The following is a 72,089-nucleotide window of genomic DNA, read 5'->3' as shown; positions in this document are numbered from 1 at the left end:
TGTTAGATAAAAGAAAATTTATGAATATTAAAAAAAATTAGGTTTATGCTTATTGCACTATATGGAAATAATATGTCACAAAAACTTATCAGCATAGTTCCATAGTTGTACGCTATTTTTCATCCAAACATTATAAATGGTGCCTTCTGAACCTTTTGAACCTGCCAAATACAAAGCTATCTATGATCTCTGAATGTAACTAATTTCAGAGGTTGTTTCGAGAGATTTGTTTTTGTCCTATAGATATTACCCTCCTCTATATGAGACTTAGATCATTTGGTGACTTGAAATATCTAACACCACTCGAGAAATTGTTAGAGCATTGCATAATAACTCACAATTTTGCTCTCCCTAGTTAGTCATACTAGACTCATCAACTGCAATAGAATGTCCAGATATTAGAACACCATAAGCGGAACCAGAATAAAAAAAGTCAAGTTTGAAAAACAACAGTTGCATCTGATCTCAATTCCCAAATAATACGAGTAACAAAACTTCTAGCATTCACCTGATTACCAAGTTTGAGTGGAATGACGTCACCAATAATACTTTCAAATATAGTTATCTCTACTCTCTAATTATCTATTGGTGGAAACTAGTCTACAACAAAGGTGGATCAAAAAAATACAGTTCACAAGTAGGTACCAAATTACAACCTTAGGAAAGATTAAAATCAAATCATTTACCCAAAAATTATCTACATCAGACTCAATCTTAAACAAACATCATAGGAAATTACTCACAAGTCAAATAAAAAGCTCATACCGCAAATATGTGGTCGACTAACAAGCTAAACCCTGCAACTATGTGGTCGATTAACAAGCGAAACCCCACAAATAAGCTCTAATTCAAAACTTAAAGCACCTACAAATTTTAAAAAATAAATTAATTCAAAGATAAATTAATTAAAAACTTATGGTTCATAGAATTAGAAACCCCAGATTAATTAATTAGTGGAAACTCTTTTGGAAATAATTTCAATCACTAATAATCCCAAATCTAACCGGAAAGGATAGCACTATACAGAACCACACCTTTCAACCACACCTTTCAACCTTCGTAGTCGAGCTTCCATAAAAATATATCTTCGTGGTGGACTCCATATTGAGTATCAAGGCACTCATACAATGTATTTACATGTTAATGAGATAAAATATGTATATATGTTTTAATCAGAAAAAATATGTACATGTTTACCGAGTAATCAGATAAAAAGAACTAAAGCCCCAATTTAAAACCCTAAACACCCTGCAAAATCATATAAACTGAAAAGTTAGTAACAACCTTTGAATTAGAGGCATATAATTGTGTAATTAAATATCAAATCTTTAATGTGTTCTTCGATTCATCCTTAAGAGTAGAGAAAGTGTTTTCAGGAAGAGCTGAGAGAGAGAGAGAGAGATTGTGAGAGAGTATGTTTTTTTAAACGTGAGAGAGTATGTTTGACGGAGCGTGTTTTGTAAGTGACCAAGTCCGAGTCTTTTTCATTTGGTGGGAAAAGTATCGGCCATTTTTTCACCTAGAGACTGTATTGTAATTTTTAATTTTTTCTATGTTTTTTAATTTTATTATCACGATATTATTTATTAAATAAAAGATAAAAAAAACTAACTTCTATATTTATGTAAAATTTATTTTTATAAATTTTATTATATTATATATTACATTTTTTATTCACTAATAAACCGGAATATAATTTTAAAACAAATTTAGATAAAAAATTTACTTTAATATCTTTTAGAAATAAAAAAGTAACTAATGTAACACCAAGTACTGGTGTTACATATCGTGCTACACTGGCAATTCTCTGCAACAGTAATGTTATAGCTATTTTAACACTAATTGAGAGGTGTTACAATAGGACAAAAATTTCTTAGCTAATGTAAGGCTGCTTGTAACACTTGCATTACAATAGCCCACTTATAGTGCTTAAATAATATGGCTAAGTGTAAATATTCAGTGTCATGTAATTCAGATTAAGTGAAGGGAGACATTAACTACTAGTGAAGACAAAGCATCAACAACTATCTACATCAGTTCATCAACTATTAAGGAAGCAACTATCAGTGGCTAAGGAAGGCTGTAGCAAAAGTCCTTCAATGGCTATGAAGTTCTTGGTCGTATGGCTATCAACAACTATGAAGATCTATAGCTATTGATAGTGACTTGATAGAGGTCAAAACCTAGGACCGTCACAGCACATAGGCTTATGGGAATCTCTATAAAAAAGATGAGTAGCCAAGACAAACTTGCATGTGATCTTGGATTCTAAAGAAGAATAGACATTTCATTTCCATGCATGGCAAATTGGAGAGATATTCAAGGCTATATATCAAGATAAAATATATCCTCATTTGTCAAGCATCATGGGAACGAGAATGAAAAAGTAACTTTACTGTACCTCGAAGATCGCAATATATTTTTTCTAGCAAGCTTTGTAACTTAGCGATATATAAACCAAGTAGTAGCAGTATTTCACTCAAGAAATAGGTTTTTCATTTACACAGAGCTTTAGAAAGATATCCCCATCTGAGTTAAACACTGAAAATCGCAGCTGTGAGATTACACTTATATTTGAAACAGATTATTTCTTCAAAAATAAACTTCAGGTGGCAAATTGAAAAAAAACCCACCTGAAATTATAAACATATGTGTTTATATTTACTTTCACATGCACAAATTAACATGAAATTTTTAATTTGTATTCAACCCCCTGCAAATTAACCTAACTTGATTGTTAGTGAATAACATGGGCTTTTGGCTTAAAGACTTTTTCACTAGACACATTAGAGTGGGGTTTTGCAGGCATTTCATGGGATGATGATGACTCATTATATTCATTTTGAGAACTCTTAAAATTTGAAGATTGTTGAAGACTGTGATTCAAGAGTAGAGGATTTAGTTCAGATGTTAGCTTATCTTCCTCATTAGTATCAACACCAGCATGATTGTTGAATTGATTATCCGACCTTAGAGAGATGATGGAGTTCACATTTTCACGAGACTTTTAGTTTGAAGGAAATTTAGGATTAATCTCGGGTTGACTAGGAAAACAGTTTTTCTCTCTCTGATTTATTGTGTTTTCCAGTTGACTAACTTGAACCTCTAACTTAGATATGGCTTATGTGTTTAAATCTAGTGATTGTTTATCCTGGGTCATAGCTTGTATAAAATATCATAGAGATTTAAGTAAAGCGTTCATACTATTTGCAATGGAATTCAATTTCTTCTCAAATTCACTAAAACCACGAGGATTCAAGGGGACTAAGTTTGGATAATGACCAAGATTTACAAATATGTATTGATATACATAAATCTATGCATTGTCTTTATATATAATTTATATGTGTTCTTAGGGAGATTTTATATGTTTTTCTAAACAATCATATTTGTTTATAGTTTCTTATGTACTTTGTTGTTATTTACAGTTTTTTGTAATTTCATTTAAGGTGAAGATAATGTTTTTCAAGAATTATATGCATCTCATATTTACAAAAGAATATTAAAATCGACCCTAAAAAATATATGCTATATATTTTATTTAAATTAGCCCATGGTCTTGATTTGAATGAACCTCCACCTTCAGAGCCTCTCTGCATCCTTATCTCGCTCACACGAGATGCAAATTAACAACTTAAGTATTTAATTATTTATAAATTTAATTTTTTAATATTTTTCTAAAAAATCAGTTAATTTTTTTCTAAATAAATCTGTTAATCTTTTTTTCGAATTAAACCAGTTTGTTTGCTATATAGATCTGTTAGTTTTTTTAAAATAAACGTGTCGTGTTTTTTATGCGAAATTAATTCAGTGGTTTTTGCAGAATAATTCACATTTACATACTTTTTACATGTTTATTTTTAAAAAAAAACTTATAAATTTTATGAAATTATGGGCTTTATGAGATCGTAGATTTTATAAAGTATATAAATATAGACTTCGAGCCAATTGGAAAAATTTTTGTGTTCAGATATTGGTGCTCAATTCAATTATGTTTTTTCCTATCAAGCCTATTTTTGTACATTCTGTTAGTGCATGTTAACGGCATGTTAAGGGTAGTCACCTAAATGCAAATTTTTATCAGTTTAGTGAGTTAACTGTAACCTTTTTGAGTTCAATAACACAACTATAAGTTAGGGGCAGTTCAATTATGTTTTAGCCTATAACCAAATTTATTCTAGATAGAGGTGTACACGAGTAGGAGTATACACGATTTAAGTTGGACACGTTACAACATTTTAACAATCCAAATAATTAAATGGGGTTTGTAAATTTTCAACTCCACTTATACAGTGTCTGCCCCAAAACTAAAACTTTGACACGATAAGCTCTAACATGAGAAGTTGTTCGATTCTTCTTCAACTCATCAATTGGTAAGTCTTATTTAATTGTTTTCCATTTACGTAGCATAATAGTACATATATGTTCGATTAGCTTCTCTTTGATTTTTTGTTTTATTTGAAAGGATTTGATAATTTCATTTTAGGGTTTAATATTTTAAATTTGAATATTCAGATTTGGTTTAAGCTTTTGATTTGTAACCCTTTTGGATTTGTCAGGATGCTTCGACCATGACCTCGTACCTTCCTATTCTGTTTATTGAATTTAAATGCTCTTAGTCACCAACCCACTGTATAGGTGTGGTTTAAGACTGAGATAATCAGACGTACAGATCTCAAATTGAAGTAATTTATGCGGCAAAATATAATTTTTGATTACTTAATTAACTTTGATTAATCTAAACACTTTGAATAAACTAACTAATTACTGTAACACACCTCATTTCCTGGTTGCTTCCGAGGTGCTCAGTAGCCAATTACTCAAATTATACTTTTTGCTATTGAATTTAATTTTTGTTTAAACTTTAAATTATTCTTATTTCTTATATTTGTCGTAGCAACTGTTAATTGATTAAATATGTTAAAAATTTCAGAGTTGAAATGAAATCAAGAAAATCAAAAGAGGCGCATATCGAAGTTATCTCGGTGGATGATGTATTTGAAAAAAATATTAAAAATTTTGGAAATTAAACTCCATCAGACGACATAGGTGAACAAGAAAAGATTAGTGTTAGAAAATGAAATAAAGTCGTACAGGTTCTACTTCATCTTCCAAAGAAAAAAAAAGTGAAGTAACAAATAAACAAGGGGATAAGCAAACTGAAAAAGTTTCAATTTCTTACACAAAAAGGGCCTAGGAAGAAAACCTCTGCTGCTTGGAAGTTCTTGGAAATTTGAGCGAGATGGTGAAAAGTGCGGAATATGTAAACTTTGTCTCCAAGAGTTAAAACGCGTTCCGACTTCTTCAACATCATCTCTAAACAGGCATGTCGACAAATGCAAGATTGCACATAGACTTTGGGATCCAAAAGAAGACACAACTTCAATTCAAAGTTGGAGATAGTTCATCGGAGGTATTAGTTGCTAATTTTAAGTATGATCATGACGATATGAGAAAAAAATATCTCCCACTATATAATCATAAATGAGTTGCCTTTTATTCATGTTGACAGTTTTATGTTTAACAAGCTTATGAGGCAAGCTACTCCCTTTTGATAGAAATTTAGCAGGGCAACTGTAAAATCCGATTGGGAGACCGATTGGGAGATTGTAGATAAAATTGGAACAGTAAGTGTTGATAATGCAGGGACAAATAATGTTGCTTTACCAACATTAAAGGACATGTATGATATTAGGGAAATATCATTACCTATTGAGGCAAAACTTTTTCAGGTTCGTCATGTGCACACATTATAAATTTACGTGTGAAAGATGGTTTGGAACCAATAGATGGGATTATTGAAAAGATAAGAGATGGTGTCAAATATGTGGCTGCTTCAGAAGGCTATAGAATTAAATTTACAAATATTACAAAACATCTACATTTAAAGACTAAAAAGTTAATTTTAGACATCCCTACTTGTGGGAATTCTACTTTTAAGATGTTGATTTGTGCTAACGAGTTTAAACACGTTTTCCAGCGATATCCCTCATTTGATAAAGGCTTTCTATATTATGTTCCTAGCTAATGCAATGGATTGGGAAAAGATTTAAGGTAGTTCAGTTTTAGAAGTATTTAATGTTGTCACCGATATTGTTTCTGGTACTCATTATCCTACATCAAACTTGTTCCTGGAAGAAATTAGAAAGGTTAAACAAATACTTGACCGAAAGTCTTTTGATCAGAATTTACATATTAGAGACATGGTAGGTGAGATGAAAATTAAATTTAAAAAATATTAGGGCGAGAGCAATTTGGCAATGTTCATTGGCGCTGTTATGGATCCGCGTTTTAAAATGAAGCATCATGTGTTTTGTTTTCCTACTCTTTATCTACTTGAAGGTGAGGCAAGATCTTAACCAATGTCCTGAATAAACGCTATCAAGAATATTATATTGAATATCGAGCAAAATCTACTATTTTTATTTATTCAAGTCAAGTCTCATTAGATGGCGGCTACATTAATATGGATGAAGTAGAGACATCGCAAGGAATTAATGAATATGAAAATTATGTTCGTGAGAGTGGTGCAATTCTGGAACCCATCAAATCCAAATCAGATGACTATTTGGCTGAAAAAATTGTCATTACTGCTCCTAATTGTTCAAAATCTTTTGACGTATTAACTTGGTGGAAACAAAATAGTGCTAAGTATCGAGTCCTGTCAAATATGGCTCGCGATATCTTGGCTATTCTGATGAGCACGGTTGCTTCAGAATCGACTCCCAGCGCTGGTAGAAGAAACATTAAGCCACACCTCACTTGTTTTATACTGATACAGTGGAGATGTTATTGTGCGGTTCTGATTGGGTACGTGAATTATACGAGCTTAAATGCATTCTTGTACTTAATGCATCCATGGCAATTAAATTCAAATTTAACAATTCAATTTTTCTGTTATAACTTATATCTATTTTTTGCAAGATGTTCCCATGTTAAAGGAAGTTGAGATTGATTTGGATTTTGACAAAAGGACTATTTAACTCTATCAAGGGGAAGGCACATTAACGAGGTTTGTCTACTTTGTGGTAACTGCGTATGTCCATGTACACTACTATTGGACTGGATTGAATTCTTTTAGTGCTACCTTGCTGTATACACTATAATTTATAGTAGATCACAAAAATGTCCATGTACATTCCAATGGAAATCCTTTAACTGTTGTCATCTTAATAGGTTTTGGTAAAAGTTTTCTAAAACACAATATTTAAAGAATAAGAAAAAGTATTTTACTTGATAAAATGCTGAGATAAAGTAGTAAAGAAAATTATAGCTTTGCTGATGCTTTCTCTTTTTTTTACTAAAGCTGATGCTTCATTTTCATAATTTGCTTTCTGAATATTTAATAATAGATCATTCTAAAAAATATTGAGAATTATGATGAAAAAAAAATGCATGGGCTTGGTGATGGTCCATATTGGATGATTACTTATGCTTTTTTTGTCGTACCTTGTAGGTGCCTGTATACACTACAATTTATAGTAGAAAATACAAAATGAGGACTTGACCATTACAACTAAATGTTTTAAAGTGATTATATTCCAAATAAGAAATAATTAGGAATAGTAGGATAAATGCATATATAGTGTAACAAGGTAAATTAAAGTGTTTCTTAATTTAAATTATTTACTGTATTGTATTCTTGATTTCTTAGACTTGTGTTAAATTATTTTACTTTTTTGTATATTAAAAATTAGGTTTGACTTACCAATATTTATTATATTATTAACTAATATTTTGGTTAAAATTGATTTTTTGCAGTGTGCTGTGCTTGAATTGTAAAGCATCACCTAAAAATTTGGATGATAAATGATTAGTTTTTGCTTGGCCTGCTGCACTGGCCAAACCATTTTATTTTGCTTATGAGAATTTTTACATGTGCTAGTGCATAGTATCTTTACTAGACAGTGGACTAAACACTGGTGTTTTTGTCTAGTTTTAACTTTTAAGTTTTAACTAGTTTAAATTCTCAACTTAGCACAAATAGTAATTTTTGTAAAATGTGTAATTTACTTATTATCAGTATAATGTGAAGTGTGAACTACTGAACTGTGATTATTTTCTAGTAATGTAGAGCATGCTTATGTATATATTTTTAAAAAAATTGTATATTGATTATTGAGTTCGAGTTTAATAAGTCGAGTTCAAGTCGACCACTTGGAAAACTCGGATCGACTTGATTAGCTTAATGAGCATATTTTCTTGTTCGAGTTCGATTACTTAACGAGTCTAGTTGAGTTAAACGAGTTATTTTTACATCCCACAGCTTCGGCAGATCGCTTAAGTGGAGTTAAATGAGTCGAGTCGAGCCTAACAATTAGCTTGGTTCGTTTACAACCTTAGTCAAAGATTTTGGGTCAGACACTCTAATTGTGCTAGAAAAGAAAATATGCTAAAAATAAAGACATGGGCTAGAACACTAATTATAACAACATTAAAGGATCTAGGGCCAGGAAATGTTTTGAAATAAAATGGGCCAACAAATAAAAAATGAACAAGTTAAATAAATCTATACTACATTTGCGTAACAAGCACAAGTACTACTAAATATTTTAATTAACATTTACTAGCATTGCTAAGTATCAATGTTACTATTAATGACAAGTTTAATTGGTATTAACTAATTACTACAGTATAAGTTGACATACACGAGTTTGTAAAAGTCTGGGCCAGAGAGTTGGGCCTCCAATAACTTGAATCATGACAATAAAGAAAGTTGGTCTTAGGGCCTGTTTGGCAATTCCGATAAGCCAACTTATTGGCTTATAAACCCGTAACAGCTTATTGACGAGTGTTTGTCGATCCAACTTATAAGTTGAATTTATAACTTATAAGCTGATAAGTTGAATGTTAGTAACGACGTACTTTTTCTCAACTTATTTTTTATTTTTCATTTTTTTATCAATTTTAGTTTAAAAATATATTTTTAAAATGTTAATCAAACTTAAATTATATAAATTAAGATAATTATATTTAAAAATTATTTATTTTAATTCATTTAAATAAAAAAAATTCTTACTTATAAGTAAAATTATCCAAACACTTATATAACTTATAAGTAATTATTAACTTATCACTTATCAGTCACTTATTCGATTTAAGTAATAAGTTACTTATTTTAAGATTTCCCAAACGGACACTTAATTAAATAACTAGAATTTGGGAAAAAGGAATGTAATGAGCATAAAGGGTCTGTTTGGCTGCCGGGAATAAGTTACTTATTCGCTTATAAGCCCGTAAGTACTTATTGACGAGTGTTTGTCGACTCAGCTTATAAGTCGAATTTACAACTTATTATAAGCTGATAAGTTGAATGTTAGTAACGACGTACTTTTTCTCAACTTATTTTGATTTTTCTCTTTTTTATTATTTTTTGTTTTAAAATTTATGATTTTATATGTCTTTCTAATTTAAAATTTACAAATTAAGATAATTATATTTAAAAATTTATTTATTTTAGCTCAGTTAAGTAAAAAAAATTTTAATAAAATAATAGAAGTAATAGTGAACATGGTGAGTATGAAGCACGAAAATATTACAATTAAGTTCTAATAAAATAATTAATAGAGCAGCAGGATCTAAGATATTAATAATCTAAGCACTAACACAAAAAATAGCCTACACAGAAACTAAAGTTATAAGTGTTATTGAACTAATATATGCAAGTAATAAGACTCGATAAAAGTTTATGGACTTGAAATTCAGATTAAACTAATAAGTTGCTGCCAGGATGCTGTTGCTGTAAATGAAGCAGACCCGAACACAAATTGAGCTTCTGCCGAGTAAAGCTTCCTGTCGGGGAAAGTATATGGTGCCGGAGAAATAAAAGACACAATTAAAAGCTAAAAGTACATCTAAAAACTAGGAATTACAAGGAGCTCCTTTCATTTCCCCAAGTATACAACTTGGGGGATTTTGAAAGATTTCATAGTTCAAGCTAAGATATAAAAATAATAAAAATTAAGAACATAAAAGTAAAGATAGATATGCAATAAAAGAAAGACTTGAATAACATTAAATTGAAAGAGTGTTTACAAGAACTTAACAGTTACTACAATAAAAACTAGATCTACAATATGAAAATGGAGGCTGCTACTGACTAAGGTAACGATTAAGATAAAACTAGATGGTGGCTAAGTAGTAAAAGGATGAGGTGTTTATATAGGCTAGAAATAGGGTTTTGGGTGGTGTTGGTTCAATCTTGGCCTTCTATGTATGTTAGTCCCAAACAATGCAACAAGAATTATAGAAGGGGGGGTTGAATGTAATTCTGACTATTTTTTAGATTTTAAGACTGTTCTTACTTAATATATAACAGTGTTTGATTTTGCAAGAAGTGCGGAATAAAACTTGAATTGAAATCAAAACACAGAGTAATAAAACACAAAGTTTTAAAATTTTCTGGTGGATTTGAACTTATCCACTAGAGATATATATTAGTATGAGAACTCTGTGATGCTTGAATAGCACACAACTGCTTACAAGACAACTTACAAACTTATAGGGAAATTCTTAACAGATATAACTTTATCTATCTCTCTGAAAATTATACTTAGTTATTTTTTTCTACTTGTTACTCTTGGTTTATATATCACCAAGTTACATGATAGTAAGATAAGATAATAAAACAAAATTATATCTAATCAAACTTCATGCTGCTACATTACTCTATTCAGCATCTTTGAATATCTTCATATTTGCATGGAAATGGTAATGCTTCTTTGTTCTCTAAATCCTGCAATCAGGCTGCCACATTCCATTTGCAAACATCCGACACATGTGACTGTATTGTCACTGTCAACTGCTAGTTTGAATATTATCATCCGTCGGAATTATGTTGATCATCCGTCGGGAGCCTAGTTGATTATCCGTTGATAGTCTTTGTAGATCATCTGTTGGTAGCATTTCTGTCATTTGACTCCATTTCACTTATACAGAATTACAAGACATCTTATATTTACAATTAGCCAACCTATTCTGTATATCAATCTAGTAGTCGACATGACTTAAAGAATCCTACAGCATCTACTCAACTAAAATATTGTTGTTTGCAGAAATGTGCTACAAAACTTATTGTTACATATATAAGCTACACTCTCGATGGATGTTCAGTTGTCATCCCTCGGGAATATAAAGTTCATCCGTCGGGACTATATTAGAACATCCATCGAGAGCTACAAAAACACTAAGTTAAATCTGCATAGGTGTTTTGTTCAACTTATCATCAAGTCCATAACATATTCCTAACAATATCCCCCAATTTATGTCTACTGGAATTGTAGCCATAAATTAAGAGAAACTTGATGATAACAAAACATCCTAAATGTACAGATTAAATTATGGTAAATAAAACTAGTAAGTGCTACAAATTTATTGAAAATTGAACAAAGTAAAGTGTACAAAGATTTCTCACAATCATTTTCAAGGTGCTCCACTAGTCTGAGCAGATGTTTTCTATTTCCTTGATGGTCTTGATTTCTTCCCAAGCTTCCAGTTGTTTTCTTCTATTTGATTTTGGAGTTGTCTGTGAAATTCAAATTCTTCAGCATTTGATAGATCCAACTTTTCTTGCATTTCCAAAAGAGTTTCATTGCTTGAGATACTCAATTGGTCATCCAATCTGAAGAATCTTCTAACACCTTTGTGAAAGGCATATGTCCTAGCCTATTTGTTTATTCAAGGATTTAACTCAACTCAAATAAGGATGTAACAAGTAAATAGTGGTTCTATCATCAGAAAGATCTCTCAAAGTAACATATGTCAAAGGATTAAGTAACATTATTCATCTACAGTCTTGAGGACTTAATTCACTGGAAGAAGCTCAAGAAATTGATCAAGCCTCAGTGATATAAATCAAGATTGTGGATTTAATCAAGTGACAGAGATCTCGTCAGGGTATCAATTAATTACAGGGATTTAATCTGAAGAAAATCAAGAGATGAAGAAACATCACAGATGCTAGTCATTCATGAACCAGACAGTACATCGAGTGTCAACATTGAAGTGGTGAAATGGATTCATAAGTTTTAGTGATTTTCAGAAGATTGTCAGAAGAGTGGTTGTTGTTCAAGATTAGTATTAATTCTCTATTAATTAATTAAGTCATATAATTTAATTAAGAAAATAAATTATATCTGCAAAGATTAATTTATTGATTAATTGAATTAATTGGTTAATTAATTCTGAATTAATATTATGCATTTTTCAGAAATGATTTTGGATTAATATTCAAAATTAAATCAGCAAGACAAATATTTGAACTGGTATGACAATTGGATTGTCATACCGAAAGTCTTTCCAAGCCTTGTTAGATTGTCTTGCCGAAAGTTCTACCAGTTCAATCAATAGTCCTACCGAAAGTTCTACCAGTTAAAAGGATTGTCTTGCTGAGCTAACAGGATTGTCTTGCCAATTAAAATCAAAGGTTGATTGAATATAAAAGAGCAGCAGCTGATGTTCAACAGACAGCATTGAATATCACAACAAACACTAAAGAACACAGAACAAAGAAAAAGCAGAGAACTTATTGCAATTTCTTAGGACATTAATTTCTAGTATTTATTGTTAATCTAAACCACTAGAAATCCTTCTCTTGTTCTTGTGTAACTATCTAGCAGATCAAAATCCCTAGAACTTAATCTCAAATTGCATTTAGCATTTGATCCTTTTTATTTCAAAAATAGAAAAAGTTCATATCGAATTTATTCTAGATTTGGAATAATTTATTTGAGATTAATCCCTTGTAAACGATACTGTTGTTGTAACACCTTTCAAGTTTAATAATAATTTTATTTAACTTGAATTTTGTTTCACTTTTTTATTCCGCATTTTATTCGATTAAACGGTATAGTTTATTCTAGGACGACGGTTTTTTTTAACCGTTGTCGGTCAACCGTTGTCTGAATGCAAATTTCTTGTAGTGGGTGACTGAAAAATAAAATCTATATGTACAAGAGATGTAAGATGTGCACATAAAAATGCTCAATAATAACGAAACATGAAGCTTAAACCTGCACCAAAAAGTAATATGCTTCTATCATAAGAATGGGGACTAAAGATTGTTGTTTAAGCACATAAAAAGGGCAGCAACTTCATCAGCAATATGAAAACCAGATGCAGTGGCCAAGAAATCACCTTGAAGACAGCAGGGCGGCTATACCTAATTTTTTTCTAGCCAAATAAGAAAGGCCACGACATGGATAGATTCATCAACATTTCGGCCTAGATTATAGATTATCATGTAACAAACTTGATATAGTTGTGTAAAGAGGGGTTTATATAACAATCTTGGAGTCTTCCAAGGTTTTATTTTAAAGGAATGTTGCATATTTTACATAAATTAAATATTATTTTTGGATTACACATATTATCTTTTCTACTATATAATGATGCTTATTCTCTCGTATAGACATCATTAAAAAAATATAAATATAATGTAACGTATATTGTTTTCCATGTATGAGAATGGTTGTAATGGTTACATTTTGAGATTATGTATAACTACATTATAGCACAACTAATTTGTAAATTTATCTACTCTTTTTTATGAGTTATTTTACATTATCCATAAAATAAATGTTTTCAAATGATGTATACATAGAAGATAATTATTGTAAGGACGTCATTATATTTATGTACTTTTGAATTATTATAATTTTATATAATTTATACTATATATTTGTAACGAGAAATCATCTTCATATATTATTTTTTCTGATTTTCTGTGCTGTGTGATGGGCAAGTTATGTGTCAAATTTTGATCGGTCTTTCAATCATTAATGTTGATGGATCCCCCTACATTTACATCAATTTCACCAATGGAAACACTCCAAATTCATAAAAGGTATGAAAGTTAGTATTTAATGTGCAAGAAAAACCTTTCTTTCTTTAATGCTTTTGTTTTTTCAAATATAATTAGTACATATATGGATTTGGTCCTTATTTTCTTGTTACTATTACTAAAACATATTTTCAATCACACAACGGTTGACAGAAATGGTTAAAAAACTACTTGTTGTCCTAAAAACAACGGTGAATTGGTTTTGCAAGAAAAACTGTTCTGTGAGCTTCAGAACAAACAATAGTTACCTAACAGTTTAAAAAATTGTTGTCTTCATTTTGTCCTCCGGCGGAATCAGACAACAGTTTATAAACTACACTATTGACTTGCTAAGACAACACCCTAAAATCATTGTTAAATAACAACATTTTATCAGCTTAAGACAATGGTTTTGGTGCTTATGTTGTGTAATTTAGACAAGTGTTTATGGTTACCCTTGTCTGATTTAACAACAAACAACTATGTATATATACCATTGTTAAAAGGGAAGGCCACAGACAATGCTCTTTCAGAGCATTATTTATAAGATTCACACAACGGATTTGTAACGCTTTGTCTAAACACCACAGTTAAAAAGATACTTTTAGAGGTTGTGATTTGAAATGATTTTTTTTCATTTTCCCTCCTATTTTAATTTTATCTTCCCCAAAATGTTAACAACTCATAAGTTTAGTTTTTTCATCTCTCAAATAATAGACAACGTTTTCAGATGAAAAAAACTTGTTGGAAACTCAAATACAAAATGGTTTGGTTCTCCTGGCCTGTTGTCTAAACTCAAGGTAGAAGACAATTTTATAGATTATGATAGTAATTGTTGTCTTTGAGTAATTTTAAAAAGAAAAATTCACTTGTATATGTCAAATCCCCGAAAAATTAATCCAAAAGAATCAAACCAATGACTAGCTAACAAAAAATCATCCAACCAATATAGAACAGCAAAATAACCTCAATTATGTTGGCAAATTAGAATATTTCCTCAAGTCAACAACTAATTACAATTGGATAATTCACAAACCAAATTTTATTATAATTTGACAAGATAATTAATCGAAAAACATAAAATTTGATTGAGCTTTCATGATACCATATAAAGCTTCCATAACTAAGTGACCAAATGTAACGATCTGTTGGCAGAGAAGAAGTAGTGTATCATATATTGAACACCTTATCCCATCCAGAATTCCCTCCAAATCCTTGACAAGCTACCAACTGTTGTAATTAAGCATGTACATACAATTAACAATGCAATCAAATAGGCTTTTCCACGAAGATGGGCAAAAATGAGCAACAATGCAATCCGGCGAAATAATCACATTGGTCACTGAAAGAAAAATAAAAAAAAACTAAACATGGATACCAATATTTAAGATTAATAGGGTTTATGGCCCATAAATACTACTATCCTATAATTACATGACACTGAATCCAACATATGAATGCCAAACAGTCCAAACAATCAAGAAAATGTTAAGTGATAAATTAGAAAATGACATATTCCGGTGTGATAAATCATTTATAAAAATTATAAAAAACTGCTAAATTCATATATATTAAAACAGAAATCGTAACTGACACGAATTAATTAAAATGTCAAATTTTGACAAACAAAATAATTCGAGAAATAAAAAAATATTACGAATAAATAACTGATAAAAGGCAGAGAGGTGCACTCATGTTGGGGAAATTTTCTAAATAATTTAACTTAAAAGAAGGTAATTATTACCATCATGGGAGTTGAATCCATTCATCTTCGTCCCGCATATAACTAGCTTTTTCCTGATCAAGTTCGTCAACAATGGGAAACGTTGGCATGTGCAGCTCATTCTCAATTTCTATTTCTACTGATCCATCATTTTCATCATCACATTGTTCATAATAGTTCTCTTCTGGTAATTTCAACATGACATACCAATATTTTTCAAGAGGATCATCAATGTAAAAAAACTTGCTTAACATGTTTCCCTGGCACGAAAGGATCATTTACGAAACCTAATAGTTCAAATTAACAATTGTATATCCCAAATCATCTACCTTAACCTGGCTCATATCTACCCAATTACAACAAAATATTGGGAGTTTAAATTTGTAATAGTCTAACTTCCATATACTTTTTATAACTCCATAGTAGGTATGTAAAGTATGCTCAATATTCTTCTCCTTCCCTGCACAAGCATAGTATCTGCAACGAGACAGACGCCACTACACTGAACTTGTCGAGTGTCATCACGCTCCTTGGTGCTATACGTAACACCATTGATTCTATATATGCTAAATGCAGGGACATTCTTGTTGGGCCCTTTCGCAATCCACCTTATCTCCTCAGGTACGTTATTATGGTCATCCAACAATTCTGATTCAATCTATTTAAAACAAATTGATTAAAATAATTATATTTTCATATTAAAATTAATTTTGAGACTAAATGTATTCCCATATATTTTCAAGTTCCTCTGTTTCATTTTTTAACCATCATAATCAAATTTAAAAAAAATGTCATTTTCTATATAAAACACTTTGTTTTCTTGAATAAACAAATAACAAATACATATACCGTGAAATATAAACTAGGCCTATTTATAACATTTTTAATCAGATAACAATCATACATTTTTCCAGAACCATTTATGAAATTCTGCATTTTGCTTGTTTTTAAGCTAGACTTCGTCATTTTCATGTTGTTGGTATCTTGTCATCAAAGATGCCATATGCACACTGCGAGAAAAATCAATTTCTTTAGTATATTAATCAAAGTGCAGAAAATAATGAAATAACACACATTTAAATGTCAGTAACTTACTCAAAATATGGCCTAATGACATTTGTATTTTGGAGAAAATACAAATGTTCTAGATGAAAGTCCTCGCCGCTCGACTTTATCAATGTCGTACCAGATAGAAGTCTTGCATTCTGTACATGCTTTGCATTTTAGACACTCCTACGATAGCTTTTTCAAAATTTACCAAACACTCAACCGCCTCTTCGGCGACGTATGCCTCAGCAATACAACATTCGGGATGAGCCGGGTTTTGTACATATCCTTTAAACGCCTTCATATATCTCTCGAAGGGTTACATCCAGCGAAGGAATATTGGCCCACAAAGTTTAACCTCTCTCATGAGATGAACTGAGAGATGGATCATCACATCAAAGAACGAAAGGGGAAAGTGCTTTTCAAGCTGGAACAATGTTTCCACTAACTCACTCTGCATTTTCCAACTTGTCTACATCGATCACTTTACTACAAACTGCTTTGAAGAAAAGGCAAAACCTAATAATTGTGCATATGACTCGTTTTTGTACTACTGGCCTAATGGAGATTTGAAGCAAATAATGCAATATCATGTGACAATCATGAGATTTCATTCCAACAAGGTGAAGATTTCCCATGTTTACCAGATTCTTGATATTTGAACAAAATGCATCTACAACTTCATTTTATGAAATCATGAGCAAACTATTTATTTTCTCCATGCATTAAGTTCCATGCCGCCAAATGGCACCTTTTCTTTCTTTCCGGGAGTCTTTGGTCTCAGCTCCGTTCATATTCCCATTTCAGCCATATCAAGACGGACAGACTCTATCTTTTATCTTCCCCGAAATATTTAGTAAAGTTCCAAGCAGAGCTTCACATATATTTCTACCTTCTATAAGGATGATGACGAGGCAACCATCTTCGATGCCTCATAATCACCGTTTGACGGTAATTAACCAGCCTAGTAGCTTTTATTTCATCAATACAAATAGTACAAGCATTATACCATTTAATTACATTTCTTGACAAGTTCCTTAAGGCAGGATAATCACTTATTATCCATAATAAAATGCCCGTAAGCATGAAAGAATCTTTCTTATAAGCATCATACATTTGTTTCCAACGCCACAACTCTTACAGATCTTCTATTAGTGGTAGAAAGAACACGTCGATATCATTTCCAGGCTCTGTCGGTCCTGATATTAACAAGCAGAGGATAATATAATTTCTCTTCATACAAAGCCATGGAGGAAGGTTGTAAATTGATAGCAAAACTGGCCAACTTGAGTAATCAGTATGGTTTCCATGAAAATGATTGAAACCGTCGGATGATAAAGCTAATCGAAGGTTCCTAGTCTCTGATATAAAATTAGGCCATTTTTGGTCGACATTCTTCCATGTTTTTTAATCAACCAGATGCCTCATTTTACCATTCTTTTGTCGCTCGGTGTCATGCCATATCATATCCTTTGCAATGTAAGGTGTATTGAACAAATTTTGTAATCTTGGTATCAGCGTGAAATACCATAGAACCTTAGTAGGGACCCCTTCAAGTTCATCTCCTTTGTTATTCAATTTCCATCTAGAGGTCTTACATACACCTTAAGTAGTCTCATCTTCATCTAAATCACCATGGTATAAGAGATAATTATTCAAATACGTGTGTATCTTTTCATACCCCATTCCTAATGCACATAAGGTTTTCTTTGCTTCATTGAAGGAAGAAGGGCTGTTGTTCCCTTCCGGAAGTAAAGACCCAAGTAATTATAGAATAACACTGATGCATGAATCAGATGTAGCATGCTTCACTTTCAAGTTATATAACTGAACCAAAGCTTTCATCTTAGTGTACCTCTCACATCTAGGATAAAGAGGTTGATGTTCACCTTTAACATGGTTGATGAAATCAGAAGAATGCGAAGACATATCATCATTATCGTCATCATCACGTTCACCCATTCTTGAGGCGACTTAATTGATAGATTCCGAAGTGTCGATTTCATCAGAACTTTCTACGGAATTATTCTCCCCTTTCCATATCAAATATGTATAAGTTTAATCAATACCATTTTGAAAAAAATGGTTTTTAACTATATGCGCTCTCTATGATTTACTATGTGCGCAGTTTACACATGGACAACTGATTTTTTCTGCATTAAACCCTTTCTCAAATTCAAACATTAACAAATCTTCCACTCCATGTTTGAACTCTTTTGTTCTTCTATTCGCTTTTAACCATGATATATCCATCTTTTAAAAGTCAGAATAAAACCTCAAATTCCACTATTTATAGCTAAATTATGAAATATTTATATTTCCCTCAAATCTTTATAAATGAACCCTAATTGAAGTTAAAAATCATAAAATCGTCAAAATGAATTCAAAACATAGGACATATATAACCCGAATTCTTAAAAGACTGTACTTACCTGTCCAAGTATAATATTCAATTTCACTCCTTATAGCTTCTTAAAAATGAATTGTGAAGTCTTTATATTTCCCCCAAATCAATATGAACCCTAACTGAAGTTCGGAATCATAAAAAAATGAATTCATCAAAATGAATTCAAAAGAGAGTACAAATATAACCCTAATTCTTAAAAGACTGTAATAACATGTTCAAGTATGAAAAGAAATTTAAAACCTGAGTTTTTTCAATTCTTGATGTCTTGAATTCTATATGTGACTGAGATTTGAGGACTTGAGAGTATGAGCATTGATTTGAGGGTATTAGCACGAATTAGAGCATAGATTTGAGTTAACGGATTTGAGAGCATGTACGAGAGACATGGATGAACGTCCTAACTAACAAGTCAATAAATATGTTCTTATTTAGACAGAATTGTCATTACAACGTACGATTTGTCTAAAATAACATAATTAATAATATTTGTAAGTTTTAGTTAAATTGTTATATAAGAATTATGTGGCTGATAAATTGAAATATTTTGAATAATATTATTTCATTCATTTTATAGGACCACAATAATTTAGATTTTATGTATTTGACTAAATCGTTACAGACGAATAAATTACATAATTTATTAAAATATAAATAATCAAAAATTATTTTAACGAAATGGTATATCGATAATAAGAATATCAAAGTTATATTACACGAAAAATTCAACTTTCATAGAGAATATTGAAGTTTCATAGCATGCGATTAGTGTTTCTGAACACTGGGCTAAAAATAGTTTTTATGAAATTTGGTCAATTGTAATGTTGTTGTTTCAGAGATATTTGTGTAGTTTGAATCGCATAGAATGTCTTTAATATCATTTTTAACTTCAATATTTTTTAAATTATGTGTGTTAAATGATCAGTAAACAAATCATCTATTTATTTTTAGTATGTTATTTGTTTTACAACCTGATCGTATCGGCAGTTGGGAGTTCCAAAAATATATTGTTTTGCATAATGGTGTTTTTGAAAAACTATAACTGACTGGTCATAGGTTCGACTTTTTCGAGTTGATATCTAGTTTATCAATATTTTCAAAATTTGTAAACATTTTCGACGATCCAATTGTACGGATGTTTAAATCAACCTTTCAATGATCAAAACATACGGATGTGCTTTGAATATGAATATGATTACCATTTACAATATTCAAGTTAATTTACAATATCGATACCCTTTCTAGAAAAAGATGTACCGATATGCTTTTATATTAATCAAAACTTTCTTACTAAGCATTATCAGTTACCCTAAAAACTAAACTTTAAACCCTAACCTAAACGTGAATAATTTTGTAACGCCTAAACCCTATAACTACTTTAATATTTCGTAAACCTAAGTATCATTTGTATATGTCAGTGTACGTCTTGATATTCTTTATTGGACATATACTTGTAAAATATATCGAATTGTTGCATATGAATGATAGAATTTAAATTTTTCATAATTAAGGCTTGTTTATTTCCGACTTATAAGTCGCCTTATTACTTATAATTACGTAATAACTTACAAACGAATGTTTGTCGACCCAACTTATAAGTTGAATTTATGACTTATAAGTTGATAAGTTGAGTGTTAGTAACGACGTACTTTTTCTGAACTTATTTTGATTTTTCTTTTTTTTATTAACTTTATTATTTAAAAATATATTTTTAAATGTTAATCTAATCTAAAATTAAGGAATTAAGATAATTTTTAAGTCATAGGTTAATATTTTATGATTTTCCGAACAGACACTTAATGTCCTTAATTATTATGTTTTCAATAAATGTTGGGCCACAAACGTCTCTGTTAGCGTAATGTATATAGTTATTTATTGATTATAGTGATATGATCAACGTGTTCGAATCAGATTATCAAACTTTTAAGGTACCAAAAATTTAATTTTTATGGATAACATCGAATATTATTTCAACATATGTACTCACGAACATCGAACTTTTTCAAATTAAAAGTTTAAGTATAGAGTATTGCTTATTTTTGTTTTGGATTCTAGACAACGGTTTAGGATAAAAACCGTTGTTGGGAAACTTATTACACAATGGTTTCACTAAGAAACTGTTACCCAAATAATAATAAATAACATTACCTACAATAACTGTTTCATGTAGGAACCATTGTGTGCGAGTATATCTTACAATGGTTGGTAAATTAAATAGTTGTCAGTCTGTTTAGTACAAATATCTACAAATATATGGATAATTAGATGTTTTTTAACTTTTAATTTTTAGTTTTTAAAAAAAATAAATAATGACTAATATTATTGATCTTTAGATTAAAGAAGATCTGTGTCTAGGCAGTTGATTTGAACTGAAATTTTTTCAATTGCCCTATCTTTTGAATTTCATCTCCCCCTTTATTTTTTTAGTATCCCCCCAAAATATCCCCCAAAATTTTATATCCCAAAATTTCAACTCCCTAGACATCAGTTACTCCCCAACATAAGTTATTAAACTCCCCAACACACGATCTCTTCTTCCATTCACACGATTTTCTTCTCCATTCACTACAATTTTCTTCACACGATCTCTACTTCCATTCGATTCTACTAGTATGTTCCTAATTCGAGCCACTAAAGCCTAATACATGCCTAATACATGTTAGAAACCATAAATCCCTCATCTATATTTGGGGGGTTTTGATTTTTACATGTTTTTAATAAGTTTCAAAAACCCTCTTCAATTTATTTGGGGGTTTTGATTTTTTATTATTAATTTTAATTTAAGCTCTGTGATGATGATTGTGGAGTGTAGATCTGATGATATGTTTGGGGTTTTTGATTTTTAACTTAATTTTTTATGGGATTTAAAACCACCTTAAATTTTGCATGCAATTTCAATTGTATTGTGGAGTGTTGTTATTGAGTTTTACTTGATGTCTTCGCTTTTTGGAGTGTTGTTAGTGAGTTTTACTTGATGTATTGTGTCTTTGCGTTGTTTACATTTTACATGCAATTGTATTTAGTTTTACTGAGTTTGTTGTTTCGATGACACTTTACATACAATTGTGGAGTGTTGAGTGTTATGTCAAAAATTTGTGTTTCTTGTAAGTGATTAACAAAACCATGTTTCTCTGTTGTCCAATTTTTATTTCTTCAATTAGATTATCATGTTAATGTTATTGTTAATCATGTAATTTTACTGAGTTTTACTGAGTTTACTGTCATGTTAATGTTGTACTTATTCTTTGTTTGTGTGCTTTATAGATTATGGAAACTCCTAAGAAGAAGACCAATGCAGAAAAGAGAAATTCGAAAAAGGAAGCGTCTCATAGGAATGGGTTCAAAAAGACGTGATCTTCACCCCCATCCAACCATAATGAGTGTGCTAAGGGCTTTAAAAAAGACAAAGTCCTCAAACACTGAGACCTCCACTCCATTGATTTCTCCCCCAAAAACTGTGAAGAAGGCCATTTTTGAAAACTTACAAAAGAAAATTTCAAAGAATAGAAAACAAGAAAAGGCTGTTACAACTATGGACAATACTCAAGGACTAAAACTATTGAAGCGAGCACTACGCCATAAACGGCCTTCTACCACATAATTACGTGATGTTGCCGTAGATAATGTTGCAGTAGCTACATGATAATGCACCATACTGCAACATATTTTAATTATGTTAGCATAGGTCTCGTAAAGTGTTGCCAATACATATTTTTAATAAAAATATTCAATTTTTTATTAAAAATTAAATAAATAAATGCTGATGTGGCAGAGCTGGGTCCCCACACAGCTGATGTGGCAGGTGAGTCACCCCATATGGGTCCCACCTTGCTGACGTGGAAGGGGGTCCCTATTGACGTGGCAGGGGCGAGGTGGCAGTGGTGAAGTAATAAATCAAAAAATTTCAGAAATTTTGCACTATCCAGGATTTGAACCCAAGACCTCCTACAAAACAAAATTGAGTGCAAACCACTACACCAAGGAAGACAATGTGTTGTATTCCACATTATTTAAATAAAATTAAGCAATCAAAGCAGACTGACCCGTGTTTGGGCTAGTTTCCCGAGTGAAGTATCGATTGTTTAAAATAAATTTTCGATGATTATATATTAGATTTTTTAGAGATATTGAAAAAATGGGGAAAATAATTAAAATATGATTTTTTATTTTTGTAATTATATAGACAATTGTTTGAGTGTATAGTATTTTTTGTGCATTTTTTAAAATTTTCTAGTTATTTTCTGTTGATTTTTAATTAGTCTATAATTTAATAAATAGAAATAGAAATCAACTACTGGATCACTACGTGGCAGAAAAGTATTGGCTGATGAATGCATCACGCGGATCACCAGCTTCAGTTTTAATCTGGACCATCAGATCAGTTTAAAGAAAACCAATTTGGGTAAATCCTGAGTGTTGGTTCATAATAAACTGAAACAGATGACGAGAAAGAGAAGCCGGCGATTAGTAGGGTTAAGGAGAGGGAGAAAAGCGGCAGAGGAAGATGGGAAGAGATGAAGGTTTGAGGGAAGGAAGAGGCGGCAGACGATTTGGGGAGGTTTACAGAAGCCAATTGATGAGGCGGCGGACAATCAGTCATCTTTTCTTTCTTTTTAAAACTTTGGTGCCTGTTTATTTGGGGAAGAGATGAATGATTATGAACCAGTGCCTATTTACTAGCACTAGTTGTTTGAAAGTGTGCGGTTCATATGCTTGTCAGAGTTGTAGCAGGACTAATTGAGGTTGCAACGGACAATAGGACTCGTAGAAAGGTATTAAAATTCTACTTAGTACTGCTTACTTGAATTCGATGTTTTAGATGTTTATTTAATCTGCAAGAAAGTCTCGTACATATAAGTATTTGTCTAAATTCCTATTATTTGTAGTGAAATTTCTAATAAGCTTTGTTATATTTAGAGTGTAAAACTTGATTTATATATATTTTATTGATAATGATTTATGCAATGATAATGAAAGGTGGGATGCAGAGAGTGACATGGATGTCGATGAGCAGCGGTACATGTCTACTCCTATTTAAAATTTGTTTTCTTCCCTTTCTTTGGGAGACTTGAAACTAAGGCACTATATATTTTTGTATGGAAGAGTCAAAAGGGAACTCCTTGAACCTGAGCATAAAGATGTGGTACGTAATTTTATGGGAACACCCACATATTAATTATTCTGAATTTGTTAGCCTTAGAAGGTTAAATTTTTAATTATGAACTCAGAGTGGATCTAGGAATAAAGAGAATGAAAAGATGTCTTTGGGTAGTAACTCATCCCTCATCATTTTAAACACAAAAAGGCATAGTAATTTGTATATGGATTACAAATTTTCTTGAAAGTATTTCCTTCAGAATTGAAAAGGATTAGAGTGCATGTCCACATAGCAAATTTTATGGAATTCTAAGTTGCTTCCCCTGCCATAGCAAATATTACACTTGGTCTTAATCTTTCATTGTGAGGAAGGAGGTTAATTGTACAAGCTAGGTGGGGATTACATTTTTACAAAATTCGAGCTGGGGAGGGGGACTTGTGGAGTTCAGATATGTAGAGTTTAAGTCCTGGGTAACATTAGGGTACGCTATATGTTTTCCTGAAATCCTTGTGGACTGTTCAGATAGTGGATTTTATGCAATGATTTATGTATATTTTATTGTAACTTGGGTTGAAAGTTGACTTCAGATTCATGTTAAAGCAAAATTATTTTGTCCATGTGATTTTATCTGTACCAGGCACCCGTTAATGCCAAAAAACAGAGCTCTCCTTGGGAACATGTATTCATTTTGATTAATGTGACTAACAATTCTTTACTAGGAACCAACAAGTGCCTGGTAGTGTGTATGTGAACAACCAATGGCCTTTCCATTAATCTTTTTAGACGCCACCAACGCGTGCTAAATTTCTAAAGCATGGAAGGAACAAGAGTGTCACTGGTGGACTAGTTAACTCCTTAGAAGTAAGTGGTTCAAGTCCTAGCCACCAAGAACAGGACATGTCTCCCAAGCTTAGTCAGGCAAATAATTGTAAGGATGTTTCCGTATCAAAGAAGTTTCTTAGGAAATCCTTTTCTAGGAGATGATGTCGCATGCTGAATTAACAGTTGGTGTTAAGAAATATGCTTTCGATAATTTAAAAGTTGTACGTTGTAGGTGTTTCGAATTTCAAGCTCGGGTTCTTTGTGCATAATTTTGTTCATATAACTGTTTTGAAAGCTATGTAATCATATCTGCACAGTTCTTGTGAAAAATGGTGCACATTTTATGTACTACATATTTCTTGTAATTGTGTGAATGAATATATTATTTGGTAAAGCAAAGTTCTATCATGTACTGAAGAATCCATCTGTGAAATGTTGTTACTGATTTTTAGCACTGATTGAGATATCTATATCTAATTATATCTTTTGCCATTTGTAACACCCATGCTCATATGATGATGTGGCTATGTGGGTCCCACATCTTGACATGGTAGTCCACGTTGTCATGCGGTCCCCAGTCAGCAGGACCCACCTACCCACGTGTCAAGCCACGTGTCCAGCTACGTGGCCGTCCATGTGACAATCCACATGTTATGTGGGCCCATTTTTTTACAAAATCACAGTTTTTAGCAACATAATTTTTGGTGTTGCCCTAAATGAGAAAATGTTGCCTTTGAACCCTAAGGCAACATCGTAAATACTAACATCAGAAAAGTATTGCCGTTAATTTTTTTAATCTTTTGCAACATTTGTTGGGCCCCTGGTAACTTATTTGGAATGTTGCAGAAAGCCATTATTGGCGTAGTGGAGGGTGTGTAACGATGCACCGAATTATGAAACGCAAGATCCGAGGAATCAAACTTACCATGTCTTTTAATGCGAAAGGAGAGCCATATGGTGATGAAGGTAAAGAGATGCAATAATATATTAGAGTTTTGGCAAGAATCAAAACCCTGATCCGGCATGATTCTTGGAAATGTGTTCCTAAAGACACAAAGACAAAAATTTGGGACTGTGTGCAGGTAAAACGAATATAAATAACTTGCATCTTATTAACTTTTTTTATTATTATTTGTTCTTCATTAACTAGCATCTTTTAACTTTAATTTTATTGGTATATGTATGTAGATGGCTTATGTTGTACCTGAGTCTGCAAGAAAGATGGTATTCAGATCGGCCAGCAAAAAATAGAGAGAATTTAAATGTCAGCTGACCAAGTACTACATTCTTCCTTATGTGGATCAACCTCAAATTTTGGCACATCCTCTTACAGATTTTACTTTTATAGAAAAATAACACTGGGACATATTTGTTGTTTATCGCACGTCGCCTGAGTTTCTTGTATATTTCTACTTAGCTTTGTTCATTTTAATATTTACTTACTTATAATCTTCTAACCTTATTGTTAATTTTTATGAAGAAAATTCATAAAGAACAACAAGAAAGAAGGTAACTGAGTAAATATCTACATTGAATGTCTCAAAAAGGTTATGTTAATCTCGAGAATGAATGAGTTAGTGATAATGAAACAACATGCACGTTTTTGGCTTCATACTAATTTTCAAGCTTGTTTATATTATTACTAAGGTGATCCTCTACATGTAAAAGCAGTCTGAATCTCATCCAGATGCAGAGGAAGTAGATCGATCGGACACCAGGATCCTAGAAAGGATGGATGAAGATGGTAATTTTTTAAATGATGAAGTTGCAGAAAAATCTAAGGAAATTGTATGTTATTTATTGATATTTGTATTCAACATAATCAATTTCTCATGCTTTAAATATTTTTTCCAAACTACTAGCAAACTTTTAATTTTTTTTTTATAATTAAAACTATAGAAGTATGTTATGTACATTAAAATGGACTTTTATCTAAGAACATCTAAGATTCAAACATATCGTAAAAAAATGTTACTCCTAATTTTGTAGAAAAAGTTGAAGGAGAAGGTTAAGGAGGGAAAACTCAAAGTTCAAGGTACTAATGATGGTTAGCAATGGCGCTCGGTAAGCCTGAGCACGGAGGAAGCGTACGTGGTTAGGGCACTCATGTGAAACAGTAAGTTTACTTTGATATTCCGAGGGAAAAGAAAGTGAGGACACTGGAAGAAAGGGTACGTGAGGAAATTCAAACGTACATGAAAGAGGAGACACTAAAGATTATTAAAGAGAGAAATTCATTTTGGGCTGCTGAATTTGAAAAATAAAATGCACATTCATCAAAAAATGGTATACAACATGATGGTAGTCCGAAACCAAATTCCTAGCAAGCAAGCTGTCAGTCTAAGGGTTAGGCTGATGTGGATGTGGATGTAGGTGTTCATAAAAATGTGAAATTGATAGATAATTTGTTTGTTGATTTAGCAGTGGAGCTTGAGGATAATAAAAAGGTGGCGGGTGAGGATGATAATGGAAGGAATGTTTTTGAAAAGAATACATGTGAGGAAATAAACGTGGATTGTTCATAAATTGTTTGTGCAACAATTGATGAAGTACGCGTTCCCAAAGGACATGAGCAGACTATCCATGGAGTAAGTCTTGGAGAAAGAATGCAAGAGTGTCTATCACTAAAGTCATTCAAGGAGATGCTAAGATTCCCTTTCCTATCGGGGATGAAATTTTGAATGTTCAAGAAGCCATGGAAACTTTTATTGCATGGCCGAGGAACATGATAGCTGTAGGAAAGAATAGAAATACTTCTCATATTTTGATCGCGAAGGTCAGAATACTTTTTTAGTATGGTTATTATATCTAGTATGTTTTCTTTTAATCTGTTCTTTTTACTATTTTGATTTGCGATTTTTTCAGAAAACCAAAAAAGGCCCTACTAAGAAAATAAAGAAGACGTAAAGTAACTAAAGATGTTGAACCAGAGCTTTTTGTTGAAATTGATCCGAATTATCCTTCTGCAATGAAACATTTGTGGACATGGGCAAAGAAAGCCTTGAGTGGTGGCCGAGCAATTTCTTTGAGCAAAGCAAAGAAACATTTGTTTTTACAAAGAAGCAAATCATGTTCTTATCAGAAATACATGCAATGTGCTCTGGAGGTGAAATGACAAGCTGTGTCATTTGCTTTTTTATTCAGTTATAAGCCTTTTCATTCAAATATTTTTTTTATTTTTTCGGAGTATACAACCTAGGAATAAATATGAGAATCTTTATTGAGGACTGCTTAATTTTATTTGTATCTTCTTGAATGAATATGTGAAGAAACATAAGATGGTCAACATGAATAGTTTTGTAGATCCTGGCACAATGGGTGTCATTAGATGTGGCAGTGCAGTGCATAGGTCTCGTGGATTATCTACATGATTTAAAGATTCTAGAAAAGGGCAACATTTACTCATGCCATACAATGATGTGTGAGTATTTATACTATCCCAAGCTATCAAGCTATTAAGCCTTTCCAGTTTTTCATTACCTGTCCAAGCGTAATATTCAATTTCACTAGTTATAGCTTCTTAAAAATGAATTATGAAGTCTTTATATTCCCCCCAAATCAATATGAACCCTAATTGAAGTTCAGAATTATAAAAAAACGAATTCATCGAAATGAATTCAAAACATAGTACATATATAACCCGAATTCTTAAAAAGATTGTACTTACCTGTTCAATTATGAAAAGAAATTTAAAACTCGAGTTCTTCAATTCTTGATGTCTTGAATTCTTGATGTGACTGAGATTTGAGGACTTGAGAGTATGACCACGTATTTGAGAGTAATAGCACAAATTTGAGCATAGATTTGAGTTAATGGATTTGAGATCACGTACCAGAGACATGGATGAACGGCCTAACTAAAAAGTCAATAAATGTGTTCTAATTCAGACAGAATTGTATTAACAACGATATGTCTAAAATAAAAAAATTAATAATATTCGTAAGTTTCAGTTAAATTGTTATATAAGAATTATGTGGCTGATAAATTAAAATATTTCGAATAATATTATTTCATTTATTTTCTAAGACCACAATAATTTAGATTTTATGTATTTGACTAAATCGTTACAGACGAATAAATTACATAATTTATTAAAATATAAATAATCAAAAATTATTTTAACGAAATAATATATTGATAATAAGAATATCAAAGTTATATTACACGAAAAATTTAACTTTCATAGAGAATATTGATGTTTCATAGCATGCGATTAGTGTTTCTGAACACTGGGCTAAAAATAGTTTTTATGATATTTGGTCAATTGTGATGTTGTTGTTTCAGAGATAACTGTGTAGTTTGGATTGCTTAGAATGTCTTTATTATCATTTTTAACTTCAATATTTTTTAAATTCTGTGTGTTAAACGATCAGTAAACAAATCATCTATTTATTTTTAGTATGTTATTTATTTTAAAACCTGATCGTATCGGCAGTTGGGAGTTCCCAAATATATTATTTTACAAAATGGTGTTTTTGAAAAACTATAACTGACTGGTGATAAGTTCAACTTTTTCGAGTTGATATCCAGTTTATCGATATTTTCAAAATTTGTAAACATTTTCGACGATCCAATTGTACGGATGTTTAAATCAACCTTTCAACGATCAAAACGTACGGATGTGCTTCGAATATGAATATGATTACCATTTACAATATTCAAATTAATTTACAATATCGATACCCTTTCTAGAAAATGATGTATCGATGTGATTTTATATTAATCAAAACTTTCTTACTATGCATTATCAATTACCCCTAAACCCTAAACTTTAAACCCTAACCTAAATGCGAATAATTTAAAAAAAAATAACTCTTTTAACGATCCAACCGTACGGATGTTAAAATCTAACCATTTTAGGGATGTAATTTTTTTTATTATTTTTGTGTGATTTTATATTAGTCCAAATTATCATCATTACTGTTAAACTACTTTGATAGTTAACCCTTAATCATTAAATCCTAATTGTAACGCCTAAACCCTATAACTACTATGATATTTCGTAAACCTAAGTATCATGTGTATATGTCAGTGTACGTCTTGATATTCTTTATTGTACATATACTTGTAAAATATATCAAATTATTGCATATGAATGATAGAATTTAAAATTTTCATAATTAGGGCTTGTTTTTTTTTGACTTATAAGTCGCCTTAATACTTATAAATCCGTAATAACTTACAGACAAATATTTGTCGACCCAACTTATAAGTTGAATAAGTTGAGTGTTAGTAACGACGTACTTTTTCTGAACTTATTTTGATTTTTTTAGTAACTTTATTTTTTAAAAATATGAGTTTAAATGTTAATCTAATCTAAAATTAATGAATTTAGATAATTTTTTTAAGTCATAAGTTAATTATTTTATAATTTTTCAAACGGGCACTTAATGTCCTTAATTATTATGTGTTCAATAAATGTTTGTCCACAAACGTCTTTGTTAGCATAATGTACATAGTTATTTATTGATTATAGTGATATGATTGACGTGTTCGAATCAGATTATCAAACTTTTAAGGTACGAAAAATTTAATTTTTATGAATAACGTCGAATGTTATATCAACATATGTACTCACGAATATCAAACTTTTTAAAATTAAAAGTTTAACTATAGAGTATTACTTATTTTTGTTTTGGATTCTAGACAACGGTTTAGGATAAAAACCGTTGTTAGGAAACTTATTACACAACAGTTTTGCTAAGAAATGGTTACCCAACTAATAATTAAATAACATTACCTACAGTAACAGTTTCATGTAGAAACCGTTGTGTGCGAGTAGATCTTACAACGGTTGGTAAATTAAACATTGTCAGTTTGTTTAGTAAAAATATTTACAAATATATGGATGAATTAGATTTTTTTTTTAACTTTTAATTTTTAAGTTTTAAAAAAAATAAATAATAATTAATATTATTGATCTTTAGATAATCCTTGTGAGGATTTAAGAATAAATATGAGAATCTTTACTCAAGACTGCTTAATTTTATTTGTATCTTCTTGAATGAATATGTGAAGAAACATAAGATGGTCAACATGATTAGCTTTGTAGATTCGGGAACAATTGGTGCCATTAGATGTGGCAGTGCAATGCAGAGGTCGTGTGGATTGTCTACATGATTTAAAGATTCAAGGAAAGGGCAACATTTTCTCGTGTCATACAATGATGTGTGAGTATTTATACTATCCCAAGCTATTAAGCTATTAAGCCTTGCCAGTTTTTCATTATATTTAATCAAGAATTTAGATTTTATTATTAAGAAATGGGTTCAATTGTATAGTTAAACTCAATAATATTTGATGTTAAAATTTATATTAATTGTATTAGTTCAGTATAAACGTAAATTAATGGCTTGACATTTTTTAATTGATTTTGTTACTAGATGTTAGGTTTGTTTCTAATACAGGGGCAATTATATAGTTAAACCTGATAATTTTTAATGTTCAAATTTGATGATAATTGTATCGGTTCAATTTTAAAGTTGTTCAATACGAGCCTTCAATTTTTGATGCCATACCTGATCATATTTATTGCAATAAATTACACTCTACTAGTATCAGATTTTGGATTATTTTTCACAATTAGTGAGTTTAAATATTTTTTAGGTTGATTTTAATTTAATAGAAATGTGATTTTTTTAGGGTGACAAAAAAACTAAAAATTTAAGCTTTAATTTTAAGCAAGCACCTTTGTTAATGTTTTTGTAGGAACCTCTGTACCTTGACAGTTGTCAATCCAGACGGAAAGGTAGTCTACTAAATGGACCCTCTTAAACGTCGAATTGCTGATGGAGAATGGATGGATGTTATCGACAAGTAAGAGTTCACCTTGTAAAATTTATATATTAAGTCTTGACTTGTAAACCTTGTCCGACCATATTTTGCAATGGTTATTTTATGTTTTGATAAATATTATTTTGGTTGTAGTGCCACTAACATGTACAAGGATCGAGGATTTGAAAAAGGTTCCGAAGAAGAAAGTATGGTAGGAGAACATGGCAGTATTTATTCATTTTTCGCATCATATATTAATTATGTTATTAAAAGAGACTGGAGACTCTATTAATATTTTTTTTTAATATTTTAGGGAGTTCTAGAGAAGACCGGGAACAAGGATTGTGGCCAGTTCGTGATGCGATACATGATGGAAATTATTCATGACAAAGAGCTGGACTTTGCTAATAAGTTGACAATTCACCCTCTTTGGGCCTTTTCATCGACTTTGTATTTACGCTTATAATGGCAGAACATATTACTTATACAAAATTTTTGATGATTTTTCAGTGGAAGCGTAGGTCAAACCTGGTTTACATTGAAGATGACATCAACGAGACCAGGGTTGAGTTAGCAAAATAGTTTATGGAACACTGTGTAAGCTGGGTCCTCGCTGTTTCTGTTCTTCTGAACTTATCGTAAAATGGATGTTTTATGTATGTAATTGGTGACAAGTAGACTTGCGATAATGTATTTTGTGTTGGGTAGATTGTTCGTAGTTTGGTATGTAGATCTAGTTGTTTTGTGTTTTGTTTTGGATTGACGAATGGATGGATTATGGTATGGTACGGATTATGGTATGGTACGGATTATGTTATGGACTTTTGTGTTTTGTGTTGGGTATTTATTTTATGGTATGGAATTGGTTTTATTTTTCTAGGGGTCTAGATTATGTGGATTTTTAATTTGTAAATTGTTTAATTTAGTTTTATGCAGCAGGTTTTAATTAAATATGAAATTGATATGCAAAATGCTAATACCTAATAAGATAATGGGTTTTTAAACCAAAAGTAACCATTATATGAATATAATTCGGACAACAGTTACCCAAGTATATAATTATGTCAAATAAAAGCCATTGTCTAAACAACAATTCAATAACACCAATTAGTTATTAACTGTTGTTTGAAAATGATATGTAAAATTGGAAAGAAATTTTAGAACTTTCCCATCATGTTAAAAATGTTCCAACAATGGTTACTTTAAAAGAACAGTTGTGTCATCCTGATTGTAGCCAGTGTTTAGCATGGTTGTTCAATCTCTCTTATTACAAGGGTATAAATAACCATTATCCTGTTGGGTTCCGAAGGCATAAAACGCAGCGGATAAACGTAAATAAAACAAAAATTCGAAACCCAAAAACAGGATCCATGTATAATTATGGGCAGATTATGGAGATAACGAATCATACCTTTCAAGAGATTAACTTTTACGAACTCAACGGAGATCCTAGCTATCACGCTTTGTGTCTACCTCTCGGAGAAACACCTCTATGGTATCCACACGAGCACCTTCAAGAACGTCTCACGAACTTGACTACGGAATGGATGTACTAGCCTCCTTCTTGACGATCTGAATTGCCTCTGCCTCTCTTTGCTGCTAGGATTTTCTTAAAAAACGTTCAAGCCTCTTTAACCTCTCATTATCTATTTATAATGACTGATTAAAAAGGCCCATAATAGCAAAGCCCAACCCTAGTAGGTATTGGATTAAATAATAAAAACGAATTTCTATTATTTAATTAATAACTAAGTCATACTTAATTATTATGGGCAAAAACATTCCTTTTAATTCGAATTTATATTATCTCAATTAAGTCTTACTTAATTATAATAAAATTCAAATAATCATCAATTAATTTAAATCCATAATTTAAATTAACTATTCCATTAAGTGCTCTATTTGTGCGACCCTATAGGCTATTATTTAATTGGCAATAATTTTATTCTCTAATAAAATTATAAACAATGAGCGGTATCTAGTAATACATCATTGTTACCCAATTAAACAATAATTAAATCGTGATTAGATAAAACCTTTCGTGATTAATGTTTTTCCGTGTAATATAATCCCTTTAACCATACATATTATAGATTAAACTCGAGGCATGTATTTAGTCATCCTCTTCAACATTTAATCTGGGTTTACTTGATGCATGAGTAGATTATTGAAACAAATCATTATTTGAGCATGGCCATGCTTTTATAATCTCACTCAATCAAGAGGCCAATAATATCTCTCCTAATTATAGGAGGGTTAAATCCTTTATCTATCATTCATATTTCTCATACGACTCATGATATACCCGATGTCCACTTTTATCATCACCCGATCAAAAGTAACTTTTAATGTAGTCAAAGTATATTAATCCTCGTATAGAAATATAATGATTTCAAGTCAAAGGATCATTACACCATTATCACTGTGAGTCTTTCTTATGACTTTATTAAACATGAAGAATCTCACTGTGGGTCTGTCCAGTACCATGTACTCTCACATGTACCTATGTATTGACTTCAGTATCCCCATACTTATAACCAATGAGATGTGGTTATCTTGTCAAACAACATACTAGTCTATCTATGTATTATTATTGTCCTATATAATAATACTCGACTAGGGACCTTTAAGAATATGATATATTATATAATCTCAAGTTCAAGTCATGTACTTAAACTATACAATTTGTATCATGATTCTAAGGACATTTATTATGCTAACAAAATATCGCAGTAATTAAGGTCATAATAAATACATTTATTGAATGATCAACTGACATAAAGATAAAAGAATAATGTATTGCCTCTAGGGCACCTACACTAACATATCCAATGTTTTATCACACTAATGTTGGATAAAAACCGTTGTTAGGAAACTTATTACACAACAGTTTTGCTAAGAAATGGTTACCCAACTAATAATTAAATAACATTACCTACAGTAACAGTTTCATGTAGAAACCGTTGTGTGCGAGTAGATCTTACAACGGTTGGTAAATTAAACATTGTCAGTTTGTTTAGTAAAAATATTTACAAATATATGGATGAATTAGATTTTTTTTTTAACTTTTAATTTTTAAGTTTTAAAAAAAATAAATAATAATTAATATTATTGATCTTTAGATAATCCTTGTGAGGATTTAAGAATAAATATGAGAATCTTTACTCAAGACTGCTTAATTTTATTTGTATCTTCTTGAATGAATATGTGAAGAAACATAAGATGGTCAACATGATTAGCTTTGTAGATTCGGGAACAATTGGTGCCATTAGATGTGGCAGTGCAATGCAGAGGTCGTGTGGATTGTCTACATGATTTAAAGATTCAAGGAAAGGGCAACATTTTCTCGTGTCATACAATGATGTGTGAGTATTTATACTATCCCAAGCTATTAAGCTATTAAGCCTTGCCAGTTTTTCATTATATTTAATCAAGAATTTAGATTTTATTATTAAGAAATGGGTTCAATTGTATAGTTAAACTCAATAATATTTGATGTTAAAATTTATATTAATTGTATTAGTTCAGTATAAACATAAATTAATGGCTTGACATTTTTTAATTGATTTTGTTACTAGATGTTAGGTTTGTTTCTAATACAGGGGCAATTATATAGTTAAACCTGATAATTTTTAATGTTCAAATTTGATGATAATTGTATCGGTTCAATTTTAAAGTTGTTCAATACGAGCCTTCAATTTTTGATGCCATACCTGATCATATTTATTGCAATAAATTACACTCTACTAGTATCAGATTTTGGATTATTTTTCACAATTAGTGAGTTTAAATATTTTTTAGGTTGATTTTAATTTAATAGAAATGTGATTTTTTTAGGGTGACAAAAAAACTAAAAATTTAAGCTTTAATTTTAAGCAAGCACCTTTGTTAATGTTTTTGTAGGAACCTCTGTACCTTGACAGTTGTCAATCCAGACGGAAAGGTAGTCTACTAAATGGACCCTCTTAAACGTCGAATTGCTGATGGAGAATGGATGGATGTTATCGACAAGTAAGAGTTCACCTTGTAAAATTTATATATTAAGTCTTGACTTGTAAACCTTGTCCGACCATATTTTGCAATGGTTATTTTATGTTTTGATAAATATTATTTTGGTTGTAGTGCCACTAACATGTACAAGGATCGAGGATTTGAAAAAGGTTCCGAAGAAGAAAGTATGGTAGGAGAACATGGCAGTATTTATTCATTTTTCGCATCATATATTAATTATGTTATTAAAAGAGACTGGAGACTCTATTAATATTTTTTTTTAATATTTTAGGGAGTTCTAGAGAAGACCGGGAACAAGGATTGTGGCCAGTTCGTGATGCGATACATGATGGAAATTATTCATGACAAAGAGCTGGACTTTGCTAATAAGTTGACAATTCACCCTCTTTGGGCCTTTTCATCGACTTTGTATTTACGCTTATAATGGCAGAACATATTACTTATACAAAATTTTTGATGATTTTTCAGTGGAAGCGTAGGTCAAACCTGGTTTACATTGAAGATGACATCAACGAGACCAGGGTTGAGTTAGCAAAATAGTTTATGGAACACTGTGTAAGCTGGGTCCTCGCTGTTTCTGTTCTTCTGAACTTATCGTAAAATGGATGTTTTATGTATGTAATTGGTGACAAGTAGACTTGCGATAATGTATTTTGTGTTGGGTAGATTGTTCGTAGTTTGGTATGTAGATCTAGTTGTTTTGTGTTTTGTTTTGGATTGACGAATGGATGGATTATGGTATGGTACGGATTATGGTATGGTACGGATTATGTTATGGACTTTTGTGTTTTGTGTTGGGTATTTATTTTATGGTATGGAATTGGTTTTATTTTTCTAGGGGTCTAGATTATGTGGATTTTTAATTTGTAAATTGTTTAATTTAGTTTTATGCAGCAGGTTTTAATTAAATATGAAATTGATATGCAAAATGCTAATACCTAATAAGATAATGGGTTTTTAAACCAAAAGTAACCATTATATGAATATAATTCGGACAACAGTTACCCAAGTATATAATTATATCAAATAAAAGCCATTGTCTAAACAACAATTCAATAACACCAATTAGTTATTAACTGTTGTTTGAAAATGATATGTAAAATTGGAAAGAAATTTTAGAACTTTCCCATCATGTTAAAAACGTTCCAACAATGGTTACTTTAAAAGAACAGTTGTGTCATCCTGATTGTAGCCAGTGTTTAGCATGGTTGTTCAATCTCTCTTATTACAAGGGTATAAATAACCATTATCCAATGTTCTATCACACTAGTGTTGGATAGACAACGGAAACTCTTCCTGTCACACAACGGTGCAAAACTGTTGTATGATTGCTTGTTTCTTGTAGTATATGGAATGGTAACTTAGCTGAGTTTAAATTAGTGTACCAACATCATCATCTTGCTTACTAATACAATTCATCTTATTGAGTCATCTTTTAGAATATATGAAGATAACAGTTTTGATGGATTGGCTTCTTTCCAGATGCTATTTATAAAAAAATTCAGTACCACATTAATATTTTTTAGCTAATTCAACAAGAAATACAATTTCAAAATAACTTATAAATTTGTTAAGAATATTTTGATCACATGGGAGGAGTACAAATTTAACTTAATGTTTGTTTTTTGAATTCATTTCATTATTTTGTTGGTAGATTGGTTTCTTGGATGAAAATGACAAAAAAAAATCCGTTTGTATAGTTGGTGCTTGAATTAAATGAAGTTTCGGGTTTGTTTAATAATCCCATTCACCTTTCCACTAATTTATTTATATGCGTGAGTACGAGAATGAGCCGAATGAGCGTATATATACATCTGGGTATAAGAGTAAATGAAAATGGTGTACCAACAAAATATCTTACCATTAACATAATTGTGTGGAAAAGATTGAACTCTGGATCATACCAAAAAAACCTATCTTATTCAAACAAATTAAACATATTTTTCTAGTACAATCTTTAATCTTGAGTTCATGAATACAACCTCATGTAAATACTCCATCAACTGGACAATCCCTTGATAGCTTATAAAATAATTACTGCTTTAGAGATATATCTTAGCCAATCCAAATATAATGTATAATTGTTTAAAGAAATTAAAGTTCCAATATATTTGTAAAATATAATTATCCAAAGTATGAAAATTCTACAATTACTGAACGTGGATCATTAAAATTGTTAAACTATGAACTTCTATTATTCAGTTATATATCAGAGTCCGGGCTAGATTCTATGAATCAGAAAATGCAAATGTATATGTGTTGGATAGGTAGCTGCAAAAATAATTTACATGTGTGATCAATGAGCAGTGTACTATTATATATATAAAGTAATAGATAGATATATATTAATTAAAATGTTGGGAAGTTTGGTGAACACTATCATCTATGTTAATTGAAATGACTTACCTAAAAAAATCAATACTACTACATATGTATTTTTTTGACGAATAAGGCTTAAATTTTTTGTTCTAAAACTGATTATTTGTTCTAACAAATCTAGGGGTGAACAAGAATCGAACGAACTCGTGAAAAACTCTTGACTTCATTTTTGGAATCGTCCCCTGTTGATTGAACTTAACCTAGGCAGTAAGAAGTGTAAGCAACAGTAATTCTTGAGAGGAGAAAATGTTTTGCATGAAAAGCAACAACCAGTGAAGCTAGCCAAAAATGCCTGCCTATAGACCAGAATAAAAATTTACGAATGCATGGGGAAAATCCTTTGAATGAGGCATGCATGCAAGTCATTCTTGGCTAACAAATATAGTTCTTCTCTTCATGTAAATAGCTCTACTTGTTTATACTTTCCTCTAGGGCTGTTTACGAACCGAGTCGAGCCGAGTTTTGAAGTAAACGAGCCGAGTTTTAATTTTTTTCTGACGAACCGAGCCGAGCTGAGCTTTATTACCTAACAGAAAAACGTGTTCGAGCTCGAGCTCGGTAACTTTCGAGCCGAACATGAGCTTGTTCGCGAACAAATACGAGTCGAGCCGAATATATGTGTTATCGAACAGCTCGTTAAGAGCTCGTTAAATATACAGATATTACAACTTAAAATCTCAGCCCAGTCCAAATAATCAAGTCCAGCCCACCTAAAAACCTAAAACATACTAGTCAGACGACTCAGCCCCTAAATTTCATTCATTCTCCAAACCAAATCCCTAAATTTCACATACGACTTAAATCCCTAAATTCCCTGAATTCCCAAATCTGAGATTCCCCGGTAATGTTCTCTACTTCTCTTCCATGTTCTCATTTTGTTTAGTTTTGGATTATGTTTGAGATGCTTTTTCATTTTGTTATTTTAACTGTTTAAGTATTTAGCTTTATGTTTAGCTATTTATTCTTCTTCTTTGTTTAAACGTAACCATACCCTATATTACGTGTTAGATTCTTCATTATCTGGATCAATTTATTGTGTTTTCTTGCTCAGTTTACACCCCACAAATTAAGTTAAAGTTAAGGGGGTTGGTTTGGTTATTCTGGGTGTATGTAGCAATTCTTCTGGTAAAGTATTCCAATGTGCCATGATTTTTAGATGGATTATAGTGTGGTTTTTGTAGTTTTTATAATTGAGTTTTGGAATATTGGGAGAAGACTATGAAACATTCAAAGATAGAAGTCATGGGAGACATTACTACTGAATGACTAATAGAGATGTGTGTGGTGTACATATATGATACTGTCCATTTCTTTTATACGTTTATGGTCAATAGGGAAGCTAAAAATCGTATACTTGTTAACATAAACCTTAGGGCTTAGGCCATTTCTTTTTTTCCTGGCTGAAGAAATTACCTTCAACCTGAAATTATAGGACCTTTATGCAACCAGGCTGTAAAACAGGTCAGTTAATTTTTATTTGATAAAGATTAGTAGGTTCCATCCTGATATTGTCAAGATGGGATAGAGTAGTTTTATTATATATTCAATAAAACTATATGGAACAGAGACATTGATGATGTTTAAAGGTAGTAATTGAAGTTATCGAATGTATTTGTTGCGTGCGTCTCTTGGTAAGATTGTTTTTCTTTCTGGGAAAAATAGGGGTGGTTTTTATTAGTATTTTTCTGTGTTGAGGTGAGTGCTTCATATAACTAAACTGATGCTATGCACTAGTCAGTTGTAGACGCATAGTTACGAAAATTATATATTTACAGGCATTATAAAGCTTACACTTTTGTTGCCTTTTCACTGCAAAAGTGTAGTCTTGTATGTATCTACAATCATATTGGTTTGTGATGAATTTAGAAAGCATGAAGGTTCTCAGTCTTCCTTTTCAACTGCTATTGTGTTGCTGACTGCTACAATATTGTTAATTTCTCTGTTACATAGAAATAGTGTTACACAATTTTTTTACAGATTTGTTGCTGAATTCTAATCCTAACATTGTTCCATTGTGTTGCAGATTTGTAATGGCTCCTTCCAGAAAAAAGAAGAATCAAATTGAAATTATTTCGGAAAATGCAGAATTTGAACAAGTAAGAAGTCTTGGCGATGATATAGAATCTGAAGATGCTGGTGAAAATGGTGATAACAACGACCAATCCGAACAACTTCTTGAAATGACTGAGCAAGAAGGAATTTCAAGAAAAAGAAAAAGTGGCAGCCTTGAAACTCAACAGTCTCAACCTTACCAAAAGAAGTCGAGGAAAAAGACAGCCCGTTGCTGGCCATATTTGGACACGGTCGAAGAAAACAATCAGACGATCGCCATTTGTAAATTTTGCAAGGAAAGGATCAAATGTGACCCAACAGGGTGCACAACTACTTTAAACAGGCATGTCGACAAATGTCGGAAAGAAAATGGACAGACAAGTCAAGCATTACTTCAGTTTCAGCCAATCGATGTGAAATCATCAGAGGTAACAGTCGGTAATTTCAAGTATGATCATGTTGAAATGAGAAAAATTATTTCTCATTATATTTTAGTAAATGAATTACCGTTTAGACATGTCGAGAGTTTTATGTTTGATAAAGTTATGCGAACAGCTACTCCGTTTTGGGAGAAAATTAGTAGGCATGCTGTTAGGAAAGATTGTTTCAGTACTTATGAAATTGAGAAAAATAAATTAAGAGAAATGTTTAAATATATTAGAAAGATTAATATAACGACTGATATGTGGACTTCCTCACATCAAAAAATTGGTTATATGGTTGTCACGGGTCATTGTATTGATTCCAATTGGAATTTGAACATGGGGGTCCTTAATTTTTGTAATGTCCCTCCCCCACATAGCGGATTTATAATTTCAGAAGCTTTGTTTAAGTGTTTGGATGAATGGGGGATTATTGATAAAATTGGGACATTGACGGTAGATAATGCAGCTACGAATGATGTCGTTTTACGGTATTTAAAACAAACTTTTAGTGTTAGAAGGTCATTGTCTATTGAGGGAAAGATGTTTCACGCTCGTTGTTGCGCACACATATTGAACTTATGTGTGCAAGATGGTTTAAACCCAACTGAAGATATAGTTGATAAAGTTAGGGATGGGGTTAAGTATATAGCAACCTCGGAAAGTCGCAGAATTAAGTTTGCTGAAATTTCTAAGTCATTAGGTTTGAAATGTAAGAAGCTGATTCTGGATGTTCCTACACGCTGGAATTCAACATATAATATGTTGGAATGTGCTATTCAGTTCAAGAATTTTTTTCTTATATATAGCACATCTGATCCAGGCTTTAAAGAGTATGTACCAGGTGTGGAGGATTGGGAGCAAGTTGAAGGAGTGTGCTCCTTCCTTAAGGTATTTTCTGATGTCACGAAGGTTGTTTCCGGAACAGGTTATTCAACTTCGAATTTGTTTTTATCAGAGATAAGAAGGGTCAAGCATATAATAGACAGAAAGGCCATCGATCCAAATATGCATGTTCGAGAGATGGCGCGAATAATGGAATTGAAATTTGAGAAATATTGGGGGGAAACTAACTTGGTAATGTCAATTGGTGCCGTCATGGATCCGCGGTTTAAAATGAAACTTCCAGCTTTTTGTTTTCCAACTCTTTATCCGATTGCAAGTGATGCTGAAACAAATATGTCTTATTTATTGAATGCCTTGAATGATTTGTATTTTGAGTATTGCAGGGAAGAAAAGGATGCTAATAAAGAAAGGAATGAATCTGGGGTGTCTTCTTCTGATGCTAATTTTATTATTGAACAAAGTGAAACACCTCAAGGGATCAATGATTACGAGAGTTTTATTCGAGAGAGTGGCGGTATACTTGAGCCTACAAAGTCAGAATTGGAGGAGTATTTGAGTGAGAAAATTATCGCTCCAAGTTCAAAATTTGATGTTCTTGCTTGGTGGAAAGGAAACTCAGCAAAATATCCAATTTTGTCCAAAATGGCATCTGATGTGTTGAGTATTCCTATTAGCACGGTGGCTTCAGAGTCGACCTTTAGCGCTGGTGGTAGAGTGATTGAACCACATCACTCTTGTTTAAAACCTGAAACAGTAGAAGTTTTGTTGTGCGGAGCAGACTGGGTTCGTAAAATTAATCTTGTAAATCGGGAACGAGTCTCGTTATCGGTAGTGGTACTTTTACTGAATTTTTCTAATCTTGACATGCAAGATAAATTTCAAATTTATTAATATTTTTTTCATATGACTAAAATTGATATATATTAACATCCGTACGGTTGCATCGTCAAAAAAATCATTTTAAAAATTAATCTTGTAAATCGGGAACAAGTCTCGTTATCGGGAGTGGTACTTTTACAAGATTTTTCTAATCCTGGCGTGCAAGATGAATTTCAATTTTTTAATAATTTTTTCATATGACTAAAATTGATATATCTTACCATCCGTACGGTTGGATCGTCGAAAAAAATAGTTTAAAAATTAATCTTCTAAATCAGGAACGCGTTACATTGTCGAAAGTGATACTTTTACTGGATTTTTCTAATCTTGACATGCAAGGTAGATTTCAAATTTTTAATAATTTTTTCATATGACTAAAATTGATATATCTTAACATCCGTACGGTTGGATCGTCTAAAAAATCATTTTAAAATTAATCTTGTAAATCGGGAACGAGTCTCATTGTTGGGAGTGGTACTTTTACTGGATTTTTCTAATCCTGATGTGCAAGATGGATTTCAAATTTTTTAATAATTTTTTCATATAACTAAAATTGATATATCTTAACATCCGTATGGTTCGATGATCGAAAAAATCATTTTAAAAATTAATCTTCTAAATCAGAAACGCGTCTCGTTGTTGGAAGTTGTACTTTTACTGAATTTTTCTAATCATGACATGGAAGATGAATTTGAAATTTGTTAATATTTTTTCATATGACTAAAATTCATATATCTTAACATCCGTAAGGTTGGATCATCGAAAAAATCATTTTAAAATTAATCTTGTAAATCGTGAAGGAGTCTCGTTGTCGGTAGTGGCACTTTTACTGAATTTTTCTAATCCTGAGATGCAAGATGAATTTCAAATATATCAATATTTTTTTCATATGACTAAAATTGATATATCTTAACATCTGTACGGTTGGATCGTCAAAAAAATTATTTTAAAATTAATCTTGTAAATCGGGAACGAGTCTCGTTATCGGGAGTGGTACTTTTACTAGATTTTTCTAATCCTGACGTGCAAGATGAATTTCAAATTTTTTAATAATTTTTTCATATGCCTAAAATTGATATATCTTAACATCCGTACGGTTGGATCGTCGAAAAAATAATTTTAAAATTTAATCTTCTAAATCAGGAACGCGTCTCGTTGTCGAAAGTGGTACTTTTACTCGTTTTTTCTAATCCTGACATGCAAGATAAATTTCAAATTTTTAATAATTTTTTAATATGCCTAAAATTGATATATCTTAACATCCGTATGGTCGGATCGTCGAAAAAATTATTTTAAAAATTAATCTTTTAAATCGGGAATGAGGTACTTTTACTGGATTTTTCTAATCCTAACATGTAAGATTAATTTCAAATTTTTTTAATAATTTTTTCATATTACTAAAATTGATATATCTTAACATTCGTATGGTCGGATGATCGAAAAAATCATTTTAAAAATTAATCTTCTAAATTAGAAACGAGTCTCGTTGTCGGGAGTGGTATTTTTACTTAATTTTTCTAATCCTGAAATGCAAGATGAATTTCAAATTTTTTAATATTTTTTCATATGACTAAAATTGATATATCTTAACATCTGTACGGTTGGATCATCGAAAAAATCATTTTAAAATAAATCTTGTAAATTCGGAACGAGTCTCGTTGTCGGTATTGGTACTTTTACTGGATTTTTCTAATCCTAACATGCAAGATGAATTTCAAATTTTTTAATATTTTTTCATATGACTAAAATTGATATATCTTAACATCTGTACGGTTGGATCGTTGAAAAAATCATTTTAAAATAAATCCTGTAAATCCGGAACGAGTCTCGTTGTCGGTATTGGTATTTTTACTGGATTTTTCTAATCCTGGCGTGCAAGATGAATTTCAATTTTTTTAATAATTTTTTCATATGACTAAAATTGATATATCTTAACATCCGTACGGTTGGATCGTCGAAAAAATAATTTTCAAAATTAATCTTCTAAATCAGGAACGCGTCTCGTTGTCGGGAGGGGTACTTTTACTGGATTTTTCTAATCCTAACATGCAAGATGAATTTCAAATTTTTTAATATTTTTTCATATGACTAAAATTGATATATCTTAACATCTGTACGGTTGGATCGTCGAAAAAATCATTTTAAAATAAATCTTGTAAATCCGGAACGAGTCTCGTTGTCGGTATTGGTACTTTTACTGGATTTTTCTAATCCTGGCGTGCAAGATGAATTTCAATTTTTTTAATAATTTTTTCATATGACTAAAATTGATATATCTTAACATCCGTACGGTTGGATCATCGAAAAAATAATTTTCAAAATTAATCTTCTAAATCAGGAACGCGTCTCGTTGTCGGGAGGGGTACTTTTACTGGATTTTTCTAATCCTCACATGCAAGATGAATTTCAAATTTGTTAATATTTTTTTCATATGACTAAAATTGATATATCTTACCATCCGTACGGTTGGATCGTCGAAAAAATTATTTAAAAAATTAATCTTCTAAATCAGGAACGCGTCTCGTTGTCGAAAGTGGTACTTTTACTGGATTTTTCTAATCCTGACATGCAAGATAAATTTCAAATTTTTAATAATTTTTTCATATAACTAAAATTGATATATCTTAACATCCGTATGGTTGGATCGTCGAAAAAATCATTTTAAAACTTAATCTTGTAAATCGGGGACAAGTCTCGTTGTCGAGAGGGGTACTTTTACTGAATTTTCTAATCCTGACATTCAAGATGAATTTCAAATTTTTTAATAATTTTTTTATATGACTAAAATTGATATATATTAACATCTGTATGGCTGGATGATCGAAAATATCATTTTAAAAATTTATCTTCTAAATCAGAAACGCGTCTCGTTGTTGGAAGTGCTACTTTTACTGAATTTTTCTAATCCTCACATGCAAGATGAATTTGAAATTTGTTAATATATATTCATATGACTAAAATTGATATATCTTAACATCCGTAAGGTTGGATCGTAGAAAAAATCATTTTAAAATTAATCTTGTAAATTGGGAACGAGTCTCGTTGTCGGTAGTGGTACTTTTCCTTAATTTTTCTAATCCTGACATGCAAGATGAATTTCAAATTTATTAATATTTTTTTCATATGACTAAAATTGATATATCTTAACATCCGTACAGTTGGATCGTCAAAAAAATCATTTTAAAAATTAATCCTGTAAATCGGGAACGAGTCTCGTTATCGGGAGTGGTACTTTTACTAGATTTTTCTAATCCTGGCGTGCAAGATGAATTTCAACTTTTTTAATAATTTTTTCATATGACTAAAATTGATATATCATAACATCCGTACGGTTGGATCGTCGAAAAAATAATTTTCAAAATTAATCTTCTAAATCAGGAACGCGTCTCGTTGTCGGGAGGGGTACTTTTACTGGATTTTTCTAATCCTCACATGCAAGATGAATTTCAAATTTGTTAATATTTTTTTCATATGACTAAAATTGATATATCTTACCATCCGTACGGTTGGATCGTCGAAAAAATTATTTAAAAAATTAATCTTCTAAATCAGGAACGCGTCTCGTTGTCGAAAGTGGTACTTTTACTGGATTTTTCTAATCCTGACATGCAAGATAAATTTCAAATTTTTAATAATTTTTTCATATAACTAAAATTGATATATCTTAACATCCGTATGGTTGGATCGTCGAAAAAATCATTTTAAAACTTAATCTTGTAAATCGGGGACAAATCTCGTTGTCGAGAGGGGTACTTTTACTGAATTTTCTAATCCTGACATTCAAGATGAATTTCAAATTTTTTAATAATTTTTTTATATGACTAAAATTGATATATATTAACATCTGTATGGCTGGATGATCGAAAATATCATTTTAAAAATTTATCTTCTAAATCAGAAACGCGTCTCGTTGTTGGAAGTGCTACTTTTACTGAATTTTTCTAATCCTCACATGCAAGATGAATTTGAAATTTGTTAATATATATTCATATGACTAAAATTGATATATCTTAACATCCGTAAGGTTGGATCGTAGAAAAAATCATTTTAAAATTAATCTTGTAAATTGGGAACGAGTCTCGTTGTCGGTAGTGGTACTTTTACTTAATTTTTCTAATCCTGACATGCAAGATGAATTTCAAATTTATTAATATTTTTTTAATATGACTAACATTGATATATCTTAACATCCGTACAGTTGGATCGTCAAAAAAATCATTTTAAAAATTAATCCTGTAAATCGGGAACGAGTCTCGTTATCGGGAGTGGTACTTTTACTAGATTTTTCTAATCCTGGCGTGCAAGATGAATTTCAATTTTTTTAATAATTTTTTCATATGACTAAAATTGATATATCTTAACATCCGTACGGTTGGATCGTCAAAAAAATAATTTTCAAAATTAATCTTCTAAATCAGGAACGCGTCTCGTTGTCGGGAGGGGTACTTTTACTGGATTTTTCTAATCCTCACATGCAAGATGAATTTCAAATTTGTTAATATTTTTTTCATATGACTAAAATTGATATATCTTACCATCCGTACGGTTGGATCATCGAAAAAAATAGTTTAAAAATTAATCTTCTAAATGAGGAACGCGTTACATTGTCGAAAGTGGTACTTTTACTGGATATTTCTAATCCTGACATGCAAGGTAGATTTCAAATTTTTAATAATTTTTTCATATGACTAAAATTGATATATCTTAACATCCGTACGGTTGGATCGTCTAAAAAATCATTTTAAAATTAATCTTGTAAATCATGAACGAGTCTCATTGTTGGGAGTGGTACTTTTACTGGATTTTTCTAATCCTGATGTGCAAGATGGATTTCAAATTTTTTAATAATTTTTTCATATAACTAAAATTGATATATCTTAACATCCGTATGGTTGGATGATCGAAAAAATCATTTTAAAAATTAATCTTCTAAATCAGAAACGCGTCTCATTGTTGGAAGTTGTACTTTTACTGAATTTTTCTAATCATGACATGGAAGATGAATTTGAAATTTGTTAATATTTTTTCATATGGCTAAAATTCATATATCTTAACATCCGTAAGGTTGGATCATCGAAAAAATCATTTTAAAATTAATCTTGTAAATCGTGAAGGAGTCTCGTTGTCGGTAGTGGTACTTTTACTGAATTTTTCTAATCCTGAGATGCAAGATGAATTTCAAATTTATCAATATTTTTTTCATATGACTAAAATTGATATATCTTAACATCCGTACGGTTGGATCGTCAAAAAAATTATTTTAAAATTAATCTTGTAAATCGGGAACGATTCTCGTTATCGGGAGTGGTACTTTTACTAGATTTTTCTAATCTTGACGTGCAAGATGAATTTCAAATTTTTTAATAATTTTTTCATATGCCTAAAATTGATATATCTTAACATCCGTATGGTTGGATCGTCGAAAAAATAATTTTAAAACTTAATCTTCTAAATCAGGAACGCGTCTCGTTGTCGAAAGTGGTACTTTTACTCGTTTTTCTAATCCTGGCATGCAAGATAAATTTCAAATTTTTAATAATTTTTTCATATGACTAAAATTGATATACCTTAACATCCGTATGGTCGGATCGTCGAAAAAATTATTTTAAAAATTAATCTTTTAAATCGGGAATGAGGTACTTTTACTGGATTTTTCTAATCCTAACATGTAAGATTAATTTCAAATTTTTTTAATAATTTTTTCATATTACTAAAATTGATATATCTTAACATTCGTATGGTTGAATGATCGAAAAAATCATTTTAAAAATTAATCTTCTAAATTAGAAACGAGTCTCATTGTCGGGAGTGGTATTTTTACTAAATTTTTCTAATCCTGAAATGCAAGATGAATTTCAAATTTTTTAATATTTTTTCATATGACTAAAATTGATATATCTTAACATCTATACGGTTGGATCGTCGAAAAAATCATTTTAAAATAAATCTTGTAAATCGGGAACGAGTCTCGTTGTCGGTAGTGGTACTTTTACTGGATTTTTCTAATCCTTACATGCAAGATAAATTTCAAATTTATTAATATTTTTTTCATATGACTAAAACTGATATATCTTAATATCCGTAGGGTTAGATCGTCGAAAAAATCATTTTAAAATTAATCTTGTAAATCGGGAACGAGTCTCGTTGTCGGTAGTGGTACTTTTACTGGATTTTTCTAATCCTGACATGCAAGATGAATTTCAAATTTGTTAATATTTTTTTCATATGACTAAAATTGATATATCTTACCATCTGTACGGTTGGATCGGCGAAAAAATTATTTAAAAAATTAATCTTCTAAATCAGGAACGCGTCTCGTTGTCGAAAGTGGTACTTTTACTGGATTTTTCTAATCCTGACATGCAAGATAAATTTCAAATTTTTAATAATTTTTTCATATAACTAAAATTGATATATCTTAACATCCGTATGGTTGGATCATCGAAAAAATCATTTTAAAACTTAATCTTGTAAATCGGGAACAAGTCTCGTTGTCGGGAGGGGTACTTTTATTGGATTTTTCTAATCCTGACATGCAAGATGAATTTCAAATTTTTTAATAATTTTTTTATATGACTAAAATTGATATATCTTAACATCTGTATGGTTGGATGATCAAAAATATCATTTTAAAAATTTATCTTCTAAATCAGAAACGCGTCTCTTTGTTAGAAGTGCTACTTTTACTGAATTTTTCTAATCCTCACATGCAAGATGAATTTGAAATTTGTTAATATATTTTCATATGACTAAAATTGATAAATCTTAACATCCGTAAGGTTGGATCGTAGAAAAAATCATTTTAAAATTAATCTTGTAAATCGGGAACGAGTCTCGTTGTCGGCAGTGGTACTTTTACTTAATTTTTCTAATCCTGACATGCAAGATGAATTTCAAATTTATTAATATTTTTTTTATATGACTAAAATTGATATATCTTAACATCCATACAGTTGGATCGTCAAAAAAATCATTTTAAAAATTAATCCTGTAAATAGGGAACGAGTCTCGTTATCGGGAGTGGTACTTTTACTAGATTTTTCTAATCCTGGCGTGCAAGATGAATTTCAATTTTTTTAATAATTTTTTCATATGACTAAAATTGATATATCTTAACATCCGTACGTTTGGATCGTCAAAAAAATAATTTTCAAAATTAATCTTCTAAATCAGGAACGCGTCTCGTTGTCGGGAGGGGTACTTTTACTGGATTTTTCTAATCCTCACATGCAAGATGAATTTCAAATTTGTTAATATTTTTTTCATATGACTAAAATTGATATATCTTACCATCCGTACGGTTGGATCGTTGAAAAAAATAGTTTAAAAATTAATCTTCTAAATCAGGAAGGCGTTACATTGTCGAAAGTGGTACTTTTACTGGATTTTTCTAATCCTGACATGCAAGGTAGATTTCAAATTTTTAATAATTTTTTCATATGACTAAAATTGATATATCTTAACATCCGTACGGTTGGATCATCTAAAAAATCATTTTAAAATTAATCTTGTAAATCAGGAACGAGTCTCATTGTTGGGAGTGGTACTTTTACTGGATTTTTCTAATCCTGATGTGCAAGATGGATTTCAAATTTTTTAATAATTTTTTCATATAACTAAAATTGATATATCTTAACATCCGTATGGTTGGATGATCGAAAAAATCATTTTAAAAATTAATCTTCTAAATCAGAAACGCGTCTCGTTGTTGGAAGTTGTACTTTTACTGAATTTTTCTAATCATGACATGGAAGATGAATTTGAAATTTGTTAATATTTTTTCATATGGCTAAAATTCATATATCTTAACATCCGTAAGGTTGGATCATCGAAAAAATCATTTTAAAATTAATCTTGTAAATCGTGAAGGAGTCTCGTTGTCGGTAGTGGTACTTTTACTGAATTTTTCTAATCCTGAGATGCAAGATGAATTTCAAATTTATCAATATTTTTTTTCATATGACTAAAATTGATATATCTTAACATCCGTACGGTTGGATCGTCAAAAAAATTATTTTAAAATTAATCTTGTAAATCGGGAACGATTCTCGTTATCGGGAGTAGTACTTTTACTAGATTTTTCTAATCGTGACGTGCAAGATGAATTTCAAATTTTTTAATAATTTTTTCATATGCCTAAAATAGATATATCTTAACATCCGTACGGTTGGATCGTCGAAAAAATAATTTTAAAATTTAATCTTCTAAATCATGAACGCGTCTCGTTGTCGAAAGTGGTACTTTTACTCGTTTTTTCTAATCCTGACATGCAAGATAAATTTCAAATTTTTAATAATTTTTTCATATGACTAAAATTGATATATCTTAACATCCGTATGGTCGGATCGTCGAAAAAGTTATTTTAATAATTAATCTTTTAAATCGGGAATGAGGTACTTTTACTGGATTTTTCTAATCCTAACATGTAAGATTAATTTCAAATTTTTTTAATAATTTTTTCATATTACTAAAATTGATATATCTTAACATTCGTATGGTCGGATGATCGAAAAAATCATTTTAAAAATTAATCTTCTAAATTAGAAACGAGTCTCGTTGTCGGGAGTTGTATTTTTACTAAATTTTTCTAATCCTGAAATGCAAGATGAATTTCAAATTTTTTAATATTTTTTCATATGACTAAAATTGATATATCTTAACATCTGTACGGTTAGATCATCGAAAAAATCATTTTAAAATAAATCTTGTAAATCGGGAACGAGTCTCGTTGTCGGTAGTGGTACTTTTACTAGATTTTTCTAATCCTAACATGCAAGATAAATTTCAAATTTATTAATATTTTTTTCATATGACTAAAACTGATATATCTTAATATCCGTAGGATTAGATCGTCGAAAAAATCATTTTAAAATTAATCTTGTAAATCGGGAACGAGTCTCGTTGTCGGTAGTGGTACTTTTACTGGATTTTTCTAATCCTGACATGCAAGATGAATTTCAAATTTGTTAATATTTTTTTCATATGACTAAAATTGATATATATTACTATCCGTACGGTTGGATCGTCGAAAAAATTATTTAAAAAATTAATCTTCTAAATCAGGAACGCGTCTCGTTGTCGAAAGTGGTACTTTTACTGGATTTTTCTAATCCTGACATGCAAGATAAATTTCAAATTTTTAATAATTTTTTCATATAACTAAAATGTATATATCTTAACATCCGTATGGTTGGATCGTCGAAAAAATCATTTTAAAACTTAATCTTGTAAATCGGGAACAAGTCTCGTTGTCGGGAGGGGTACTTTTACTGGATTTTTCTAATCCTGACATGCAAGATGAATTTCAAATTTTTTAATAATTTTTTTATATGACTAAAATTGATATATCTTAACATCTGTATGGTTGGATGATCAAAAATATCATTTTAAAAATTTATCTTCTAAATCAGAAACGCGTCTCGTTGTTAGAAGTGATACTTTTACTGAATTTTTCTAATCCTCACATGCAAGATGAATTTGAAATTTGTTAATATATTTTCATATGACTAAAATTGATAAATCTTAACATCCGTAAGGTTGGATCGTAGAAAAAATCATTTTAAAATTAATCTTGTAAATCGGGAACGAGTCTCGTTGTCGGTAGTGGTACTTTTACTTAATTTTTCTAATCCTGACATGCAAGATGAATTTCAAATTTATTAATATTTTTTTATATGACTAAAATTGATATATCTTAACATCCGTACAGTTGGATCGTCAAAAAAATCATTTTAAAAATTAATCCTGTAAATCGGGAACGAGTCTCCTTATCGGGAGTGGTACTTTTACTAGATTTTTCTAATCCTGGCGTGCAAGATGAATTTCAATTTTTTTAATAATTTTTTCATATGACTAAAATTGATATATCTTAACATCCGTACGGTTGGATCGTCAAAAAAATAATTTTCAAAATTAATCTTCTAAATCAGGAACGCGTGTCGTTGTCGGGAGGGGTACTTTTACTGGATTTTTCTAATCCTCACATGCAAGATGAATTTCAAATTTGTTAATATTTTTTTCATATGACTAAAATTGATATATCTTACCATCCGTACGGTTGGATCGTCGAAAAAAATAGTTTAAAAATTAATCTTCTAAATCAGGAACGCGTTACATTGTCGAAAGTGGTACTTTTACTGGATTTTTCTAATCCTGACATGCAAGGTAGATTTCAAATTTTTAATAATTTTTTCATATGACTAAAATTGATATATATTAACTTCCGTACGGTTGGATCGTCTAAAAAATCATTTTAAAATTAATCTTGTAAATCAGGAACGAGTCTCATTGTTGGGAGTGGTACTTTTACTGGATTTTTCTAGTCCTGATGTGCAAGATGGATTTCAAATTTTTTAATAATTTTTTCATATAACTAAAATTGATATATCTTAACATCCGTATGGTTGGATGATCGAAAAAATCATTTTAAAAATTAATCTTCTAAATCAGAAACGCGTCTCGTTGTTGGAAGTTGTACTTTTACTGAATTTTTCTAATCATGACATGGAAGATGAATTTGAAATTTTTTAATATTTTTTCATATGGCTAAAATTCATATATCTTAACATCTGTAAGGTTGGATCATCGAAAAAATCATTTTAAAATTAATCTTGTAAATCGTGAAGGAGTCTCGTTGTCGGTAGTGGTACTTTTACTGAATTTTTCTAATCCTGAGATGCAAGATGAATTTCAAATTTATCAATATTTTTTCATATGACTAAAATTGATATATCTTAACATCCGTTCGGTTGGATCATCAAAAAAATTATTTTAAAATTAATCTTGTAAATCGGGAACGATTCTCGTTATCGGGAGTGGTACTTTTACTAGATTTTTCTAATCCTGACGTGCAAGATGAATTTTAAATTTTTTAATAATTTTTTCATATGCCTAAAATTGATATATCTTAACATCCGTACGGTTGGATAGTCGAAAAAATAATTTTAAAATTTAATCTTCTAAATCATGAACGCGTCTCGTTGTCGAAAGTGGTACTTTTACTCGTTTTTTCTAATCCTGACATGCAAGATAAATTTCAAATTTTTAATAATTTTTTCATATGACTAAAATTGATATATCTTAACATCCGTATGGTCGGATCGTCGAAAAAATTATTTTAAAAATTAATCTTTTAAATCGGGAATGAGGTACTTTTACTGGATTTTTCTAATCCTAACATGTAAGATTAATTTCAAATTTTTTTAATAATTTTTTCATATTACTAAAATTGATATATCTTAACATTCGTATGGTCGGATGATCGAAAAAATCATTTTAAAAATTAATCTTCTAAATTAGAAACGAGTCTCGTTGTCGGGAGTTGTATTTTTACTAAATTTTTCTAATCCTGAAATGCAAGATGAATTTCAAATTTTTTAATATTTTTTCATATGACTAAAATTGATATATCTTAACATCTGTACGGTTAGATCGTCGAAAAAATCATTTTAAAATAAATCTTGTAAATCGGGAACGAGTCTCGTTGTCGGTAGTGGTACTTTTACTAGATTTTTCTAATCCTAACATGCAAGATAAATTTCAAATTTATTAATATTTTTTTCATATGACTAAAACTGATATATCTTAATATCCGTAGGATTAGATCGTCGAAAAAATCATTTTAAAATTAATCTTGTAAATCGGGAACGAGTCTCGTTGTCGGTAGTGGTACTTTTACTGGATTTTTCTAATCCTGACATGCAAGATGAATTTCAAATTTGTTAATATTTTTTTCATATGACTAAAATTGATATATCTTACCATCCGTACGGTTGGATCGTCGAAAAAATTATTTAAAAAATTAATCTTCTAAATCAGGAACGCGTCTCGTTGTCGAAAGTGGTACTTTTACTGGATTTTTCTAATCCTGACATGCAAGATAAATTTCAAATTTTTAATAATTTTTTCATATAACTAAAATTGATATATCTTAACATCCGTATGGTGGATCGTCGAAAAAATCATTTTAAAACTTAATCTTGTAAATCGGGAACAAGTCTCGTTGTCGGGAGGGGTACTTTTATTGGATTTTTCTAATCCTGACATGCAAGATGAATTTCAAATTTTTTAATAATTTTTTTATATGACTAAAATTGATATATCTTAACATCCGTATGGTTGGATGATCGAAAATATCATTTTAAAAATTTATCTTCTAAATCAGAAACGCGTCTCGTTGTTGGAAGTGATACTTTTACTGAATTTTTCTAATCCTCACATGCAAGATGAATTTGAAATTTGTTAATATATTTTCATATGGCTAAAATTGATATATCTTAACATCCGTAAGGTTGGATCGTAGAAAAAATCATTTTAAAATTAATCTTGTAAATCGGGAACGAGTCTCGTTGTCGGTAGTGGTACTTTTACTTAATTTTTCTAATCCTGACATGCAAGATGAATTTCAAATTTATTAATATTTTTTTCATATGACTAAAATTGATATATCTTAACATCCGTACAGTTGGCTCGTCAAAAAAATCATTTTAAAAATTAATCTTGTAAATCGGGAACGAGTCTCGTTATCGGGAGTGGTACTTTTACTAGATTTTTCTAATCCTGACGTGCAAGATAAATTTCAAATTTTTTAATATTTTTTTCATATGACTAAAATTGATATATTTGAACATCCGTACGGTTGGATCGTTAAAAAAATAATTTTCAAAATTAATCTTCTAAATCAGGAACGCGTCTCGTTGTCGGGAGGGGTACTTTTACGGGATTTTTCTAATCCTCACATGCAAGATGAATTTCAAATTTGTTAATATTTTTTTCATATGACTAAAATTGATATATCTTACCATCCGTACGGTTGGATCGTCGAAAAAAAAGTTTAAAAATTAATCTTTTAAATGAGGAACGCGTTTCATTGTCAAAACTGGTACTTTTACTGGATTTTTCTAATCCTGACATGCAAGGTAGATTTCAAATTTTTAATAATTTTTCCATATGACTAAAATTGATATATCTTAACATCCATATGGTTGGATCGTCCAAAAAATTATTTTAAAAATTAATCTTGTAAATCGGGAACGAGTCTAATTGTCGGGAGTAAAACTTTTACTGGATTTTTCTAATCCTCATATGCAAGATGAATTTCAAATTTATTAATATTTTTTTCATATGACTAAAATTGATATATCTTAACATCCGTACGGTTGGATCGTCCATAAAATCATTTTAAAAATTAATCTTGTAAATCGGGAACGAGTCTAATTATCGGGAGTAATAATTTTACTGGATTTTTCTAATCCTGACATGCAAGATGAATTTCAAATTTATTAATATTTTTTTTATATGACTAAAATTGATATATCTTAACATCCGTATGGTTGAATCGTCAAAAAATCATTTTAAAATTAATCTTGTAAATCGGGAACGAGTCTAATTATCGGGAGTAATAATTTTACTGGATTTTTCTAATCCTGACATGCAAGATGAATTTCAAATTTATTAATATTTTTTTCATATCACTAAAATTAATATATCTTAACATCCGTACGGTTGGATCGTAGAAAAAATCATTTCAAAATTAATCTTGTAAATCGGGTACGAGTCTCGTTGTCGGTAGTGGTACTTTTATTGGATTTTTCTAATCCTGACATGCAAGATGAATTTCAAATTTTTAATAATTTTTTCATATGACTAAAATTGATATATCTTAACATCCGTAGGGTTCGATCATCGAAAAAATCATTTTAAAAATTAATCTTCTAAATCAGGAACGAGTCTAATTGTCGGGAGAGGTACTTTTACTGGATTTTTCTAATCTTGACATGCAAGATGAATTTCAAATTTTTTAATAATTTTTTCATATGACTAAAATTGATATATCTTAACATCTGTATATTTGGATGATCGAAAAAATCTTTTTAAAAATTAATCTGCTAAATCAGAAACGCGTCTCGTTGCCGGGAGTGGTACTTTTACTGAATTTTTCTAATCCTGACATGCAAGATGAATTTCAAATTTGTTAATATTTTTTCATATGACTAAAATTTATATATCTTAACATCCGTATGGTTGGATTGTCGAAAAAATCATTTTAAAATTAATCTGGTAAATCGGGAACGAGTCTCGTTGTTGGTAGTGGTACCCACTGAAATTACATAGACAACTGTTTTCATTCTGTTGTTTGATGGTGTAGAGGACAACCTTTCTGAAAAACCATTGTCTGAATTACACAATTTAATGTCAAAACCGTTGTCTTATATCCCTATACGTTAACATAGTAACAACGGTTTGTAATTGTTGTGTGAAAGATCTACTACAACACTATATTTAAAAAACCGTTGTCCGACTCGATGAGAGGATACAACTTGTATAACAGTTTAAAAAAGATGGATATCCGTTGTTTGTTCTGGAGCTCACACAACTATTATTTCTGCAAAATCAATTCACCGTTGTATGATTTTTTAGGACGACGGTTTTTTTTAACCGTTGTCGGTCAACCGTTGTCTGAATGCAAATTTCTTGTAGTGGGTGACTGAAAAATAAAATCTATATGTACAAGAGATGTAAGATGTGCACATAAAAATGCTCAATAATAACGAAACATGAAGCTTAAACCTGCACCAAAAAGTAATATGCTTCTATCATAAGAATGGGGACTAAAGATTGTTGTTTAAGCACATAAAAAGGGCAGCAACTTCATCAGCAATATGAAAACCAGATGCAGTGGCCAAGAAATCACCTTGAAGACAGCAGGGCGGCTATACCTAATTTTTTTCTAGCCAAATAAGAAAGGCCACGACATGGATAGATTCATCAACATTTCGGCCTAGATTATAGATTATCATGTAACAAACTTGATATAGTTGTGTAAAGAGGGGTTTATATAACAATCTTGGAGTCTTCCAAGGTTTTATTTTAAAGGAATGTTGCATATTTTACATAAATTAAATATTATTTTTGGATTACACATATTATCTTTTCTACTATATAATGATGCTTATTCTCTCGTATAGACATCATTAAAAAAATATAAATATAATGTAACGTATATTGTTTTCCATGTATGAGAATGGTTGTAATGGTTACATTTTGAGATTATGTATAACTACATTATAGCACAACTAATTTGTAAATTTATCTACTCTTTTTTATGAGTTATTTTACATTATCCATAAAATAAATGTTTTCAAATGATGTATACATAGAAGATAATTATTGTAAGGACGTCATTATATTTATGTACTTTTGAATTATTATAATTTTATATAATTTATACTATATATTTGTAAGGAGAAATCATCTTCATATATTATTTTTTCTGATTTTCTGTGCTGTGTGATGGGCAAGTTATGTGTCAAATTTTGATCGGTCTTTCAATCATTAATGTTGATGGATCCCCCTACATTTACATCAATTTCACCAATGGAAACACTCCAAATTCATAAAAGGTATGAAAGTTAGTATTTAATGTGCAAGAAAAACCTTTCTTTCTTTAATGTTTTTGTTTTTTCAAATATAATTAGTACATATATGGATTTGGTCCTTATTTTCTTGTTACTATTACTAAAACATATTTTCAATCACACAACGGTTGACAGAAATGGTTAAAAAACTACTTGTTGTCCTAAAAACAACGGTGAATTGGTTTTGCAAGAAAAACTGTTCTGTGAGCTTCAGAACAAACAATAGTTACCTAACAGTTTAAAAAATTGTTGTCTTCATTTTGTCCTCCGGCGGAATCAGACAACAGTTTATAAACTACACTATTGACTTGCTAAGACAACACCCTAAAATCATTGTTAAATAACAACATTTTATCAGCTTAAGACAATGGTTTTGGTGCTTATGTTGTGTAATTTAGACAAGTGTTTATGGTTACCCTTGTCTGATTTAACAACAAACAACTATGTATATATACCATTGTTAAAAGGGAAGGCCACAGACAATGCTCTTTCAGAGCATTATTTATAAGATTCACACAACGGATTTGTAACGCTTTGTCTAAACACCACAGTTAAAAAGATACTTTTAGAGGTTGTGATTTGAAATGATTTTTTTTCATTTTCCCTCCTATTTTAATTTTATCTTCCCCAAAATGTTAACAACTCATAAGTTTAGTTTTTTCATCTCTCAAATAATAGACAACGTTTTCAGATGAAAAAAACTTGTTGAAACTCAAATACAAAATGGTTTGGTTCTCCTGGCCTGTTGTCTAAACTCAAGGTAGAAGACAATTTTATAGATTATGATAGTAATTGTTGTCTTTGAGTAATTTTAAAAAGAAAAATTCACTTGTATATGTCAAATCCCCGAAAAATTAATCCAAAAGAATCAAACCAATGACTAGCTAACAAAAAATCATCCAACCAATATAGAACAGCAAAATAACCTCAATTATGTTGGCAAATTAGAATATTTCCTCAAGTCAACAACTAATTACAATTGGATAATTCACAAACCAAATTTTATTATAATTTGACAAGATAATTAATCGAAAAACATAAAATTTGATTGAGCTTTCATGATACCATATAAAGCTTCCATAACTAAGTGACCAAATGTAACGATCTGTTGGCAGAGAAGAAGTAGTGTATCATATATTGAACACCTTATCCCATCCAGAATTCCCTCCAAATCCTTGACAAGCTACCAACTGTTGTAATTAAGCATGTACATACAATTAACAATGCAATCAAATAGGCTTTTCCACGAAGATGGGCAAAAATGAGCAACAATGCAATCCGGCGAAATAATCACATTGGTCACTGAAAGAAAAATAAAAAAAAACTAAACATGGATACCAATATTTAAGATTAATAGGGTTTATGGCCCATAAATACTACTATCCTATAATTACATGACACTGAATCCAACATATGAATTCCAAACAGTCCAAACAATCAAGAAAATGTTAAGTGATAAATTAGAAAATGACATATTCCGGTGTGATAAATCATTTATAAAAATTATAAAAAACTGCTAAATTCATATATATTAAAACAGAAATCGTAACTGACACGAATTAATTAAAATGTCAAATTTTGACAAACAAAATAATTCGAGAAATAAAAAAATATTACGAATAAATAACTGATAAAAGGCAGAGAGGTGCACTCATGTTGGGGAAATTTTCTAAATAATTTAACTTAAAAGAAGGTAATTATTACCATCATGGGAGTTGAATCCATTCATCTTCGTCCCGCATATAACTAGCTTTTTCCTGATCAAGTTCGTCAACAATGGGAAACGTTGGCATGTGCAGCTCATTCTCAATTTCTATTTCTACTGATCCATCATTTTCATCATCACATTGTTCATAATAGTTCTCTTCTGGTAATTTCAACATGACATACCAATATTTTTCAAGAGGATCATCAATGTAAAAAAACTTGCTTAACATGTTTCCCTAGCACGAAAGGATCATTTACGAAACCTAATTGTTCAAATTAACAATTGTATATCCCAAATCATCTACCTTAACATGGCTCATATCTACCCAATTACAACAAAATATTGGGAGTTTAAATTTGTAATAGTCTAACTTCCATATACTTTTTATAACTCCATAGTAGGTATGTAAAGTATGCTCAATATTCTTCTCCTTCCCTGCACAAGCATAGTATCTGCAACGAGACAGACGCCACTACACTGAACTTGTCGAGTGTCATCACGCTCCTTGGTGCTATACGTAACACCATTGATTCTATATATGCTAAATGCAGGGACATTCTTGTTGGGCCCTTTCGCAATCCACCTTATCTCCTCAGGTACGTTATTATGGTCATCCAACAATTCTGATTCAATCTATTTAAAACAAATTGATTAAAATAATTATATTTTCATATTAAAATTAATTTTGAGACTAAATGTATTCCCAGATATTTTCAAGTTCCTCTGTTTCATTTTTTAACCATCATAATCAAATTTAAAAAAAATGTCATTTTCTATATAAAACACTTTGTTTTCTTGAATAAACAAATAACAAATACATATACCGTGAAATATAAACTAGGCCTATTTATAACATTTTTAATCAGATAACAATCATACATTTTTCCAGAACCATTTGTGAAATTCTGCATTTTGCTTGTTTTTAAGCTAGACTTCGTCATTTTCATGTTGTTGGTATCTTGTCATCAAAGATGCCATATGCACACTGCGAGAAAAATCAATTTCTTTAGTATATTAATCAAAGTGCAGAAAATAATGAAATAACACACATTTAAATGTCAGTAACTTACTCAAAATATGGCCTAATGACATTTGTATTTTGGAGAAAATACAAATGTTCTAGATGAAAGTCCTCGCCGCTCGACTTTATCAATGTCGTACCAGATAGAAGTCTTGCATTCTGTACATGCTTTGCATTTTAGACACTCCTACGATAGCTTTTTCAAAATTTACCAAACACTCAACCGCCTCTTCGGCGACGTATGCCTCAGCAATACAACATTCGGGATGAGCCGGGTTTTGTACATATCCTTTAAACGCCTTCATATATCTCTCGAAGGGTTACATCCACCGAAGGAATATTGGCCCACAAAGTTTAACCTCTCTCATGAGATGAACTGAGAGATGGATCATCACATCAAAGAACGAAAGGGGAAAGTGCTTTTCAAGCTGGAACAATGTTTCCACTAACTCGCTCTGCATTTTCCAACTTGTCTACATCGATCACTTTACTACAAACTGCTTTGAAGAAAAGGCAAAACCTAATAATTGTGCATATGACTCGTTTTTGTACTACTGGCCTAATGGAGATTTGAAGCAAATAATGCAATATCATGTGACAATCATGAGATTTCATTCCAACAAGGTGAAGATTTCCCATGTTTACCAGATTCTTGATATTTGAACAAAATGCATCTACAACTTCATTTTATGAAATCATGAGCAAACTATTTATTTTCTCCATGCATTAAGTTCCATGCCGCCAAATGGCACCTTTTCTTTCTTTCCGGGAGTCTTTGGTCTCAGCTCCGTTCATATTCCCATTTCAGCCATATCAAGACGGACAGACTCTATCTTTTATCTTCCCCGAAATATTTAGTAAAGTTCCAAGCAGAGCTTCACATATATTTCTACCTTCTATAAGGATGATGACGAGGCAACCATCTTCGATGCCTCATAATCACCGTTTGACGGTAATTAACCAGCCTAGTAGCTTTTATTTCATCAATACAAATAGTACAAGCATTATACCATTTAATTACATTTCTTGACAAGTTCCTTAAGGCAGGATAATCACTTATTATCCATAATAAAATGCCCGTAAGCATGAAAGAATCTTTCTTATAAGCATCATACATTTGTTTCCAACGCCACAACTCTTACAGATCTTCTATTAGTGGTAGAAAGAACACGTCGATATCATTTCCAGGCTCTGTCGGTCCTGATATTAACAAGCAGAGGATAATATAATTTCTCTTCATACAAAGCCATGGAGGAAGGTTGTAAATTGATAGCAAAACTGGCCAACTTGAGTAATCAGTATGGTTTCCATGAAAATGATTGAAACCGTCGGATGATAAAGCTAATCGAAGGTTCCTAGTCTCTGATATAAAATTAGGCCATTTTTGGTCGACATTCTTCCATGTTTTTTAATCAACCAGATGCCTCATTTTACCATTCTTTTGTCGCTCGGTGTCATGCCATATCATATCCTTTGCAATGTAAGGTGTATTGAACAAATTTTGTAATCTTGGTATCAGCGTGAAATACCATAGAACCTTAGTAGGGACCCCTTCAAGTTCATCTCCTTTGTTATTCAATTTCCATCTAGAGGTCTTACATACACCTTAAGTAGTCTCATCTTCATCTAAATCACCATGGTATAAGAGATAATTATTCAAATACGTGTGTATCTTTTCATACCCCATTCCTAATGCACATAAGGTTTTCTTTGCTTCATTGAAGGAAGAAGGGCTGTTGTTGCCTTCCGGAAGTAAAGACCCAAGTAATTATAGAATAACACTGATGCATGAATCAGATGTAGCATGCTTCACTTTCAAGTTATATAACTGAACCAAAGCTTTCATCTTAGTGTACCTCTCACATCTAGGATAAAGAGGTTGATGTTCACCTTTAACATGGTTGATGAAATCAGAAGAATGCGAAGACATATCATCATTATCGTCATCATCACGTTCACCCATTCTTGAGGCGACTTAATTGATAGATTCCGAAGTGTCGATTTCATCAGAACTTTCTACGGAATTATTCTCCCCTTTCCATATCAAATATGTATAAGTTTAATCAATACCATTTTGAAAAAAATGGTTTTTAACTATATGCGCTCTCTATGATTTACTATGTGCGCAGTTTACACATGGACAACTGATTTTTTCTGCATTAAACCCTTTCTCAAATTCAAACATTAACAAATCTTCCACTCCATGTTTGAACTCTTTTGTTCTTCTATTCGCTTTTAACCATGATATATCCATCTTTTAAAAGTCAGAATAAAACCTCAAATTCCACTATTTATAGCTAAATTATGAAATATTTATATTTCCCTCAAATCTTTATAAATGAACCCTAATTGAAGTTAAAAATCATAAAATCGTCAAAATGAATTCAAAACATAGGACATATATAACCCGAATTCTTAAAAGACTGTACTTACCTGTCCAAGTATAATATTCAATTTCACTCCTTATAGCTTCTTAAAAATGAATTGTGAAGTCTTTATATTTCCCCCAAATCAATATGAACCCTAACTGAAGTTCGGAATCATAAAAAAATGAATTCATCAAAATGAATTCAAAAGAGAGTACAAATATAACCCTAATTCTTAAAAGACTGTAATAACATGTTCAAGTATGAAAAGAAATTTAAAACCTGAGTTTTTTCAATTCTTGATGTCTTGAATTCTATATGTGACTGAGATTTGAGGACTTGAGAGTATGAGCATTGATTTGAGGGTATTAGCACGAATTAGAGCATAGATTTGAGTTAACGGATTTGAGAGCATGTACGAGAGACATGGATGAACGTCCTAACTAACAAGTCAATAAATATGTTCTTATTTAGACAGAATTGTCATTACAACGTACGATTTGTCTAAAATAACATAATTAATAATATTTGTAAGTTTTAGTTAAATTGTTATATAAGAATTATGTGGCTGATAAATTGAAATATTTTGAATAATATTATTTCATTCATTTTATAGGACCACAATAATTTAGATTTTATGTATTTGACTAAATCGTTACAGACGAATAAATTACATAATTTATTAAAATATAAATAATCAAAAATTATTTTAACGAAATGGTATATCGATAATAAGAATATCAAAGTTATATTACACGAAAAATTCAACTTTCATAGAGAATATTGAAGTTTCATAGCATGCGATTAGTGTTTCTGAACACTGGGCTAAAAATAGTTTTTATGAAATTTGGTCAATTGTGATGTTGTTGTTTCAGAGATATTTGTGTAGTTTGAATCGCATAGAATGTCTTTAATATCATTTTTAACTTCAATATTTTTTAAATTATGTGTGTTAAATGATCAGTAAACAAATCATCTATTTATTTTTAGTATGTTATTTGTTTTACAACCTGATCGTATCGGCAGTTGGGAGTTCCAAAAATATATTGTTTTGCATAATGGTGTTTTTGAAAAACTATAACTGACTAGTCATAGGTTCGACTTTTTCGAGTTGATATCTAGTTTATCAATATTTTCAAAATTTGTAAACATTTTCGACGATCCAATTGTACGGATGTTTAAATCAACCTTTCAATGATCAAAACATACGGATGTGCTTTGAATATGAATATGATTACCATTTACAATATTCAAGTTAATTTACAATATCGATACCCTTTCTAGAAAAAGATGTACCGATATGCTTTTATATTAATCAAAACTTTCTTACTAAGCATTATCAGTTACCCTAAAAACTAAACTTTAAACCCTAACCTAAACGTGAATAATTTTGTAACGCCTAAACCCTATAACTACTTTAATATTTCGTAAACCTAAGTATCATTTGTATATGTCAGTGTACGTCTTGATATTCTTTATTGTACATATACTTGTAAAATATATCGAATTGTTGCATATGAATGATAGAATTTAAATTTTTCATAATTAAGGCTTGTTTATTTCCGACTTATAAGTCGCCTTATTACTTATAATTACGTAATAACTTACAAACGAATGTTTGTCGACCCAACTTATAAGTTGAATTTATGACTTATAAGTTGATAAGTTGAGTGTTAGTAACGACGTACTTTTTCTGAACTTATTTTGATTTTTCTTTTTTTTATTAACTTTATTATTTAAAAATATATTTTTAAATGTTAATCTAATCTAAAATTAAGGAATTAAGATAATTTTTAAGTCATAGGTTAATATTTTATGATTTTCCGAACAGACACTTAATGTCCTTAATTATTATGTTTTCAATAAATGTTGGGCCACAAACGTCTCTGTTAGCGTAATGTATATAGTTATTTATTGATTATAGTGATATGATCAACGTGTTCGAATCAGATTATCAAACTTTTAAGGTACCAAAAATTTAATTTTTATGGATAACATCGAATATTATTTCAACATATGTACTCACGAACATCGAACTTTTTCAAATTAAAAGTTTAAGTATAGAGTATTGCTTATTTTTGTTTTGGATTCTAGACAACGGTTTAGGATAAAAACCGTTGTTGGGAAACTTATTACACAATGGTTTCACTAAGAAACTGTTACCCAAATAATAATAAATAACATTACCTACAATAACTGTTTCATGTAGGAACCATTGTGTGCGAGTATATCTTACAATGGTTGGTAAATTAAATAGTTGTCAGTCTGTTTAGTACAAATATCTACAAATATATGGATAATTAGATGTTTTTTAACTTTTAATTTTTAGTTTTTAAAAAAAATAAATAATGACTAATATTATTGATCTTTAGATTAAAGAAGATCTGTGTCTAGGCAGTTGATTTGAACTGAAATTTTTTCAATTGCCCTATCTTTTGAATTTCATCTCCCCCTTTATTTTTTTAGTATCCCCCCAAAATATCCCCCAAAATTTTATATCCCAAAATTTCAACTCCCTAGACATCAGTTACTCCCCAACATAAGTTATTAAACTCCCCAACACACGATCTCTTCTTCCATTCACACGATTTTCTTCTCCATTCACTGCAATTTTCTTCACACGATCTCTACTTCCATTCGATTCTACTAGTATGTTCCTAATTCGAGCCACTAAAGCCTAATACATGCCTAATACATGTTAGAAACCATAAATCCCTCATCTATATTTGGGGGGTTTTGATTTTTACATGTTTTTAATAAGTTTCAAAAACCCTCTTCAATTTATTTGGGGGTTTTGATTTTTTATTATTAATTTTAATTTAAGCTCTGTGATGATGATTGTGGAGTGTAGATCTGATGATATGTTTGGGGTTTTTGATTTTTAACTTAATTTTTTATGGGATTTAAAACCACCTTAAATTTTGCATGCAATTTCAATTGTATTGTGGAGTGTTGTTATTGAGTTTTACTTGATGTCTTCGCTTTTTGGAGTGTTGTTAGTGAGTTTTACTTGATGTATTGTGTCTTTGCGTTGTTTACATTTTACATGCAATTGTATTTAGTTTTACTGAGTTTGATGTTTCGATGACACTTTACATACAATTGTGGAGTGTTGAGTGTTATGTCAAAAATTTGTGTTTCTTGTAAGTGATTAACAAAACCATGTTTCTCTGTTGTCCAATTTTTATTTCTTCAATTAGATTATCATGTTAATGTTATTGTTAATCATGTAATTTTACTGAGTTTTACTGAGTTTACTGTCATGTTAATGTTGTACTTATTCTTTGTTTGTGTGCTTTATAGATTATGGAAACTCCTAAGAAGAAGACCAATGCAGAAAAGAGAAATTCGAAAAAGGAAGCGTCTCATAGGAATGGGTTCAAAAAGACGTGATCTTCACCCCCATCCAACCATAATGAGTGTGCTAAGGGCTTTAAAAAAGACAAAGTCCTCAAACACTGAGACCTCCACTCCATTGATTTCTCCCCCAAAAACTGTGAAGAAGGCCATTTTTGAAAACTTACAAAAGAAAATTTCAAAGAATAGAAAACAAGAAAAGGCTGTTACAACTATGGACAATACTCAAGGACTAAAACTATTGAAGCGAGCACTACGCCATAAACGGCCTTCTACCACATAATTACGTGATGTTGCCGTAGATAATGTTGCAGTAGCTACATGATAATGCACCATACTGCAACATATTTTAATTATGTTAGCATAGGTCTCGTAAAGTGTTGCCAATACATATTTTTAATAAAAATATTCAATTTTTTATTAAAAATTAAATAAATAAATGCTGATGTGGCAGAGCTGGGTCCCCACACAGCTGATGTGGCAGGTGAGTCACCCCATATGGGTCCCACCTTGCTGACGTGGAAGGGGGTCCCTATTGACGTGGCAGGGGCGAGGTGGCAGTGGTGAAGTATTAAATCAAAAAATTTCAGAAATTTTGCACTATCCAGGATTTGAACCCAAGACCTCCTACAAAACAAAATTGAGTGCAAACCACTACACCAAGGAAGACAATGTGTTGTATTCCACATTATTTAAATAAAATTAAGCAATCAAAGCAGACTGACCCGTGTTTGGGCTAGTTTCCCGAGTGAAGTATCGATTGTTTAAAATAAATTTTCGATGATTATATATTAGATTTTTTAGAGATATTGAAAAAATGGGGAAAATAATTAAAATATGATTTTTTATTTTTGTAATTATATAGACAATTGTTTGAGTGTATAGTATTTTTTGTGCATTTTTTAAAATTTTCTAGTTATTTTCTGTTGATTTTTAATTAGTCTATAATTTAATAAATAAAAATAGAAATCAACTACTGGATCACTACGTGGCAGAAAAGTATTGGCTGATGAATGCATCACGCGGATCACCAGCTTCAGTTTTAATCTGGACCATCAGATCAGTTTAAAGAAAACCAATTTGGGTAAATCCTGAGTGTTGGTTCATAATAAACTGAAACAGATGACGAGAAAGAGAAGCCGGCGATTAGTAGGGTTAAGGAGAGGGAGAAAAGCGGCAGAGGAAGATGGGAAGAGATGAAGGTTTGAGGGAAGGAAGAGGCGGCAGACGATTTGGGGAGGTTTACAGAAGCCAATTGATGAGGCGGCGGACAATCAGTCATCTTTTCTTTCTTTTTAAAACTTTGGTGCCTGTTTATTTGGGGAAGAGATGAATGATTATGAACCAGTGCCTATTTACTAGCACTAGTTGTTTGAAAGTGTGCGGTTCATATGCTTGTCAGAGTTGTAGCAGGACTAATTGAGGTTGCAACGGACAATAGGACTCGTAGAAAGGTATTAAAATTCTACTTAGTACTGCTTACTTGAATTCGATGTTTTAGATGTTTATTTAATCTGCAAGAAAGTCTCGTACATATAAGTATTTGTCTAAATTCCTATTATTTGTAGTGAAATTTCTAATAAGCTTTGTTATATTTAGAGTGTAAAACTTGATTTATATATATTTTATTGATAATGATTTATGCAATGATAATGAAAGGTGGGATGCAGAGAGTGACATGGATGTCGATGAGCAGCGGTACATGTCTACTCCTATTTAAAATTTGTTTTCTTCCCTTTCTTTGGGAGACTTGAAACTAAGGCACTATATATTTTTGTATGGAAGAGTCAAAAGGGAACTCCTTGAACCTGAGCATAAAGATGTGGTACGTAATTTTATGGGAACACCCACATATTAATTATTCTGAATTTGTTAGCCTTAGAAGGTTAAATTTTTAATTATGAACTCAGAGTGGATCTAGGAATAAAGAGAATGAAAAGATGTCTTTGGGTAGTAACTCATCCCTCATCATTTTAAACACAAAAAGGCATAGTAATTTGTATATGGATTACAAATTTTCTTGAAAGTATTTCCTTCAGAATTGAAAAGGATTAGAGTGCATGTCCACATAGCAAATTTTATGGAATTCTAAGTTGCTTCCCCTGCCATAGCAAATATTACACTTGGTCTTAATCTTTCATTGTGAGGAAGGAGGTTAATTGTACAAGCTAGGTGGGCATTACATTTTTACAAAATTCGAGCTGGGGAGGGGGACTTGTGGAGTTCAGATATGTAGAGTTTAAGTCCTGGGTAACATTAGGGTACGCTATATGTTTTCCTGAAATCCTTGTGGACTGTTCAGATAGTGGATTTTATGCAATGATTTATGTATATTTTATTGTAACTTGGGTTGAAAGTTGACTTCAGATTCATGTTAAAGCAAAATTATTTTGTCCATGTGATTTTATCTGTACCAGGCACCCGTTAATGCCAAAAAACAGAGCTCTCCTTGGGAACATGTATTCATTTTGATTAATGTGACTAACAATTCTTTACTAGGAACCAACAAGTGCCTGGTAGTGTGTATGTGAACAACCAATGGCCTTTCCATTAATCTTTTTAGACGCCACCAACGCGTGCTAAATTTCTAAAGCATGGAAGGAACAAGAGTGTCACTGGTGGACTAGTTAACTCCTTAGAAGTAAGTGGTTCAGGTCCTAGCCACCAAGAACAGGACAGGTCTCCCAAGCTTAGTCAGGCAAATAATTGTAAGGATGTTTCCGTATCAAAGAAGTTTCTTAGGAAATCCTTTTCTAGGAGATGATGTCGCATGCTGAATTAACAGTTGGTGTTAAGAAATATGCTTTCGATAATTTAAAAGTTGTACGTTGTAGGTGTTTCGAATTTCAAGCTCGGGTTCTTTGTGCATAATTTTGTTCATATAACTGTTTTGAAAGCTATGTAATCATATCTGCACAGTTCTTGTGAAAAATGGTGCACATTTTATGTACTACATATTTCTTGTAATTGTGTGAATGAATATATTATTTGGTAAAGCAAAGTTCTATCATGTACTGAAGAATCCATCTGTGAAATGTTGTTACTGATTTTTAGCACTGATTGAGATATCTATATCTAATTATATCTTTTGCCATTTGTAACACCCATGCTCATATGATGATGTGGCTATGTGGGTCCCACATCTTGACATGGTAGTCCACGTTGTCATGCGGTCCCCAGTCAGCAGGACCCACCTACCCACGTGTCAAGCCACGTGTCCAGCTACGTGGCCGTCCATGTGACAATCCACATGTCATGTGGGCCCATTTTTTTACAAAATCACAGTTTTTAGCAACATAATTTTTGGTGTTGCCCTAAATGAGAAAATGTTGCCTTTGAACCCTAAGGCAACATCGTAAATACTAACATCAGAAAAGTATTGCCGTTAATTTTTTTAATCTTTTGCAACATTTATTGGGCCCCTGGTAACTTATTTGGAATGTTGCAGAAAGCCATTATTGGCGTAGTGGAGGGTGTGTAACGATGCACCGAATTATGAAACGCAAGATCCGAGGAATCAAACTTACCATGTCTTTTAATGCGAAAGGAGAGCCATATGGTGATGAAGGTAAAGAGATGCAATAATATATTAGAGTTTTGGCAAGAATCAAAACCCTGATCCGGCATGATTCTTGGAAATGTGTTCCTAAAGACACAAAGACAAAAATTTGGGACTGTGTGCAGGTAAAACGAATATAAATAACTTGCATCTTATTAACTTTTTTTATTATTATTTGTTCTTCATTAACTAGCATCTTTTAACTTTAATTTTATTGGTATATGTATGTAGATGGCTTATGTTGTACCTGAGTCTGCAAGAAAGATGGTATTCAGATCGGCCAGCAAAAAATAGAGAGAATTTAAATGTCAGCTGACCAAGTACTACATTCTTCCTTATGTGGATCAACCTCAAATTTTGGCACATCCTCTTACAGATTTTACTTTTATAGAAAAATAACACTGGGACATATTTGTTGTTGATCGCACGTCGCCTGAGTTTCTTGTATATTTCTACTTAGCTTTGTTCATTTTAATATTTACTTACTTATAATCTTCTAACCTTATTGTTACTTTTTATGAAGAAAATTCATAAAGAACAACAAGAAAGAAGGTAACTGAGTAAATATCTACATTGAATGTCTCAAAAAGGTTATGTTAATCTCGAGAATGAATGAGTTAGTGATAATGAAACAACATGCACGTTTTTGGCTTCATACTAATTTTCAAGCTTGTTTATATTATTACTAAGGTGATCCTCTACATGTAAAAGCAGTCTGAATCTCATCCAGATGCAGAGGAAGTAGATCGATCGGACACCAGGATCCTAGAAAGGATGGATGAAGATGGTAATTTTTTAAATGATGAAGTTGCAGAAAAATCTAAGGAAATTGTATGTTATTTATTGATATTTGTATTCAACATAATCAATTTGTCATGCTTTAAATATTTTTTTCCAAACTACTAGCAAACTTTTAATTTTTTTTTTATAATTAAAACTATAGAAGTATGTTATGTACATTAAAATGGACTTTTATCTAAGAACATCTAAGATTCAAACATATCGTAAAAAAATGTTACTCCTAATTTTGTAGAAAAAGTTGAAGGAGAAGGTTAAGGAGGGAAAACTCAAAGTTCAAGGTACTAATGATGGTTAGCAATGGCGCTCGGTAAGCCTGAGCACGGAGGAAGCGTACGTGGTTAGGGCACTCATGTGAAACAGTAAGTTTACTTTGATATTCCGAGGGAAAAGAAAGTGAGGACACTGGAAGAAAGGGTACGTGAGGAAATTCAAACGTACATGGAAGAGGAGACACTAAAGATTATTAAAGAGAGAAATTCATTTTGGGCTGCTGAATTTGAAAAATAAAATGCACATTCATCAAAAAATGGTATACAACATGATGGTAGTACGAAACCAAATTCCTAGCAAGCAAGCTGTCAGTCTAAGGGTTAGGCTGATGTGGATGTGGATGTAGGTGTTCATAAAAATGTGAAATTGATAGATAATTTGTTTGTTGATTTAGCAGTGGAGCTTGAGGATAATAAAAAGGTGGCGGGTGAGGATGATAATGGAAGGAATGTTTTTGAAAAGAATACATGTGAGGAAATAAACGTGGATTGTTCATAAATTGTTTGTGCAACAATTGATGAAGTACGCGTTCCCAAAGGACATGAGCAGACTATCCATGGAGTAAGTCTTGGAGAAAGAATGCAAGAGTGTCTATCACTAAAGTCATTCAAGGAGATGCTAAGATTCCCTTTCCTATCGGGGATGAAATTTTGAATGTTCAAGAAGCCATGGAAACTTTTATTGCATGGCCGAGGAACATGATAGATGTAGGAAAGAATAGAAATACTTCTCATATTTTGATCGCGAAGGTCAGAATACTTTTTTAGTATGGTTATTATATCTAGTATGTTTTCTTTTAATCTGTTCTTTTTACTATTTTGATTTGCGATTTTTTCAGAAAACCAAAAAAGGCCCTACTAAGAAAATAAAGAAGACGTAAAGTAACTAAAGATGTTGAACCAGAGCTTTTTGTTGAAATTGATCCAAATTATCCTTCTGCAATGAAACATTTGTGGACATGGGCAAAGAAAGCCTTGAGTGGTGGCCGAGCAATTTCTTTGAGCAAAGCAAAGAAACATTTGTTTTTACAAAGAAGCAAATCATGTTCTTATCAGAAATACATGCAATGTGCTCTGGAGGTGAAATGACAAGCTGTGTCATTTGCTTTTTTATTCAGTTATAAGCCTTTTCATTCAAATTTTTTTTATTTTTTCGGAGTATACAACCTAGGAATAAATATGAGAATCTTTATTGAGGACTGCTTAATTTTATTTGTATCTTCTTGAATGAATATGTGAAGAAACATAAGATGGTCAACATGAATAGTTTTGTAGATCCTGGCACAATGGGTGTCATTAGATGTGGCAGTGCAGTG

General features: G+C 31.0%; 1 protein-coding gene and 1 long non-coding RNA gene across 5 annotated transcripts; both read left to right on the top strand.

Moving 5' to 3' along the window:
* Window positions 1-4,244: 4,244 nt before the first annotated feature.
* On the top strand, window positions 4,245-8,075 carry LOC141701113 (uncharacterized). 4 transcript variants are annotated; one of them, XR_012566681.1, is made up of 4 exons: window positions 4,245-4,373; window positions 4,934-5,413; window positions 6,450-7,012; window positions 7,762-8,075. It is a non-coding gene; the product is annotated as an uncharacterized LOC141701113 (long non-coding RNA). The 4 variants fall into 4 exon arrangements; XR_012566680.1 differs by having other exon boundaries at window positions 5,513-7,012; XR_012566679.1 differs by having other exon boundaries at window positions 4,934-6,810; window positions 6,925-7,012.
* Window positions 8,076-35,642: 27,567 nt separating this feature from the next.
* LOC141701115 (zinc finger BED domain-containing protein RICESLEEPER 2-like) lies at window positions 35,643-66,180 on the top strand. The gene is made up of 5 exons (XM_074504756.1): window positions 35,643-35,698; window positions 35,810-35,867; window positions 35,970-36,106; window positions 40,101-42,180; window positions 66,091-66,180. Exons 1-5 carry the CDS (start codon window positions 35,643-35,645, stop codon window positions 66,178-66,180), a joined length of 2,421 nt encoding a protein of 806 aa, XP_074360857.1.
* The last annotated feature ends 5,909 nt before the right edge of the window (window positions 66,181-72,089 follow it).

Source organism: Apium graveolens, unplaced genomic scaffold (genome assembly GCF_009905375.1).
Source record: "Apium graveolens cultivar Ventura unplaced genomic scaffold, ASM990537v1 ctg337, whole genome shotgun sequence".
Taxonomy (NCBI): Eukaryota; Viridiplantae; Streptophyta; class Magnoliopsida; order Apiales; family Apiaceae; genus Apium; species Apium graveolens.
Note: the sequence above shows the minus strand (reverse complement) of the source record. Positions and strands in the feature narration are given on the sequence as shown.

Bases quoted from the DNA above. Each gene is read 5' to 3' on its own strand.
- LOC141701115 (XM_074504756.1), top strand. From the start codon at position 35,643: ATGGACCCTCTTAAACGTCGAATTGCTGATGGAGAATGGATGGATGTT. The intron at 35,699-35,809 runs GTAAGAGTTCAC...TTTTGGTTGTAG, and splicing joins TGGATGGATGTTATCGACAA to TGCCACTAACATGTACAAGG. The intron at 35,868-35,969 runs GTAGGAGAACAT...TTAATATTTTAG, and splicing joins GTTCCGAAGAAGAAAGTATG to GGAGTTCTAGAGAAGACCGG.